The 60,948-nt window shown below is 39.8% G+C and overlaps 2 protein-coding genes across 15 annotated transcripts; one reads left to right on the forward strand and one right to left on the reverse strand.

Annotated features, from left to right (window-relative positions):
* Positions 1-6,215: 6,215 nt before the first annotated feature.
* LOC125461361 (heterogeneous nuclear ribonucleoproteins A2/B1-like) lies at positions 6,216-35,736 on the reverse strand. 8 transcript variants are annotated; one of them, XR_007249489.2, is made up of 12 exons: positions 35,535-35,736; positions 31,371-31,484; positions 30,234-30,380; positions 28,886-29,096; positions 27,941-28,042; positions 26,110-26,187; positions 25,959-26,021; positions 22,352-22,465; positions 19,706-19,825; positions 16,259-16,321; positions 14,434-15,829; positions 6,216-12,152 (listed from the first exon to the last, which is right to left on the reverse strand). XR_007249489.2 is itself a non-coding variant. In XM_048550073.2 (11 exons), the coding sequence occupies exons 1-10, from the start codon at positions 35,538-35,540 to the stop codon at positions 16,281-16,283; spliced, it is 993 nt and encodes a 330-aa protein (XP_048406030.1). In that variant the 5' UTR covers positions 35,541-35,736; the 3' UTR covers positions 6,216-15,829; positions 16,259-16,280. The 8 variants fall into 8 exon arrangements, 7 of the variants coding, with proteins under 7 accessions (XP_048406030.1, XP_048406025.1, XP_048406011.1 ...); XM_048550073.2 differs by having other exon boundaries at positions 6,216-15,829; positions 25,962-26,021; XM_048550068.2 differs by having other exon boundaries at positions 6,216-14,646.
* Positions 35,737-36,134: 398 nt separating this feature from the next.
* Positions 36,135-58,454, forward strand: LOC125461392 (chromobox protein homolog 3-like). Of its 7 annotated transcripts, none has more exons than XM_048550129.2 (6): positions 36,135-36,263; positions 37,644-37,725; positions 43,532-43,673; positions 45,070-45,235; positions 52,340-52,437; positions 57,246-58,454. In XM_048550129.2, the coding sequence occupies exons 2-6, from the start codon at positions 37,674-37,676 to the stop codon at positions 57,373-57,375; spliced, it is 588 nt and encodes a 195-aa protein (XP_048406086.1). In that variant the 5' UTR covers positions 36,135-36,263; positions 37,644-37,673; the 3' UTR covers positions 57,376-58,454. The 7 variants fall into 7 exon arrangements, with proteins under 7 accessions (XP_048406086.1, XP_048406077.1, XP_048406131.1 ...); XM_048550120.2 differs by lacking the exon at positions 36,135-36,263 and adding an exon at positions 36,278-36,436; XM_048550139.2 differs by lacking the exon at positions 36,135-36,263 and adding an exon at positions 36,448-36,759.
* Positions 58,455-60,948: the final 2,494 nt, after the last annotated feature.

The raw sequence follows: 60,948 nt of genomic DNA on the forward strand, positions 1-60,948 counted from the left end.
GACAGATTGTCCGCTAACATTGCCCAAAAAATTTACTACTGTCAGAGCCCTATCCTCTAGACTGGGGTCAACCACAATGGGCTGATGCAAAGGAGTGGAGAATCGTAGATGCTAACCGTTGTCTTTAGCTGTACACCCTTTTTGAACACTAACTGCAGACCAGTCAATTTAACCTCAATGGTGAAGTAGTTTTTGGGGAAGTGATAATTCAAGACAAATTTAACAGACACCTGGAAAAAATGGACTATTAAGGAACGCCTCTGAACAATTCAAAATCACGTTGAACAACTTAGTAGACTTTTTAAAAATGAGGTAATGGAGGGTTGATGAGGATCATGTGATTGAAATGGAATACATGGACTTTGAAGTGGAACATCGGGCTTTTATGACACAGTGGTAGCATGTCTACCTCTGAACAAGAGAGCTTTGTTTGAAGTCTTTCCTCCCTACCTCAGAGGGGGGCAACAATGTAGCTGAACAGGTGATTAGAAAGTATCTTCAAGGGACATTTGGGACTCTTATGGTGCAATGCTAGTATTCCTACGTGAAAATAAGTTGAAAACTGGATGAATTTTAGCATTTTTAGGTTTTTATTTTAAACTTCCAGCGTCACCTATTATTTGTTGTTTGATCAAAGGAGGGCACTTGTGGATCAAGTCAGTCGATCAAGAATAGGTCTACTGGAGCAGTCTGTTTGTGGAACTTGAGGTGGTGGTATAGAAAGGCCGCTTGGGAATAGAGACAACACCCCCAGTAGCCCCACTGCTTCAAGGTACATTTGCATATAAATTTTCTAGATGCAACATCTCTCTAACTGCCTCTGTCTGCGTGGAGAATATTGCTGACTGGATAGGAAGCAAGACAGAGTGGGAATAAAGAGCATTTTCAAGTTAGCAGGCTACAGTTTCTCCAGGGTTGCAAGGTGCTGCAGCCTCAGTGATTTGAAATCTAGATTAATGACTTGAATAAGTGACTACACCTAATATATCCAAATTTGACAATACAAAAATAGATGGAAATTCAGCAAGACTCCAAAGAGATGCAGACATGTTAAGCGAACAGGCAACTAGATAGCTGATGGAATGTAATGAAGAAAATTGAACTATTGATTCAAAACTAAACTATGTACAAATTTCAAAAAATTGAAGATTTCCATACAGTTCAAAACATCCCTCCTACAGGGCCTCAAACAATTTGTACATGGCATTTTTTTGTAAAAGAAAACTGATGACCATCCACACATTTAAGTTTAGAGTTTGTTTACTCTCAGCAATCATTTCAAGGCAGCACGGTCAGTCTATAATTATTCTCACTTGTTTTAAAAATCAACTGCATGTTATTCCAGAATGAATTAGTACATAGAAAAGGATTAAATGTTACTTAAGATTCCAAATGTCTTCCAATTTTAACGACAGGATGTGGAGCTGCTGTGTTGGACGGGGGTGGACAAGGTCAGAAGTCACATGACATGTTGTAGTCCAACATGTCTATTTGAAATCACAAGCTTTTGGAGCAGCACTTCGAATGCTTGTGACTTCAAATAAACCTGTTAGACTATGACCTGGTGTCATGAGACTTCAGACTTAATGACATTTGTCATTCGTACCTTCAGAAATATGAAACCAGCTGCACTAGAACTCCTGTCAGGAAGACAAGCATGTGAAACAGGTTAAAAATGATCAGCTTAATTTTCTGTAGTCATCTGTAGATTTAATTTCACAGCATTTTTTTCAAAAAAATGGTCTATAGTAGGGTATGTTTTAATGGAAGTACTTCTCTCCAACACATCAAAAATAACATCCAATCTCATCTGGTTCCTTGTAAAACTAGTTCAGTATCGACACCATCAGAAGGGTGCAGTGGACTCAGATCATTTTCACAACTTTTACTATTAACCTTACATATACTTCAACAATATCTGGATCTTTAAGGATTTGTAACTTTAAACAAATGTACACATTGATTACATAAATTGAGAATTATTCTGATTCTCATTGGTTAACCTCGTTACCAGTTGCCTAACATATGGAGTTGAAAAATAAAGCTTTTAGAGGATACTAACTGCCATTATCTATCTTTCCATAAATTGCTTTACAAATGACAACAATAAAATTCGACACGGAACAACGTTATAACATTTTCTCAAGATTCCACAATTTCTTGAAACGTAACTGGAAAAAGCTATTACAACACTTTTTAGTCAAACCAACAGCAAGTGGCAGAGATAATTGGAACCGCAGATGCTGGCGAATCAGAGGTAACAGGGTGTAGAGCCAGATGAACACAGCAGGCCAAGCAGCATCTTAGAAGCAGGAAAGCTGACGTTTCGGGCCTTTCATTGTAAGTGGGGGAGGGGAAGAGACTTCTGAAATAAACAGGAAGAGAGGGGGAGGCGGATCGAAGATGGATAGAGGAGAAGATAGGTGGAGAGGAAACAGACAAGTTGAAGAGGCGGGGATGGAACCAGTAAAGGTCAGTGTAGGTGGGGAGGAGGTAGGTCAGTCCAGGGAGGATGACAGGTCAAGTGGGCGGAATGAGGTTAGGAGATAGGAAACGGGGGTGCGGCTTGAGGTGGGAATCGGCGAGAGGAAGAACAGGTTAGGGAAGCAGGGACAAGCTGGGCTGGTTTTGCGATGCGGCCAAGGGAGGGGAGACTTTGAAGCTTGTCAAATACACATTGATAACATTGGGCTGCAGGTTTCCCAAGCAGAATGAGGTGCTGTTCCTGCAAGCTTCAGGAGGCATCGTTATGGCACTGCAGGATGGGCGGCGGAGTTGAAGTGTTTGCAACTGGGAGGTGTAGTTGTTTGTTATGAACCACGCGTAGGTGGTGTTCTGTAAAGTGGTCCCCAAACCTCCACTTGGTTTCCCCGATGAAGAGGAGGCCACAACGGGTACAACGGATGCAGTATACCACATTAGCAGATGTGCAGGTTGATGTGGATAGTCGTCTTGGGGCCTGGGATGGGGATGACGGAAGTGGTGTGGGGGTAGGTGTAGCACTTCCTGTGGTTGCAGGGCAAAGTGCTGGGTGTGGCAGGGTGGGAGAGGAGTGTGAAGCGTACAATGGAGTCACAGAGAGAGTGGTTCCTCCAGAAAGCAGTTTAGGGTGGGGAGGGGAAAACGTCTTTGGTGGTGGGATCAGATTGCGGATGGCAGAAGTGTTGGTAGATGATGCTTTGGATCCGGAGGTTGGTGGGGTGGTACATGAGGATGAGGCCGAATCTTTTTTGGTTGTTAATGCGGAGATGGGGTGTGAGGGATGAATTGCGGGAGACACGGTCAAAGGCATGCTCAACCGTTGTGGGGGCGGGGTGGGGGGAGAGGAGGAGTTGCGTTCCTTGAAAAACAAGGACATCTGAGATGTACGGGAGTGGAATGCCTCACCCTGGGAGCAGATGCAGTGGAGGCCAATGAATTGGGAATAGGGGATGGCATTTTTGCAGGAAGGTGAGTGGGAGATTGTGTATTCTAGGCAGCTATGGCAGTCAGGGGGCTTGAAATGGCTATCCGGTTCTAGGTGGTTGCCCAAAATAGAGACAGAGAGGTCCAGGAAGGTGTTAGATAGCCCAGGTGAACTTAAGGTTGGAGTGGAAGGTGTTGGTCAAGTGGATGAACTGTTCGAGCACCTCATGGGAGCACAAAGCAGTACCGATACAGTCAATGTAATGGAGGAAGAGGTGGGGTTTAGGGCCAGTGTAGGTGCAAAAGAGGGATTGTTCCACATAACCTACAAAGAGGCAGGTACAGCTTGGGCCCATGCCGGTACCCATGGCCACCCACTTTGTCTGTAAGAGTGGTAGGAATCGAAAGAGAAGTAGTTGAGGGTGAGGACCAGTTCGCCTAAGCAGACGTCAGTAGAGGGGAGCTAGTCAGGAAGCGGAGGGCCTTTTCAAAATCTCCCCTCCCCTACTCAAAACCAGCCCAGCTCATCCCTGCCTCCCTAATCTGTTCTTCCTCTCACCTATCCGCTCCTCGCACCTCAAGCCACACCCCCATTTAATACCTACTAACCTCATCCCACAAACATTCCCCACCCCCCCACCCCCACTTGATCAGTCCATCCTCCCTGGACAGACTTATCTCTTCCTTACCTCCCCACCTACACTCACCTTTACTGGCTCCATCCCCACCTCCCTGACTAGTCTGTCTCCTCTCCACCTATCTTCTCCACTATCCATCTTCGATCTGCCTCCCCCTATTTATTTCCGAACCCTCTTCCCCTCCCACGTTTCCAATGAAGGGTCTAAGCCGAAAAGGTCAGCTTTCCTGCTCCCAAGATGGTGCTTGGTCTGCTGTGTTCATTCAGCGCTACACCTTGTTATCTACAGCAAGTAGCACTTGCCTTAATCTTGTATTGTTCAACTTTGGTTAAAATAATAGCTCAATTCACTCATCTCTCTGCAGTTACTGAAGTGCATGCACTTACTGCACAGATCAAAAATCATGATGACTGCAATTTTTTCGCAGATTCATCAACATTTATCATCTTCCTGTGGGCTCATTTCAAAGCCCTACTTCTTTCAATAGTTTACTTCATGATAATACCTCAACTTATACATGTAGGATCTAATATGTGCCTGAGATCCCTTAGCTCATGTCACAAACATTAGCATTCTATGTCACCACAGAATGTCTCATTTGTTTCATGATTAAGAAAATGCATGATTCCCCTAACCATTTTATTGCCCCCCCCCCCCCCCCCGCCCCCACCAACCCTGCCTCCCCCAGAAGCAACAGATCTGACCCAACATTCCCTTCTCTAAAATCTGGACATGAAGTAGAGCCAGTTGTCAATTCATTTAAGATACCTTGGCATAACTTACTAACTTAAATGCCAGTATCATGCAGGGATCCCCAAATCAAATGTCAGTCATTTATGGTACAGGATGTTTTCATGAAATACCATGTCTTCTGAAACCTGTCAGGCTCTGACTAGGCCCTGTTGGCATTCAACAAATCAGAGGAGTTTCCAGATCAGAGGTTAGATGTGTGACATAATATGTTGGGACAAGAAAATTCAGATATGTTAACTTACAATAGAATTTTCCAGTTCTGACATGTAATGTTCCTAGGATGCTGTATAAAAATGTGACAGATTTCAGACAATTCTGGCAGCTGCCTGGAGTTGCTCAGGAAATATTCAGAAAAAAAACTCCTTCCTAATGATACAACTGATCTTGCCCCAGTAGCACACCTGCACTTGACTACACTAATTGATGGCCTGACTGAATTCCACTATCTGACTAGTTTTGATCTAACTGCCTTTTTGACCCTACACACTATTCATCCATCTGCTTCATTCACTAACTATTCATACTGGATATTTAAAATTATGTGGCAACCAGAGCCGTTAAAATAGGTCTGTAACATTAATCCTTTTTATAGTTCTCTGCCTTGATTTCTACAAGGCAGTTCTTTGGATGCTGCATTGGAGAGACTCATTTATAAGCCAAGCAAATATAATTTTCTTTCTAATCAAAGTCTGACACAGCACACCTTCACTTTACAACATACTTTTGATATTATACCTCAGGAACTGACACCACGCCAATACCTTACTCTTTCCTTGGAAGGATTTAATCCACTTCCACAAAATCATTATCACAGAACACCTATAATGTGAAAGCTGGCCATTTGACGCATCAAGACCACACCAACTCTCCATTCATCTGACGGTCATAGATTTTAAGTGTAAATACACCCACAATTTTTTTTGCCACATTCTATAGCAAATCATAAGGATTTTAGTACGAGCTCATCCTAAAACTCACGCTGCCCAGAAAGGTTCAGCTTCTACCATCACGGGTACACATTATCCCCCAATGACTATTCAAAAATTAGCTATCTTCACTTTTCAGTGCTCCCAGGACCTCATCGTATACTAGCTCTCAATGAATCCATCCTTTCATCCCTCAAGATCCCTATACTTTTCCAACACTAAACTTTTGAGTATTCCTTATTTTCATAGATCCACTGCTGGCAAGTTGCAGCTGCTTAGGACCTAAATCAAAACATCCTCCTTAAACCTCACAAAGTAGCACAGTTGGCAGAATTGACATGGGAAGAGAGGGATTCACGTTCAAAAGGCAATGCTATCAGTTTTGGACAGAAGTGCTTTAAAATGGCACTGGATTCCCATCCAAAGAGCAAATGAAGGGGTGGTGTTTAAAACACTGAGGAGGATCTCCAAGAAGTGTAAGCAGACTGACAACTGATAGCAAAAGTGTAGATATTTATTGAACAAGTCTACAGATTGAATTTCCTCTTATGAAAACAAAATCATTTGTACAGCAATGCAGTGTCTTCACAAGAATAAGGGAAGGGCAGGCAATCATGTATTTGGTGGAACCAGGGGACAGCAGGATGATTGCAACATGGCAGCAAAAACAAAAACGATCAGGGCTGGAGAATGTAGCTATTTTAAGTGGAGTGCTAACAGTATAAAACCAAAAGGAACATTAACTATCAGAACAGCAAAACAGAATGTGTATGACTTGACAGTGAATTGAATTACATTCTGCAAAAAGAAAACATTAATACTATTCCATAGGTGACTGATGACGCAAGAAAATGACTGGGGAGGAGGAAATAGACATAAAGTACCCAGACAGAAGAATGCCTGAGGACACACAGAGGCTAGGAGAGATATCAAAAAACTGAGGGACTTGTCAAACATAAAATGCATAGTAAACATTATGGAACATGTCACCACAGGGAGCAGACGGAACTAACCAAGCATTTGGGAGAAAATAGATGATAGATGATTCAAGTGGCTTGTAAACACTGACATGGTGTGTTTTGGGCCAAGTGATGTTTCTATGCTGTATGTCAAATTAACATTAACCAACATTGGGTGAGGCACCCAAGGATGTTTTCACTACATTAATGATACCAGATAAATAAAAATGTTTTTTTGGGCCCTCAAATTCAAGGCTATGACTTCGTCTTGTACCACTTCTACACTTGAAAATACGTCTCACTTTGATACAGTAGCAGTAGGCTGGTGAATGCAAACTAAAACCATGTTCTAGCATGGCCCGCTATTGACACCTGTAATTTCAATACCAATTTAATGATATTAAAGCTATAGTCCATAAATTGTTCATTGTAAGCAACAGTTGAAACACCATTAGGAGTTGAAAGATAACAGTCACACGATTTGGATTCAGTCTAGTACAATACCATCCATCCTTAACTACGAGGAGTTGAGATACATTCCAGTTGCTGCAGTCATGGTGTAGTCCCTGATGTTGTGCTGTAAGTTAGGAAGTGTTCCAGGATTTTGACATGTGATAGTACAGGAACAGTGAAATATCTCTAAAATCAGGATGGTCGACGACATGGTGGAAAAACCTGCAGTTATGGCCATCCTAGGCATCTGCTGCCTTTGTCTTTCTTTCCCTATGCAGAGGTTGCAAATTTGGAAAGTGCATCTAAGAAACCTTGGTGAGTTGGCGCAGTGCATCTTATGAATAATACACTTCTGCAATGTGCATTGGTGATAAAAGAAATGTAAATTGAAGGTAGTGAATGATGGTAAAAGCAGGCTTTTGTCTGGATGGTGTTTCTTGCATGTTTTTAGAGCTGCATCCACCCAAACAAGTGGCAAATACATCACATACCTGGCCGTACTTTGTAAATGGCATGCACACTATTGGGAATCAGGTGAGGTTCAGCAAGCTGTTTTAACCAGCCCCTCAATAAACCAAAGATTATGTACCCGAAATACTGGAACTTTGAGATCTCTGAAGTCAGTTGAGGGTGGGAGTAAGACAGCTCTCTATTGCTAGGTTTTATTTAAAGCAAAATTACATTATATAATGCGATTTATGCTGGAAATAAAATGTAACAGTAATATGTATACCTCCGCAGGGTATTTCTATTACTTAGTGTCTGTTCTTACATTACGCAGACCTTTTGGTCATCTGGAGTATTTGCTCAACAAGCACACTTGTCTCACAGGTGTCATCTAGCAGAACTTTTCTGTACTCAACTGCAGAATTCTGAATCTGCTCTAGTAGCCACGGTAGCTATACACAGCTGGTTCAGTTGATGTTCTGCTCAATAGCAATTCCCATGCGTTGATAACGTAACCATGATAATCCACTGAACAGAGGATGACGGGTAGATTCCTTCTTGTTGGAGGCTATCATCGCCTAGTAGTTGCGTGGCTCAAATGTTAGTCGACAACTATCAATCTGTACTATTTAAAAAAAACACCCATAACTGAGCAGTGAACAGGTCACTGCTGAGTAAGTTGCCTGCTAGCACTGCCAACAACAGCTGGTAGTAAGAGGCCAACATAGGTTTGTCCCACTTTCTGTGGACAGGAAATACCTAGGCAATTTGCCACATTTCCAGGCAGATGCCAGTATTGATAATGCACTACAACAGCTTCTTTAGAGATGCAGGTAGTCCTGCAGCGCAAATCTTCTGTACTATCGCTAGATGTGGTCAGGTGAAATGAGTACTGCAAAGGCTATTTCTTTACGTCATGTGAATTAACTGAACTTCTAGATTTCTTTTAAAAGATGTGATAAGGGTAAAAAATAATTTCTGGCCCAAGTTCACTCTAACCTTTCAACTCTCAAACAGCATATTAGAAAGGAACTCCAGGCATTACGCAAGATGTAGCTCCCTGTTCCAGCTTGTGGTTTTCTTTCCCTCCTTCAGCCATCACATAATAGTGGATTCTGGTAATAGGAAACAAACTGGCTCTGGCTCTCACACCATGACCTAAAATAGTCACCAATTCAGTGTCCTTCTGTATGATCCTTAATAATTAATATTGCCTCATTTTTTGCCCATCATTCCCTCTGGCAGCTGATGATAGGTTGTGAAAAATGTGCCAGGCAAGTGATAAGAAAGGATAAGCAAATTAAATCTCATTTATGTCTACGATTTCAGCATTTAAAAAGTGGGGTGTAGTCACAGCTGTGCAGCATGAAATCAGACCCATTGGTGCAACTTGTACATGCTGACCAAACGTCCTAAAATAACAGTCCCATTTGGGCTATATCCCTCTAAACCGTTCCTATTCGTGTACCGATCTAGAGGGAGGAAGTGAGGGAGAAATGAACAAGAGGCCATTTTCAGACCAAAAGAACTGAGCGAATGTGGACTCCAATAGATCAGAAAATAGAGTTATGAAGGCATTTAAATAGAGGCTTAAACAAGGTATTGAGAAATCAGAAGGGATGGCAGTGTACATAGAATGAACAGAATTCATTGCAGGATAAACTGGCAAAGTTTGGGATAAACAATTTCACTTAGATTGGAAAACCAATTATGAAGGCTGGAATAATCACAGAAGTGACAAAGTTACAGCTGAGAGCTTCAATACCACAAAAGTCAGAGCCAGGTATCACTCTCGAAATAAGCATTTACCTTGGGGTGGAAATTCAGTGCCATAGAACATTGTGGTTCCAACTGATCTGGCAGTCAAAAACAATGGCCAAGGTGGTGCATAACATGACAGCAAATATGTAGCTGTTGCAGGTAGCTGAGAAAGTAGTTGACATTTTGGTATTAAATGTGGCACACCTAATATTTGAAGTTGAAGTTGGAGTACTATCAGACAACGGATCCATGAGGAAGAAGGGATAGTGTGAGATCTTATCAGTGCACATGAAAAAACTGGATTCAAGACTTGCCATTCAATTCTTGGTAGAATAAAAACCATTTTAAGGTATAACGGAGAGTGAAACCAAATGGCAATCATACCGCTCGACTGGAGTAAACTAAACCTACGGAAGGACAATACAGATAAATAGATTAGAGGGGTAATAACAGGACTAATGCACCATTGCCATCAAGTTGGCATTTCTGACTTTGTTGTGCAGGGAAATTCTGAATCACAGATTCAAATATGGAACTGCAATGAAGATAACAGATTTCAGGATAAGTACCGGCATGCACCCACCTGGGATCTCTAGAAACTAATCCTAAAATTAAGAGATCAAGAAAGTCCTTCAAGAAACAAAAAGGCATACATCCCAGTAGGTTCAGATCTTTAATCTCCATCCGTTGACTAGGGACGCAAATGCAGCATTTTTTAAAAAAAATCCCTTGTCACCTGTCCACGACTGGATCCATTCACTATTTAGCAAACTACCACACACTTGGTCTCCCTCACTGCACCAGTCGATCTACAGTCGAGGCATCCTTGCTCAATCTCCTGCTCTGCTGGCAGTTAAGGGGTAAACAGTTTATTCTTTTATAGGGCCTTCAAATTCTGAACACTTTATATAAATCTCAAAATCTAAAAGAATTGCAATTGCCAGCTAAATCATAGAAAGTCTGATGTTTTTACTAGATGCCAATGCAGCAAATTTATTTTCTAAGCAAACCCAGTCTTCCCTTTATCTAGTTGTATAAATTAGGTAGCTACTCAAAAATAGCAAAATATCACAATATTCATAACATATCTAAAATGTTATATTTGTCTTAGCTGAACTCAAGGCTGCACAATAATATTTCAGATGCTATTTGGGTGACTGATCATATTTAAGTCCATCAAAAGGAATGACAAAATCTTGATGTCTTAACATATCTTTGGCCTGTGAAAACACAACCTTGAACTTTCTAACATTTAGTAAGCACATTTCTATCCATTAGCCAAGAACAATGTATGCTTCTGATTCCAACATTAATATAATATTTTACATTTCGTACATTTTGACAAAACCATGATCTTAAGAGATTTGGGTTCCGTTACTTCTGTGCCTTGATCTTGTGACTGTGACTTTAGCCACAACTTTGATTTCATAGATAAAACGCATACTTTCAACGTACACCATGTATCCCAAGCTTACAGAACACATGTACTGTTGTGCCAAAGTTCACAAAAGATCTTTTATGCCCCCCTGCCAAGCTGGAAATAGAAAGATCCTCTGCAATCCAAATATGAAGCACAGATCTATTTACTCTTCTGACTGAAAGCAATTTTACGCTGTTCAGTGCACTTTGTGGACTTTGGCACTCCCTACAGAATCTGTGTGCAGTACTATTAATCTACTAAAATGAGTGACACTTATAACTAGGTAAAAAGCAAAACTAACAAGTCGGAATTTAGTTTCAACAAGACAGTTTATCCATTTGGCAATGGTCATTCTGATGAAATGCCCCGTAGTTTATCTTGTATTGCTCTCCCTTAAAGATAATGCTTTTAAAATTTACTATGCCTGTGCCAATGAATGCAAACAGCAGATTCTTTTAAGATTTTCAAACGTATAATAACGAACAAGGAAAACTTGACGTATTTTACTGAACCATAGAACTCTTCAGCTCTTGAAAGAACAAAGGAAGCCAAATGTTTGTAATGTCAAGGGAAAACTGGACATTCAGCTTATACATGAAAATACGCCAAGGAAAATGAGCCAAGAGAAACTAGTCACAAAATAATCTGCAACAGGTGGTTTATTACACCAATATGAAAGCAGAGTTGAGTTCTTTTTAAAACCACCACTGTCCATTGAGTCCTTTAGCAATAATATTGCATTTCCATCATTTAATTTTCCTTGAAAATAGTCCTCAATTCCACAGCGAACTTCAAACCTTCTTTTGCTGCATTTAGACATTTGAGGAAGACTGCAGCAGAAAAATTTAAACTCACTTTGTAATAAATTTATTTTACTTAACTGAGGTTCTCTCTGGGTTCATATTGACGCAACTCACTGCAAATATATAAATAGGATATGTGTAAATTGCACACCAAAGCAGACTAATGGCATTCAACTGGCTCTTAAATGATTTGAGGCTGTTGTTACAACTACTGTATCCAGGAGTTGAGCCCATTTGAAATATTTGCTTTGAAGACTTCCTGATCTTAGTTCTAAATTTACCTTTTCGACCCTCAACACAATTACTATACTCTTGAAACTAAATAAGCTATTTTCAAACTGCTTTCTTCGTGAGGTTATAATGAATTCTGATCATTTTCATCCAAATAGACTCCAAAAATAGCAGTTAATAAACGAGGAGCTAAAACGATGAGCGAACTGAAACATCTTTTAGATTTTAGCATGCAGTAAACTGGAGCTCTGGTCAAAGCTACCTTTTAAACCTGTCATGAATGAAAAACTATCAATTTACTGAACTCAGCATCCTTGTCAAAAACATCCACAATCCATTGAATTCCGTATCAGCTCCTGGAAAGGGAGAAAAATATTATCACAATCCAAATGTTAAGTTTCACATTTCACAGAACTGAACAGAGATTAAGCAATTTCAGAACACCAACACATTAAAACATGGATTTTCTCACAAGCAACCATTCCTCATGTGCAAAACTTGGATAACAAACGCTAGGAGAAACTTCTTCTACCAGAAGGGTTGTGAATCTTAGGAACTCTCCAACCAGAAGAATGTGGATGTTCAGGTATTATGGTGAAGATTGAGACTGCTTGGCTTTTGGATACTAAGAATACTGAAATACAGGGAAATCAGGTTGGCAAATGGAGCTGATGCTGACAATTAGGGATTAACAAGCTATCCGAATCAGACCTGAATCTCTTACTCCAATAGCCAATACTGGAACACGTCCAACAGGGACTATTGGTTAACAAGATCACCAAGAACCTAGCCCATTCTTCATGAAGCTAGCTAGGATCATGAATACCTCATCTAAGATAGAAGATAACGCAGTAAAGAATGCTCTTACATCTTTGTCTAAATCTATTCACACCCATGATCCAGACAAGTATGCTTTACAGCTCAATCCGTTATCCAAGTGCTCTCCTGAAGTCATCAGTTAATTCTCACGGTGAAACTATCAAACTTGAATGCGTAAAGATCATACTTGCACTAAGGCTTTGTAACCCAACATAACCTATAAAACATACAAACCTATAAATTAGGAGTAGGTCATTCAGCCTGCTTCACCATTTAATAAGATCATGGCAGGTCTGATTACTCCACATTCCCACTTACTTTCCATCCCCAGTTTTAAAACAAAAATTTGTTCACATCACATGAGCATTGCTGGCTAAACATTTATTGCCCATTAAATTAACTCAGCCACACTTACGCGCCCTGAGTCACATGTAGGCCAGGATAACATGGATTTCCTTCCTTGAAGGACATTAGTCCACCAGATGGGTTTTTAACAACCAACGACGGCTTCATTCACCAATGGCTTTTTCAGATTTGCATTAAATTTAAACTTCATCATGTGCTTTTCAAACCCATTTCTGCAAAACTTTAACCACAGTTCTAGATTACTAGCTCAGTGACGTTACTACAACATCACCGCCTTCCAGTGATATCAAACCACTTATCTAAGGGCCTATGAAACAAGAAATGAGGTTTAACAAGTTTCAAAGATACTTATAAAACCTCATGAAATCACTATCCTATAGACTTCTACTTTTAAGATTGTAAAATACCCTTGTTACAAAATCACAATTTAGAAGACAAGCCATTTGCCTCAAAAGCCCACTTAGTAGCTTAGACCATCTCTGCACATTACTGGATTTCCTACAATTACAACTTTTAAATATCTAGCAAGTGACCACTAAAACTAGAAGTTCTAATTGAATCAATTTATTAAATCAGATTACTTACAAATCCTCACATATTTTGTATCTCAAGCCTCATTTCTAGGTACCCATCTGCTAGACATATATAGAGAACATAGAAGCCTGGCAATTCGAAGCATGAAAGTAGATAAAAAGGACACCCACTTCTGTAAAAGAACATATTCGTGAGAAGGAGCAGCGGTTTGGAAACTAAATACTTGACCTTTGCTGGAGAAAATTCTTCCAAGAGCCAAGATTACTCAAAATGCAAAATGACAAGTAGCACTGAAACCGGAAATACTTTACCACTTTTGCCAGCAATAAAGTAAACTAGGGGACTACAGACTGACTTGTATGGTTTCCTTGAGTGAATTAGGGTATTGCACAATTTATTTTCTGATGTGCTTAAGTTTTATTAAATCTTAGAGCTAACCTCAATCAGACATACATTGTTAAATGCAGAATCTACACACAATACAACTAGTGCTAGCCAGATTCTGGATGGGAATCTACTGCTGAAAGACAGCTGGACATAGACGTTCGATTATTTAGTCAATGATGCAAAATAGTGGCTGCTTGACACTTGGGCTAATTGAGCAAAAAAACATGAATTTGTCCATGAAAATCTGAATTTGGAAAATAAACGAACTAAAATTTGCTTAAGTAGGAGCCATATATATCAAGAGTTAAGTTTTAAACAAAAGCAATATTTAATGACAAAGTCTTTTTCATATACTTGCCTTGTTAGTAATTTTCCAATTTAGTTTCATTAAACTGACGAGTATTAATTAGATGTTTCCAATGCTGACATGCCAAACCCCTTTAGTGCAGTCTAATATTTTCATGAATTCATTGGTCACTCTGAACGCTACATTCAAATCACCACATATTGCTCAGCGTTCTGTACACTTACCTATTTCTGTAGAGAATAAAACTGATCAGGTAGCTTATAGCTTAGATCACTGCCTTCTCCACTGTGATTTCAGTTTCAGTGCAGCTCAGACCAGGTGATAGAGGTCAGATGCTGGCTGAGGATGGTTCTGATCACATGTGGAATGAAGTCTGGCAGCTCTGAGTTTAAGATCCAATGGACAATCAACACCCAATCAACTTCAGATACTACAACCTTAAATAGCACAGAAAAGGTAAATAGTTAGGCACAAAGGAACTATAAATTTTTAGTTTTGCGTCAGTTTTAACCTTGCACAAAAGGAATTAGGTGTATATAAATTCCTACAAACCAAAGATGATACTATAGAACATACTGAAAATATAAAAAGAAACAATCCACTACATTGCTTTGAGCTTTTATTGTATTGACCACCTCTTCATTTCTGTGAAATAAAAGACAATTAAATAATATCTTACCTACATGATGAGGTTTAACTGATGCTTAGCTCTATTCTGCTCTACAAGACATCTGTTTTCGTTGGCCTCCTCTTTAAATTTACTGCAGTTAAAGCTTTTGTTGCATGAATACCACTCACTTTAAGAGTGCTGGCTGATATTAGGCTTCTTTGTCCAGACTTCTTGTGCTAGACCTGTTTTCTTGAAAGTGTAAACCACTTGCTGTTTAACGTCGGATCACGCCTTTCCTGGCCGATGAAGTAGCTGCTGTATCTACAGGATCTAAAGATCTTTGATTCTTGCAGAAACCACTCTCAGTTCTAGCAGTTTTTAGAATTGCGGACTTGACGATTCATCTCTGTACCTTTTGTCTGATTAGCAGTCCTTGCATTTCCCTAGCTGTGTCAAAGACTGAACATTTTACCCACCCACAACAAATCTACCTAAGAAAACAATTGCACACCCCCTTTTCTTTTTTTTTGGGATTTTATTAAAGTTACTGTGGACATACAACATTTTCCAAACTCTACACACTGCAGATATTTAACACAGAAAGGCTGAATATTATAACTCCATGATCCTGGTTCATAGCTCTCAAAATTCTCAGTGCATCTAGGAATATTTAAAATGTCAAAAAATCCCCTCAAACTCATAACAATTCCACATTGCAACTTATGAATAACACTATAAAGATACTACAGCAAAGAAATTTTTTTTAAAAAACTAGAAATCTGTCTCCAAGGCATCTTTACAGTCCTTTCTCCACATCAAGAGTCCGCTCAATTAAACAATCCCAAGAATTGACAAAATGGTTTTCTCTGCCTGTGCTCTGGAGTCTTCCGTCATCTCACTGACTTATGTTCCGCTGAGATAATTTTTTCCTTAAAATTTTGCTGAGAGAATAACCTGCAGCTGTCCTGTAAACTCTGGGCTCTCATCCTCCCCTATTTATATAGTGATGCCTGTTACAATAAAATAGAGGTAAACAGTAAGCAGTTAATAATAAAAATCCAATTTTACTATCCATTTAACATTGAAATGGTACAAAACCCTTAAGAACTAGTAAAAAGTTGAATAAACCTCAACTTCCAGAAATAGACAATAGGTGCTGGAGTAGGCCATTCGTTACTAATTAAAGTTAATTAAAATTACGTAAAGTTACTAATTAAACTGTGACTACATTATTCTTCCCCAGACAACTTGCTACAATTATGAATGATTGTATGTTACCCCCACAACGCACAAAGGAGATACAACTTCAAATTCTTACTTGAAACTTAAGAGTTTCAGGATTCAGGTATGCAACACAGATTAACCAAAAAAATTTACGTCTCCGCTAGTGGTACCATAGAGTTAAAGTCAGTAATAGTAGGAACTGGCCGCATACGTACCCTTGGAATGGGTTTTGTTGGATTAATATCTGTTACGTCCACCAAATCCACCACCATAGTTCCCTGGGATCAAGGTTATATAAAATTGTATCAATACATTTCCATTTCAGGCAATATGCAAAATTTAAGTTATTCAAAATTCCTTACTTTTTTTTCCGTGGGTGCTATCAAAATTCAAAATAATTCAATGTTAAAAATCTCACTGGGATTTTGTTGACAGTAAACTTGTGAAAGTGATTTGCCCCATGTCAAAAACACTAGCCTAGAACTCTTGATACATTCATTGTCATTTGCCCACTGGTACGCAAGAGTATTAGGAATTATTGACAAGGTTTAAACGTTGAATTTAAAAGGCAATGCCATCAATACGCTCTTAAAAGAGAACAAAGGTGGTCATAGCAGAAAAAAAACAACTTTTGGTTTAAGCTGGTAAGTAAATGAATGACTTGAAATTTCACAAATTTCATAAATTCAAAGAATTTATAGCAGAACAGGATTAACTCAAGCTTCACTAAACAAATCAGTCAAATATTGAATATCACCACGGCTATGGACGAGAACTAACTACATACAGAGCTTTCAAGCAAGACTTTTTTATAAAATAAAAACTGCAAGCTAAGGCTGGCTGATAAAGTAACTTCTAGTATAAAATTCATTGCCTGTTGAAAAGACGACTTGAAAAAGGCCGATGTGCAAGACAATCTAATAACCTCCTCTCAAGAGAATAATTCTTGTGAATATATTCCAGACAGGGAACAGAAGTCAAAAAACATGAATACACAAAGCCTGAATTAAAATGCACTGCTTATGTATGTTACTGAACTAATTTGTTGTGAAGGTCACAGCTCAAGGACAACAATTAAGCACCCGTACACTCTAGGTAAAAATGTAACAACATTCTCTGTCTGAATGCTGTAAGCCAGCAACCAAATTGAAACAGGACAGAGAATTTCAGCTGAGCTGTGAAATAACTATTTCAAAATCATCTGCACCCCTACCAACACTGGTGATACCAGTACCCCCCCAACCTAATGGCTGCAACATCCCATCATCGACTCTTCATGGAACTCTAGCTGATCCACACGTTTCTTTTGAATTTTTACCTTTATTAGATTTGTCATTTATTTCTAATTTGTGTGTGGCATTTTTCTTTCTTCTTGTACTTAGTTACTAATAGACCCTTTAGTCAACTCAAGAAAACCTGGTTAAAGTGGCTCCTTCTAAAATATAAACTTCATTTGGTCTTGGAGAAAGAAGGTCACAGGGGAAGGAATCCTTTTTTAAAGTAACCTCATTGCAACCAACTGTGGGGGTGGATGAAAAAGGGGAGTCAGTTCAACTCTGCTCAATTGAGAGCTTGATAATTCACAGTATCCCATTTGACACCGCAGTAAATTCAGGGCCCTGGACCACGGACTAGTCATAATGAACAAAATCCCAAAACATTTCAGAAAATTCCAGACTGAATCTGTGAGAATGTGTAACCTGTTCACAAGAATACAATGAAAAATACAAGTTTGGTGTTCATAGTTAAAAACAGCAATTGGAATGTTAACTTGCAACTTTTCAGCCAATCTTAAAAGCATGTTTCGATGCACATGTACCTTTCCTTTTCAAAAAGGAAAAACCATTCCTCCCTTTGAGGAACGTAGTCTACGTCAAACAATACTGCATTTATGATTACATTGTGGCCATTACCAATTTAAATTCGGAGGACTAAAATCAAGACTTTTATGCACAGGCTTGATCCAAATTTTTAAAAATCCAGCTTGCCCCTACCTTGAGTATATGTTATAGAAGTGAATGTTTAATAAGCTAGAAAACTCCAAACTGCTTCTATCAGAATACAATCACAAAATAACATCAACTGCTCAATAAATGTGCCATTCCGAAATGTCAGAAGACATTCCTGGAATACAATTAGCATTACTGATTACTTTGCTTTTTGTAATGCACACAAAGCAGGAGCAGCTGTATGTAAGCCATTTTGATCATCCCGTGTGCTCTGCCCTTCAACAAGGTTGAGATGATCGGATCATGGCCTCAATCCCGTATTTCTGCCTACTCCAATAGCCACAGATGGCTGACTAACAAACAAAACAATGTATTTTAAAAATATTCAATGACCCCATTTCCCTCATTTTATGCAGTATTCCAAAAGAACTCAACCCTCAGTAAAGTTAATCTTAAATGGGAGACTGATTTTAAAACCAAATCCCCTCGCTCTCATCACTCAAAAAGGGGGTAAATCTGCAAATATCTTGTCAAGTCATCTCAGGATCTACAATCTCAACAAAATCCTTTCTAGTTTGGTAGGATTCTTTACAATACATGACTTCCAGATTTTAAAACGACAACACATTTCAGTCTACATACAGATCACTAACTTAGTTTATCCTATTTAACACCCCCTTCCACTGTATAAAATGTTGGTGGAATAGAGGATTCTTAAGAGTCATATTGTACTCAAATACATTGATTCTGTTTTCACTCCACATATGCCACAAAACCTGAGTTTAGCCAGCAGTTTCTGTTTATTTCAGATTTCCAGCAATCACAGTACAGGTAATTTTGCTGTTTATGGGTGCTTCATTAACGAGAATTAGCTGTCACACAATTGATGACTTTTGGATAATGCAAACTTTCTAGAGAGGTATATCGATTTCCCATAAAGCGATTTTCTAATGGTGTGAGGTCAGACAAGAACGCAACTATCGTATTATAGGAGAACTGCCTGTACTTGTTTTTAAATTCCTTTCCCACTATGTTAGACGAGCAAAGAAATGCACATGATCCTTAAGGTGTTGTCCTCTAAGGATAAGACTAGGGTTGGGCATGAAGAAAGAAATTCAATGGTATTTTCAGGCCTGGTTGCGGTTTAGTGACTCCAAATGGGCTGTGAACAGTGGTTGAGAGCAGGATTGTTTCAGCTATAATCTACCCACGAGGCCAATTTCCTCCTGCCACTTAAGTGTTTACACTCATCTGTCAAGAATCACTTCTCCTTCATGAAAACTACTAATAATTTATTATGTCACAAATTTGGAGGGGCAACAAATAATATCAAGAAACTGAAATTATGAAATGAACAGAGACAATCTCTTCCACATAAAGCTATTAACACTCCACAGAGGAAGCAAAAGGAAACATTACAAATCTAAATGAAGGCTGTTTCAACAGGTCCATGTTTGAATCTCAGCAAAATTCAAATATGCTTGTGGTCAGGATCAAACCACGTTGCTCTAACAGAATAGGAAGTTTTACCCTATCTGTCCAGAAAGGCTGAAGCCAAATACTTAAGGTCAAGTGTTCAAGATTTTAGCTTCCCAACAGTAATTCATTTGCTGCTTGACTGGGGTGAAAGTTAAAGTACTCAATCTTCTCAAGAGTATGAATTATTAAACCACCTCTACACTGATTTCTGTCATACATTAACTAAAAATATACCTCCATATGGTCCACCCATATTTCTTCCTCCATAGTTTCCACCTTTCATTGGTCCAAAATTAGAGTTCTGATGATGGTAGTTCCCAAAATCATTGTAGTTCCCACCTCCTCCAAAATTTCCTAGGACATAAAATACAGATCACCAGGTCAGTTATTTAAATCCTACATATTCTATGCCACCACAGGAAGCCTGTAATTAGTGAAGAAATTAATCTTTACTGTTGTCATCCAAATTTCACAACCACAACTCCAGTTTCATTTCTCCCCATATTAAAGGGAATGATATTTTGCTGTTCTAGTCAAAGGTCTGGGAGCCATTGACAGGTGTTCAAATTCCATTATAGCATTTAGGTAATTTAAAAGTTTAATTGAATGTGGAATTTTAACAAATGAGAGAAATGCACTGGCCATGAGACAACTAGATTATTTTTTCAAACAATCTAATTCGCTAAGGAGATATTAAAGATGTTATGCTACCCCTGCCCTATCTGGTGTAAAGAATCTCCAGATCCTTGAAAATATGATCAACTTGAACGGCCCTGTAACATGATATGGAAAGCAATCAGGTTATACTCAAACTCTGCAAAAACGAAGTCAAAGGATAAGAACAGACAAACCTCCCAGTGGCAACCTAAACATCATGCACAAAAAATATCCAGCTCATTTGATGTTGCGAAGTTATCAGGGAACACATGTTGCAATGACTAATCAAGTAAGAGCCTGACAATGGTTTACTTTGCAGCTATGTTCCTTCATCATCATCTTCTAGTGCATCCTGTTCCACCAACAGGTCAGATCCACCAAAGAGCTATAGTGGTTTACATATGTCAGGAAACTAAGGTTGAGTCCTCAATGCTGACTCCATGTTGATGTCTCATGGTTTCGGGTTAGACCATGGAAGAAACCTTTGATGTCATGTACCATTGCCCCTCAGCTAAAGAATCTGTATTTTTTCCACTTTGAGCATTAAAGGTAGCTAAAATGTAGTCAAGGTGGGGAACTTCACTCAGAGTGACTTGTTAAGATCACTGCTGTACAAAATATTCCAGTCCTAAAAGGCACAGAAGCCATTAATTACTCAATGTTGCAGTTCAGGTCCTGCCAGATCACTTGGCTGCAGGTATCATTGCAGCCTTGTTACAAATACATAGCTGAAGTCAGAGATGAAGTGAGAGTCACAGGCATTTGGTTCCATTTGCAACATTCAGAAAATGCAGCATGCATTGCCTGCATGCAGCAAGGCCACGACAGTGTTTAGGCTTAGGTTGATATGTGGTAATCAACATATGCACCACGTTAAGTGCCAGACAATGACTACTTTCAACAAGAGAATCGATTCTACCCAGAATTTTGCATTCAACAGTATCAGCAACCAGAAATTTAACCTGACAGGCCACACAACTACTGTAAATGACAACTTTACATCAAAGGCTTGGAATTTTACAGGTAACAATACTCTCCATTTACCTAGAGAAGTGTAGTTCTAACAACACACATTGCTCGCACACCAGAGAAGCAAAAACAGCCTACTTGACTAGCAACCATCAATGGTGCACCCTGCTTTATGCAAATTACAAGCAACCTGACAATATTTTTCAAATTCACCTATGGCAACCAGGGTAACAGATATACACGAGCGCCACCTGCAAGACCCTCAAGTCACACATCACCCAACTTGGAAAAAATATTGCTTTAAAAAAAATTCTGTTGTGACAAAAAGAAGTCACTATACTGTGGATGTACAACACCACATAACTGCGAGGTAGCAGCTCATTAACTCTCAAATGAATTACACATAGAATATAGTGCCTGCCTCACTCACATCCATGAACAATTAGTGTTTAAGATATACTGAAATACTTTCGTCTTTGTGAATGCAATGAATTATACAGTGGTTAGCAAATCCAGAACACAGGAACCAACGCGTGCTTTTTTTTGTCAAGCTTTCATAGGTACATATTCACAACATTCCCAAATAAACCATGATGCCCAGGATCAGTGGTTACAAATATATTTCTTGTCCTTTCATCTCATTCTCAACATGGGCAATGAGCTATATCTTAGAAGTGCCATCACATAACCAGGAAAACTTTGGAGCAGAACACTCCTGGATCACCTCCAGTTGCTGTGCAACAGTCTACTGTTATTTCCATCAAAAATTACAGTTTAACTAAGTGTCTGACTAGCATTAGCTCCAAGAAGTAAAGGCAGCCCTTGTGTTTGCTTAAGAGTTCAAAAATGGGCATTGGAAGACAGATTCTTCAACTTTTGTTTCAGGGACATCATTCCCCCCCCCGCTTCAATTAACTTCATGTCAGGTCCATTTCTATCCACCTAGAAGAATAAAAAGGTGACCCAAGGATAACTCATTCTCCAATCCTTCCAACAAGGTTCTCTTTCTACCCTATATACCCCTCCTGATATTGCAATTTTTCAGCTTTAAAGAAGCCAAATTAAATATTTGGCAATGCTATTTGAACATAAACTAGAAATACTGTCTTTCATCATTATTCTCTACAAAAGGTTGTGTATCTCAATGCACTTAAGGCTGCAGTCACTGTCATGTCAGCTACAATATCATACACTTCAGAGTGGTTTATAAAGGTGTCTCAAATTTCTTTGCAGCAGCAGCAGTAAGGTACTCACCACCATAATTTCCACCTCCGTCATAGCCACCACCATGGTTGCCAAATCCTCCACTAAATCCGGGACCGCCACCAAATCCAGGACCGCCACCAAATCCAGGGCCAAAGTTACCACCTTAAAACAGAAAACACACTGAATATCTCATCTAATTAGATCCAATTGTCAGGATAGCGAGGCAATAAGATACAAAACTCTTCAGATCTGAATGCATTCATTAAACAAATTTCCAAAAAGAAGATAAATGCAGCAGTTATGTTTGAAAGCAGAAAATAAACAAACAGCACTAACATGCAAAAATGCAGTTATTTCACACGTAATTGCTATATCATTTAGCAATTACAGTAAACGCCTTTGAAAGTTCTAAGTTGTAAGCTTAAAGCCTCAAAGAATATGATCCGATGTTCTATTAGAAAATGAAAGTGGTTTTTCTACACATCACAAATATGAAGGCAAACCAAGCACAGGGCTTCAAGTTTGACAATTTGCTGTTCAGATCACAATAGGAGCAAAAGCTATTCAGTAACGTAACTGGTCCTCTGTGCCAAAATGAACTGACACTCAGACTGAGCATTCACAGAACTCTGGGTGAGGGGTCCCAAGATTGACAACCCTTCGACTGGAAGGATTTCCCCTCATTTCTGTCTTGAACAGACAACACTTTATTCTAAGACTATACTCCTAGTGGGGCAAATATATTCTTAGCATTTACCCTATTAAGTCCTTTAAAAATTTCCTGTGTTTCAATGGTACCACCTTTCATTCTTCTAAACTCAGTTTATACCAATATTGTCTCAAGATAATCCCTCAATTGCAGGAATCAAAGTGGTCATCTTTTTGTGCCATTCCCTTTCAAGTTCTTCCCTTAGATAGAACAATCAAAACTACCAAATTTTGCTTCTACCTTGAATTGTCAGGTTGAATTTATGACCTCAAAAATCCTTTTGTAACTTCTTCTTACCTTTCCACATAACCTTAGATACATTACAAAGCTACGTTATTGCAAATCAGCCTAAATTAAGTCATCTGAAAAGCTATATATACGTGAAGCCGAAACACTTGAGATACTCACCTAGTTAGTCTGCTAAACCAGAAGATTAATCTACTGCCGGTCAGCCAATCCTCAATCTAAACAAATGGATTACTTCCAATTCTTTAAGATCTATTTTTGATCACTAAATTCTTGTCAAGCACCCTTAAGTTTGTTTTTGAAAACTCAAATACTTCCATTAATTCGACCATACCCAATCATATTGCGATTTTCTAACTCTTATTCTCATGTCCCTAAGACTTTAGCATTTTCCCAACAGTGGATTACAGGCTAACTGGCCAGTTCAACCAGTTTCCAAGAAAGGACGGAATACTAGCTAATTCCAATCCAAAGTCCGTGCTAGAGTCCAAACACCAGCAATATATCCAGTTGCATCTGACAACCCAAAGATATCGGTCATTAGCTCTAGGCGATTTGTCTTTTATTCGGATTAACTCTACAATACTAATAATATTCTTAAAGTGAATAGCTTCTCATTAAAATCTTTTGTTCTGCACCATCTCTGTAGTTTTTGTCTTCTATCACAAAGATATCAATCAATGGCACTGCTATTTTCTCATTCTCCCTTTCCTGTCCCTGACTAATGCCAACCTGCTAATTACGATAGAAGGCTTACAAGCTGTTATGAACCTAGCTATTTTAATACCATTCTCCAGTTTTCTTTATAGGCACTGTAAGTTGAAAATGGTAACAAAATGTCACACATGCTTCACCAGAGCATTATACAATATACCAGCAAGGCACATGTCACAACAGTACTTTTATGCATATTAAAAGCACAAATGCACAGAAGCAAGGCAGCAAAAATTAGCCAGGGAGTGCACTCTGGAGCTTAGGACCTCTTCACTAAAGGCATGGCCAGCAACAACGGAGCAATTCAAGATGGGAGATGTTTATGAGGTCAAAATTTGTGGGTTGGAGCACAAAGATATAGTGGACTGTAGCCATGGAGGGTTGTGAAATCCCCAAGGATGAGCATCTTAAAATCAAGTTATTGCACAACCAGGTATTAGCAATGAAGGTCACTGAACAGACGGGAGGGGAGACATCAGTATTGTTTTGGTTGACCTTAATTTTATCAAGAATAGAATGAGAAGGGACCAGTAAGGAATGTATTGGAATAGTCAAGCCTAAAAAGGTACAAAGGCACAAATGAGGGTTTTAACAAGTGAAGCGTTAGAGGCCAAATTAGGCAAGGTTGTAACTGCATGTTTGGAATCTCATTTTGAGACAAATGTAACATCAAGTTGCAAACAGACTGGCTTTGTTACAATATTCACCATTATTTCGCTAGCTGTACAGCGCAAAGAGGTTGAAACAGACAGATTAAAATCTTTAAATCCAACAAGTTTTGCAAATTGATTATGTAAACGATGCTCAAGTCTGAATTAATTACAAACACAAAAGCTGGTATTAACCCAACATTAACGTGTGCAATACACTTCCCAGCTAAATATTGTCCAGAACACCAGTTATCTTTTTTCAAAGTGTTTCCACAGAATATTTTACACCAACCCAAGTAGGCACATGGGGTCTCAGATTACTAGTTTCATCCAAAAGATGGTACCTCCAACAATACAGCACTTGCTTAACATTCCACTGAGAATTGTACAGTTGTGTTCAAACCCCTCAGTGGAATGAGTGACTCAGGCAAAGTGCTTCCTGTGCTTCTAATAGAACTACAGTTCAAATGTATTTCGTTTTTTCAAATGCTTTATCATCAGAGGTCATGAAATGCACTAAATACAGACCTTTATTTTGTTTCACTGGTTTCCTTCCAGAACTGTAAGGGCCTCCTCAGTCTACAAACATCTGGCCTATACATAAACTGCTTATTCTTACAATCGTGATTCGGTACAGAAGTGTAATTTCAAAGATTGGTCTTACAAACATTTCCCATACTCACGAAAGGCTACTTTAATGATGTCCAGCATTCTATTTCACCTTGTCTACAAATCGACTTACAAACATTACTCATTCACATAATCTCAAGACTGTCTAAATTTGCACTGATGGAAAACTGAAAAATTGTGATTGTAAGCTCCCTTCAGTTTTGAAAGCACACAATCAGGGCCCGGTGACAAACTCAAGTTCTGATCTTTTCTTTAGGAAGTCATTTCTAATATCTATTCCACATCTCCTAGCATACTTGCTAAATACCACTTGCCAATATTATGCATTTTCATCCCACTTACATTTCATGGTTAATTCCCTGACTATTAACTATTCCACAATTCATTAACTTCCACAATATCATTTGTTGTTGCTATCTCTCTCTCACATACATTATTATCTATAATGGATGCTGTTTCTCAGCTAAGTTCTTGCCAAATAGCCAATATCCAACATAGTGCCAAGTGTTCACAATAAAATGGCTGAGTGCAGAAGATACATCCCTTCAACAGGTTGCCTACACAACTCAACAACCCACAAGTAGTACATTGGCAAAATGCAGGAGGAATCCAAGGTCAGCCAGTTAGAAAGCAATACATTCAAAAAAATGGAGGGAGTAGAAGAGGTAATTGGAAGAGAAACAATGAGAAAATTTAAAAAACATACCACCTCCACCATAGCCATTGAAACCAGGGCCATCACCAAAACCACGGCCACCACCGAATCCATCTATGAGAGAAAAAGATAGTTTTAACAAGCTTAAAATAAAGACAAGTATTTGCTGATTAAAATATACAACTATATCTCCAAAGCTTACTTGGGCCACCTCCAAAGTTGCCTCCACGTCCCATAGAAAAATTGCCACCTCCACGGGAGTCACCTCTGAAGCCACCACCTGTCAATAACAATACCATGTTACTTTCATTTTGAAGTAATGCTTCTGAAAGGGGTCGCCACAAAATCAGAATTCACTTGATTGAACAAGTCGTATCACAATGTCAGTGATAATTCTCAAATTACAGGCCCGACAGTCTCACGTTGGTGGTAGGTAAATTATTGAAAAAGACTCTCAGGGACAAGACCTGTACACATTTCGAAGCAAATGGACTTACTATCGCTAGATAGCACCGTTTTATGTAGGAGGTCATGCCTCAGGATTGAGTTTTTTTTTGAGGTGACAAAGATGATTGAAGGAAAAGCAGTGATATTGTCCAACATGGAGATCAGTAAAGCCTTTGACAAGGTCCCTCATGGCGAACTGGTACAAAAGGTGAAGTCACATGGTATAACGGGTGAATTGGCAAGATGGATACAGAACTGGCTTAGTCATAGGAAACAGAGGGTAGCAGTGGAAGGATGCTTTTCAGAATGTAGGGCTGTGACAGGAATCAGTGCTGGGACCTCTGCTATTCATTGATTTGGAAAAGAAAAATGGTCTAATTAGTAAGTTTACTAACAATACAAAAGATTGGTGGCGTTGCAGATAGTGAGAATATTCAGAGGATACAGCAGGATGTATCAGTCACAGGCATGGGCGGAAAAATGGCAGTTGGAGTTTAATCCAGGCAAATGTGAGGAGATGCATTTGGCAAGGTTAAATACAGGTGAAAATTATACAGTGAATGGCAGGGCCCTTCAGAGTATTGATACGCACAGGATCTGGGTGGACCGCACCATTGAGCACTGAAGGTGGCAGCGCAGGTAGATAAGTTAGTAGAAAAGGCTTACGGCATGATTGCCTTCATTGGAAAGGAAACTGAGTATAAAAATAGACAAGTTATGCTGCAGCTTTATACAACTTTAGTTAGGCCACACATGGAACACTGTTTAGTTCTGGTGGCTACACTTCCAGATGGACATGGATGCTTTCGACAGGGTACAGAAAACATTTACGACGATGTTGCCTAGTATGGAGACTTCTAGCTATGAAGGAAAATTTGATAGAATGGATGTGTTTACACTGGAATGCAGGAGGATGATGATCTAATAGAAGTTTAAAAGGTTGTGAATGGCACAGATAAAGTGGGAAGTATGAGGCCTTCTCCCCAGGTGCAGGGGTCAATTACTAGGGGACACAGGGTCACGGTGCGTGGGGCAGGGCAGCAGTGACAAATGTGTGACAAGTTTTTCCACACCAAGGGTGTGCTGAATGCCTTGAACGCATTGCCAGATGTGGTGGGGGCAGCAGAGACAGTAAGTGGCATTCAAGAAGCATCTGGACGAATACAGGAAGGGAATAACAGGTCAGTGCAAGCTTAGAGGGCGATAGGGCCTGCTCCTGTGCTGTATTATACTTTGTTCAAAAGGGTGTGCCTGAAATTTCAACAATTCACTTACTATTTTGATTAATTGCTTCAGGAAAAAGTTCTGCAAGTTTACAAGTCAATACAGTTCAAGTCCATTGGACTGGGTCTCATTGGCAAGAGAAGAGTGGAGGCAATTCAACCTGAAGGTCGTCACCATTGAAAGAGAAGGGAGAGGGTGAGGAGGGGGATCCCTCATGGTAACCTCAGCCAATATGAGAACTGAACCCACTCTGCATTGCAAATCAGCCACCCAAACAACTGAGCTAACTGCTCCCCTGCGAGGTTAGTACTGAATCAGAGTGTTAAATGACCAAAATGTCTTGAATTGGTCAGAATACATACCTCCTCGTCCTGACCTGCTACTTTGTGCCTCCATTATTTCTTGGCGGGACAAAGCTTTTCTTACTTCGGCGTTATGTCCATTAACGTAATGATACTTTTGAACTGGAACAGATTTTTACAACAGTAGTTACAGATTTATGGCTACATGTACTGTGGCAGCTTTCACACTGGAGTATGCAACTACAAACAGAAGCTACCAACATGTCCATAAATAAGAGCAATTGATTATACAAAAATCTCTAACTCTGCAAAATATTAAAAAGATCAATTGAGTATTACTATTTACAAAGCTGTCCTACATATTCTAATTTGAGTTGATATGCTGCATTACCACAAACTGAAGTGAACTATCTCAGACCACACATTTTCTGCAAAACACTTGTCTTCAGTGTGCCATTCTCCGAAACTATCAACTTAAAGCTCAAATTTTGCACTGAACTTTCAAACTCTCACCTGTCCTGTATTCACGTATCCCTCCTAAGTTGTGGAAATCCCATGTCCTTTGCCTTATCATGGCAAATTCTCAGCAGTTTAAACTTCATTCTGGAATTCTATTCTTAGAATCCCAAAGCCTGACCAAATCTTTAATTTCTATTCTGAATGTCTCAGACTTTACAATTTATTGTTAATTTCACTTGTTACATGCCTTGATATATTGTACTTACAGCTTGTTTCACAAGTAGGACAGTGTTGCTGTTTCAGAACAAAATGTTTCCTCAGCTTCCAATTATTTTCTGTAGAGACTGCACAGGAAATGTTTTAGCCTCACTGAACCAATTCACTAATCATCATCAGGTGAAGATACAGGTGTATTCATGCGTACATGCACACACGGGCATATGGTGTTGCATGTATATGTATGGACAACAGACATGAGTGAATAGTTTGTGCAGGGGCTGGGGAATCGTACATGTGAGATTACAGTTGGCTACAGAAGACACTTACGGACTACTTTGTCCACTGGATCATGGTCATCAAAAGACACAAATGCAAAGCCTCTCTTTTTTCCACTTTGACGGTCTGTTATTACTTCAATGCTTTCAATTTTTCCATAGTTCTTGAAGTATGCTCTGAGGTGATGTTCATCAGTGTCATCTTTTATACCACCAACAAACAACTTCTTCACAGTCAAATGTGCACCCGGTTTCCCAGATTCCTAAAGGTTGTACAAAAAGAATGGTCAAATATATTCTCAAAATTAATCCAAAGCAACAAATACCATAGCATCAATGAACACCATTTTTCTGAAAAGACAAAGTTTTCAATTCTTCCAATTGTGATCTAACCAAGAACAGAATTCTTCTCGACTAAGAGGCATTCTTAGGCATTACTTTGGAGAAACTGGAAATTGAAGATAACATAACGTCAGCACCTTAAGAGAAGAACAGAGAACCATTTCTGAGCTTTGAACTTCTGACAGCAATTCACCATTGCCATGCACAATGTTTACATTATGTTATAACTACCAGCCCTTTCTGGTTAAGTGATAGCATGCTAATGTTTTTAAATTGAAAAGGTGTAAACAAGTTCAGATGTAAAAAGATAAAGAGAAAAAATGCTTTACAGATTCTTAAGTAAACTTTGTCTAATTAATAAGGAAGATCACACACTTAGATAATCAAACATCCTTGTTAGTCAACAGTCCAACTCAAAAAGCAGGAATACACAAACATGACAAATGCTGTAACTCTGATGATGTAGAATTTCATATTCAACATCTCAGTAATGAGATTGTGTGGTTTATTAGCTTGTGATACCCTTGTGGCACATAAAACTACAGAAGGCAATGACCTAAGTACGTACTTTGCAGAACACTCAAAATGAAGAGACTGTAAACATCTCTTTCATGGCCAACAGCCTTCCTTGATCAGTCAACATGAAATAAAACAACCAGAATTATTGTTAAGGCTGGTGCATGCTCCAACAATACAATGAATGCAGATGGAAGATTTCTGGCCTCTTAGAAAATCAAGGTATATGGAAAGCAGGGAGAAATCTTGGAATCCAAGATCAGGTCAAATCACAGTAAATGCCAGGGCAAGATCAATGGACTATGGAGCCCATGCCCGTTCCTATTGGGAGGGCTTACGGTGAAGAACTTGTAGTTCATTTTATTCTTTTCAAACAGAGGTTCAGATGTAAGCAAATTATTCTGGCTGCCATCATGGAACACATTATGGACAAATGTCACTTATTGATGCACTGCACAGGAAATGCATGCAAGATGCCCCATACTGCTTTTCAATTTTGATAAAATGAAGCATTAATGCTCTCATCATTGAAAGAAACTTACTTCTCTTGCAACTGCTCGTTTAGGCTCCACAACACGACCATCAATTTTATGAGGCCTAGCAGCCATTGCATCATCAACTTCTTCAGGTGTAGAAAATGTCACAAATCCAAACCCTCTTGATCGCTTGGTCTGAGGGTCCCTCATGACCTGCAAAGTTGGTTACTTGTAATTTCATGCTGCAACACTTTTGAATACAATTATAAAAACAAATATTTGTCTTTTAGAATCAAATCCCTACAGGGTGGATGGCAGTCATTTGGCCCTTCAAGTTCATGTCAACCCTCCAAATAAAAGCATCACAGCCAGACCCATCCCCGCCCAACCTATCCCTTAAATCCTGCATTTCCCATGGCTAAATCGACCTAGCCAGCACACCCCTGGACACTATGGGCAATTTAGCATGGCCATTGTACCTAACCTGGACATCTTTGGGCTGAGGGAAGAAACTGAAGCACCCAGAAGAAACCCACTGCAGACTACTGGAGAATGTGCAAACTCCACACTGTCAGCCAAGGCTGGAATCGAACTTGGTCCCTGGCGGTGTGAGGCAGCAGTGTTAACTACGAGCCACCTTTTGAACATTTGCACAATAGCTGGTGTTCCTGCATTTTAATTAATAGTCTAGACACAGTTCAAAGAGGTTCCTTTTAGGCAAGTCTCCTGAGATGCTGCTTGGCCTGCTGTGTTCATCCAGATTCACATTTTATTATCATCAATAGGTACGTTATGGTCAACTGCTGACATCTACCTGTTTGAACTTTTCCCACAGGGGCATCTGTTTGGCAAAAACAGCCGAATATTAGGAAAACAGTAGAAACTGATGCCCTAGGTTTATTGTATATTTCTTAAAAAGTATTGTTCTAAATTACCAAGGATTCTATCTAAAATACAAACACAGATGCAAACACAAATTTAAAAATGAATTTACTTCCATAAAATTTCTTGGCTATTACAGTGGACAATTTTACGCCTTCCTCCCAAAATCACATTGACAAAATGTAGGCACAATTAAACTTGAAAATTGAATATCATTGTTTATTACTTGCCTTAACAAGCACGTGGTCATTTTCCTTTTCTACTTAACTAAGTCTCACAAAGATCTGACCTGAACAAACTATACACATTTTCACAACTTACCACACAATCTGTAAGCTTTCCCCATTGCTCAAAGTGGCCTCTCAAATTTTCTTCAGTTGTATTAAAGCTAAGACCACCTATGAACAGCTTGCGATACTGCTCCTTATCCCTATTCTGGAAAAATAAATACTTTTAATTGCTTAATTTGACACAGCATTCATTCTCTTTTAATATCAAGGCAACCAGACATTTAGGAAACACATCAATGGGATTCTCTTGTAGAGTGGAGGTCAGTAGTTCTGGGGCAAAAGCTCTTGGAAGCATTTCATGATGATTTTGACAAAAAGACAATCATTCTGTCATTGTGAAGTGCTTAAAATTACCTTTGAAGTTAAACATTTGAATATTTACGTGAAAAAATATCATCATAAGCTTCCCATTGCTGGGGAACTCCTTCCATTTTTATATCACCTTGCACAAGACTGTTGGATGTGACTGCAAAATGATAGAGGTGGGTGGACATATTCCAGTGGAGCTAAGCCTTTTGACAAATCCTTTATGTATCTTACAGTGAGCAGACCCCAAACTCATCGCACAGTTGAGGGGTTATCCCTGATATATTAAAAGGATTTCTCTAATAGTGGGGGGAGAACACCAAAGATATTTAAAACAGAAGGCTTCAGGAATTTTACAAAGACAGCAGCACTTGTATCTCTAACGATCCAAATCTAAGAACACAGACCTCTCCTTCAATTATCTGTGCAGCAAACTGCTTCCTTGACATGCCGTTCTGGATGCATTTTAATTGTCTGAAATCAAAAAGATTCCAGAAGAAGTTGTGAAGCCCAAAGCCAACAATCCTTGGCCCCTGCCAAAAATTCAAGAACCTCACCAACTTATCCACCACACTTCCTATTTAACACCAAACTGAACTTTCATCCTCTATAATACTGGATACTTTCACCTATGTACTGCCCTGCTCCATTCTGATAAGATTCCAGCTTTGACCTCAATACTCCAGGAACATGCATTATTTCTCACACAGTATATAAATGTAACCTGTTACTGTTGATAATCAAGTATATATTTTTTTTTAATTCACACATGGATTAAAATTACATAAACCTGGGTTCCAAGGGATGTTACTGTTATGCCTGTGGGCTATCATACACCACGTTAGCATTAGTGAATTATCCCATTCCGTAAATAGCATACATTTGCCTTCTTCAGAATCATCTTCACCTTTCACATCTGCAGATTGCTGCAAAATGACCCCTCTGCCCAAAATATGAAGGGACCCAATGCTCACACTCTCCCTTTGTCTGCAAGAGCTGCAACACAGCTCCCATCCTTATTCTCAGGGCCACAAATACACTTGCAGCTTAATATGCAGTATCCTCCATAGGACAAGTGCAAAATAGACAAGCTCTTTACAAACATCTATGAAGAAGCATTTGCATTTATGCCACGCTATTCAAGACCACCGGGTCTCCCAAAGTGCCTTAGTCAAAGTTGATAGCCAGAGACTATTTCCCAGGGCAGAAATGGCTAGCACGAGGGGTCATAGTTTTAAGCTGGTTGGTGGAAAGTATAGAGGGGATGTCAGAGGCGGGTTCTTTACACAGAGAGTTGTGAGAGCATGGAATGCGTTGCCAGCAGCAGTTGTGGAAGCAAGGTCATTGGGGTCATTTAAGAGACTGCTGGACATGCATATGGACACAGAAATTTGAGGGTGCATACATGAGGATCAATGGTCGGCACAACATTGTGGGCTGAAGGGCCTGTTCTGTGCTGTACTGTTCTATGTTCTATGTTCTATTTGAAGTGTAGATCCTGTTGTAATGCAGGAAATTTGATAGCCAACTTACAGGCAAAGTTCTCAACATGTGATGACAACCAGATAGAACAGTACAGCACAGAACAGGCCCTTCAGCCCACGATGTCGTGCCGACCATTGATCCTCATGTATGCACCCTCAAATTTCTGTGACCATATGCATGTCCAGCAGTCTCTTAAATGACCCCAATGACCTTGCTTCCACAACTGCTGCTGGCAACGCATTCCACGCTCTCACAACTCTGTGTAAAGAACTTGCGTCTGACATCCCCTCTATACTTTCCTCCAACCAGCTTAAAACTATGACCCTTCGTGTTAGCCATTTCTGCCCTGGGAAATAGTCTCTGGCTATCAACTCTATCTATGCCTCTCGTTATACCTCAATTAGGTCCCCTCTCCTCCTTTTCTCCAATGAAAAAAAGTCCGAGCTCAGTCAACCTCTCTTCATAAGCCCTCCAGTAGAGGCAGCATCCTGGTAAACCTCCTCTGAACACTCTCCAAAGCATCCACATCTTTCCTATAATAGGGCGACCAGAACTGGACGCAGTATTCCAAGTGCAGTCTAACCAAAGTTTTATAGAGCTGCAACAAGATCTCACGACTCTTAAACTGAATCCCCCGTTAATGAAAGCCAAAACACCACATGCTTCCTTAACAACCCTGTCCACTTGGGTGGCCATTTTAAGGGATCTATGTATCTGCACACCAAGATCCCTCTGTTCCTCTACACTGCCAAGAATCCTATCCTTAATCCTGTACTCAGCTTTCAAATTCAACCTTCCAAAATGCATCACCTCACATTTATCCAGGTTGAACTCCATCTGCCACCTCTCAGCCCATCTCTGCATCCTGTCAATGTCCCGCTGCAGCCTACAACAGCCCTCTATACTGTCAACGACACCTCCGACCTTTGTGTCGTCTGCAAACTTGCTGACCCATCCTCCAAGTCATTAATAAGAATTACAAACAGTAGAGACCCAAGGACAGAGCCCTGTGGAACACCACTCACCACTGACTTACAGGCAGAATATTTTCCTTCTACTACCACTCGCTGTCTTCTGTTGGCCAGCCAATTCTGTATCCAGACAGCTAAGTTCCCCTGTATCCCATTCCTCCTTACCTTCTGAATGAGCCTACCATGGGAAACCTTATCAAATGCCTTGCTGAAGTCCATATACACCACATCCACATGTTTGTGATTTTGACAAAGAACGTATATTAACCAGGAGTAATTCTATGGTTGTCTCTCAAGAAAATACCCCACTTTATTTTCAAACATCTGACAGGACAGCCAGCACCTATTTAACATCACATTAAAAAAAGTGGTATCTCTGGCAGGTTAAGACTCCCCGCTGGAGCATCAGCCTGATGTGATGCACACAAGCCCTATAAATAGGACTTAAAGCCAGACCTGGGATTCCAAAGCAGGCATGTAAAATGCAACTCATTAAATACACAAATTTCTACTTTTGGTCTTCTATACAGTTCAATGTAACAAGATTAAGAGAACAGTGTTGTAATTCTACACACCTCAGCCCTCTGGCCACGGGGATTTACAACTTCAGTAGGAACTGCTGCTCATGTAGGGTGAATGTTGTCAGCACTTCTCAGGCATCAGTGAGAAGTGCATCATGGAGGCTTACAGTTGATGCAAAAACCCTCCAAACTACTGTTTTTGCACACCCCCCCCCCCCCAAATCTCCTGCAGTTTATTCTCTCTTGGTAGGTTTTTCTGATGCTTTTTAATCCAATCTATCTCAAGTCATCTTCCCCCAAGACGTTTCTGAAATCACCTTTCCTATACAAAAGAACCAATTTACCCACTTTACCTGTCACCTTCCAGGAAGGCTTTTTAGTCTCTACAATGATTCAGAACTGCATAAAACACTAAGTGCTCATTCTATAATTGCCTTCAGCAACTCCCCTGCAAAGACAAGTGTGTGTGTGCTGAATTTTTTTGGTATTGAAAAGATTCAAACCTTCTAGATGGTATAGTAAACGTAACGCAAATATGGAACGTTTGAGATTACCGTTTATTAAAAAATCGGGTTCAATCCTGAAATGTTAGTGAACATTCAAACTTCTCAAGAAGCAAGACAAGTCTCTCTTTAGATATCAACGGACGAGTTGACATAAAAAAACTGCTGTAAAATATCGAGAAAGACCCGAGAAGCGCAATATCCCCCATATATTTCACCTACACTCGACTCCTGCTTCCCAGTAGCAACGGTAAAGCCCGCAAACAGGCTGCGATTACCCACCATTTTCGGCGCGGCATCCCCATTTGCTTCTATCACCATAGGATCTCAAATCAAACCTTTCAAAATTGTACACTGAAAAAAATACGCTACGCCACCCTCCCCAACCCTCATTTTTTCTATCCCTTACCTCCATCCTGCTCGAAAAAATAATTTTTAAATAAAAATGCTATACTTCAACTCAAGCGCTTCGTAAACAACGCTATATCGATAAAAAATTGCGTTATATCTAAAGAAAAACGAGTAAACAGACAAGCTGTGACGCACAGCCTCCTCGACACAGCCACCACCGTCGCCGCTCAATTTTCTAGAACCTTCTCTCAGTCCTACAAAATGGCCGTTCGTTAGTCACGTGACGCCAAGTTGCCAACGGCAAATTTGGTGACGAAACCGGACGAGGATCGAAAAAGATTTTCCGAAAATAAAAGAAAATTTGTTTATAGTACAGATCTGAAAAATTATTTTTAAAAGAAGTATCACCCTTAATTGAACACACTAATTAAGCCTCAGGGGCTTCTAAGGGAAAAAGTCGAAACAGCTTCGGGTATGACGCAATTTAGAAATCGAATTTTTAAGTATATCGCAGACATTTTTGTTTCGTGGGACATTATCGTTTTTTCAGTCAATATTCGGTTGAATAGTTCAATACAATCTGCCAAAATAATTTCCTAAAAGTGATTCTTGGTCACGTGACGGGCGGGTGGGCTGGCTCCGAAATGATTAGTGTTTCGATAAGGACTGTATTTTTTTTATTTAAAAGATCTAGGTTTGGTTCTGTGCCTCGTAGGCGTGTACTCGTGAATAGTTTATGTTAAGTTATTCGATAAATTTTGGAAAACGGAGGGAGTGCTGGTTGGAGGTGTGCGCAAGCGCGTTGTGTCAGCGCGTGTTTTGGCGGGACCGAGTGAACCTCAGAGAGGGAGAGGGAGAGGGGGAAAAGAGAGAGGAAAAAAAAGTGGAAAAGAAAAATAGAGAGACAGAGGGCGGGCAGTCCGGACAGCCAGCGGAGCACATCAGGACTGAATTGGGCAGGTAGGGCAGGCAGCAGCTAGTGCGCCAGCTAGCCAGCCGATCAGTGCTTCACTCTTACTTCCATCCGCTGACTCGTAGTGAGCGCGGAGTGCGGGCCTGGTAGCACTGCAGAGCCGCTCGAGAGCAATCAACCAACAAGCTGATTTTTTTTTTAAAACTTCCATCTCAATCGAGTCGGGTACACCAAAATTATCTAGGCCCAAACTCCTGGCCAGTGGCGGGAGCGAACGGAAGTCCGTGTAACAATCCAAGGAGGCCGTGGTTCATTTGTTTTGGTCGTGAAGGTTTCTAGGACTTGTGAACTCTCTGCCTGCCCCTGTCGGGTGGGTGGCGAGGTCGGGTTTCAACCTGTAAACTGGGGGGAAATGCACCTTCTTTGATTCATAGACCTAAGAGATTGACATAAACTTTTGTTAACAATTGCCTTGGATTTTATCTTCTGTCGCTGTTCCTGCGCCGGTTATTTATTTAAGGTTGAGGTAATGAGTTAAAAGGTAGTTTAAATGAGACTCCAATTCCTTAATGTGCGGAAGTCTTTGTGTTTTAATACTGTAAATATCGGTGTTTAGTTATCAGTTTGTAACTGGCATTTTTTTGTGATTTAATAGGATCCTTGTATGTGGAAATTCAGGACTTGAACCTTAGCATTCTTACGAAGTGCGCATTCTTTATTTTTCATTATGAAACGATTCTTTGCTACTGTCGCATTTTTTTAGTCTGGTCGTTGTGGTATGAGGAGGGGGTTGGAAACTAGGAAGATGTAAAATGGTGACCTAGTGTTCCTTAATGTTAGATGTTTTATATATGTTAGATAATTTTGAATTCAAAGAGTAAGAGTAGTTTAATGTTCTTGGTTTTTTTTATTGCTGTACTTTAACTTTTTAAAATCTGGCTTAGAAGTTTGTTTTTTTAAAACAATTGGGATTATTAGATAGAAGTCTGTAATTTGAATCAAATGCTACACAAGAGCAAGTAATTACATTGGAATTGGTTTGTATTTTTGCTTTTGGAATGTTTATGTTCATATGACTGATCATGATTAGGTTGGTATAACCTTTGCCATCTTGCACTATGTATCCCTTTTCTATTTAAACGTATTTCTAATTTAAACACATTTTCAAATAGTTACTATCATGTTTACTCCAAAATGTAATGTTTGAAATGCTGACTTTATACATGTGAGCAATTGCTGATTATTCTTTCCTAGGGGCTTGAGTAGGCGGATACAAAGTAGAAGATGACCACGGTTGAAGATTCCTTTTTTTCTCCTATTAGCCTTGTTTCTACTAGTGAGTTAATCCATGTTTACAAATAATAAAAAGAAAATGCATCATGTTATATCCCATTTACAGTATTTAGCCATTTGACCATATTTAAATTAACAAATTAAAATTTGTTCATATACTCCTAGGCCCCAAACAATGAAAATCTGAGTTCCTGTTGTGGTCCCAGGTGTGCCATTCTGACTTCAGAATGAGGTTAACAATTTATCTTGGGACACAGACTTTTCAACACACAATTGACACTCTTCAGCAGATAGTTATTGTGCCACTTGTGATGTTGGAGTTGATTAAAAGAGTTACAAAATGGCAGATTTTTATAATTGTGAATTAAGGATCTGCTGAAATCAAACAAAAAAAAACTTCAAATTCTCATAGTCAGCAGCTGGATAAGGACCCTGCATAGAGCTAGTAAGTGGGGAATATCATGGATGTGTTCAGTGGAGCTAGGAAAAAAATGCTCATTTATATATTAGATTTGTTATTGGAACCTAAATATGCTAAATATCCTTGCAGTAATGTGTCTAACAAAAACATCTTGTGAAATATTTGTCTGAAGTTGCAAGCTTCTGCAAATATGCTCTCCTAACTTCTATCTTGACAGTAAAGCAACTTCTGCAATGTGGTGGTACGTTACAGTTTACTCCATGCTTGGGTTGTTACGATAAAATGCACTCCTGTGTGCATTTTGTAGTTTGGAGGTGTGAATGATAGGCACATGATGGTAGCGGCTCCAAAGTTCTTTCCATTACAGGGCTGACGAGGAGTCTTTCCCATTCTAACTGCTTGTTGGTGTATGCTGCTGGGATTTAAGCAAGTAATGCTGCTAATGTCCCAAAGGACCATAAAGCTGCTCCCTCATTAGAGAAAGGTGACTGATAGGTGACTTTAGCTTGGGTCACTATGTATTCGTGACCTTAACCATTGTGGAAATTGAACGAAGATGGTGTTGTTCTCTATCACATATCAGCCATCCAACCAAGTGAGCTAACATACTCTCTGGAGAAATTTACAGGGTGACATTCAATCTGTTTGGCCATTTTATGATTATTCCTTTCTTAGTCATTTAAGTTCTGGTGGGATCATTGAAGCTAGGATTTCTAGCCTAGAGGCAGAAATGCCACCCATTCCACCATGTTTACCTCCTTTGAAAGCTGTACCTAGTTTTGGACTGAATTCAGCAGTGAAACTCTTCTCCACTTGCCCATTTTACTTTTGTACCGTGAAGTTCTAAACTGTAGTCAAAAAAATGTCATTGTGAATAATGGAAATCTGAAATTTAGATCTGCGTATTTTATAAGTTGTTTGTTTCGCAGCAAGATTACTTTAAATCCCTTCTACCCAAGTATGGCCAATACTAAAAACAAAAGTTTGCTACTGTAATTTCATAAAATGTGAATGATACAATTGAATGATTATACTTGGCTATGGAATCAACTGTTGACAAACCAGCATTTAATATTTTCTCATTATTGCACTTTTTTTTGTTGAACAGAAGGCAGATAAATTTATTACCTACCCAATTCCTTCACAACTCAGTTTAAATTAGTTTTTAAAACTTGAAGGGATAGGAGTGTTGTTGAAATGCTTTTGTTGGGTTTAATCATTAATGACAAAGTGATAATATTTATTGATTGTAGTAATGTTTTGATTTCAGGATACCCTATAGGGCATAAATTCTGACACTTTTTTTTCCTTTTTCCACTGCTACCCTCAATCTCTATTGCTAGTTTGCAGATTTGAAAATGCTTTCCTGTGTCTTGCTCAGACATTTATTTGTGTATGATCCTTAAAGTTTTATATTCACAAACTGGAAAAGGGAATTCCTAGCTAAACTTAATTTTGTTCCTTTTAATAATAATGTGCACACCAGGGTTGTGAAGACCTCATGCTCTTTGCCCATCTTAACCCAGAGGTACTCAAATCAGTCATATATTTTAGTACTGGCTATCTGAATGCACTTCTATCCTCAGACATCTGATTTGCCTGGTGCATCTATTTGATGCATGAGTGTATTGAGCCAGTGAAGAAATCTCTTCGCCATTTTCAAAAAAAAGTTAAGCGGTCACCAGGGTTTTTTTCACTCCCATTATTGTGTCTGTGTGTGAGATATTTGGACAGTCGTAAGGCAATAGTATTTTGTCCATTTTGGTTTTTAGATGGAAAGGAGAGGAACAGGCTTTGTAACTATTGCAAGGTAAATTGCAGCAAGTTATTTCTAAGTCACCTTCGTACTGAGTTAGCGAAATGGTTTTTAACTTTTTAAGACTGTGGCATCCTAGAGAAAGGGAATCTCTCAGATGAATTTAGTTCAGTTCCTGCTGAACGTATGTATGCATTCATACTTGTTTGCAACTCCTACTGCAATCAGTATTTGCCTGTATGGTCAGATTTTCCTCCTTAGCCCAGGGGCACTACCTGGAAACTTCTCATGCCAAGCACGAGAGAGATTGAAGCATTTTCTCTCCTATTTCCACATTGCTTAATTAAAGCAAATGCGCTAGCGTGGTGACTTAAAAAATAAAATGAAATTGTAGTTGGAATCTTAGTAGTTCAATAGGTTAGACAATCTCCTTTTGCATTTCAGAGTTTGGCAAACCTAAGATTGTTTAGATGACAATGCCATTTATTATCAAAAGGGTTAGTCTTTCATAACGGGCACAAATCCTTGTACATTGGCTTAGATTTTGATACTAATTCTATGGGAGTAATTGTGGACTCTTGACTTTTCACACCATCCCAATTGCTGTTGCAAATCTCTTTACGGTACTTCTAACCAATTGCAGGTGACGTACAATGGATAAAGTAGATTTACAAAGCAACTAAATTGTTCAACAACCTATTTTTCTTTTAAAAGAACTCACTCAGAAGACCATTTCTAAAAGTCTTTTTTTCTGAATTGAACCCTAATTTTCCCCAGAAAATAATCTCATGTATATTTTCCTTATGCCCTACAAATCGGCTTGTCTTGAAATCTTAAAAATGGTAACAGAGGCTGGTGCTGGCACTTTTCGAGAGCCAGGGCATATATTTGTCGGCCTTTGATTCTGCAAGATTTTATTCTAGCTGCAGCTTTATAATCCAAGCTAGTAAGGGTGCATCTGTGAGTTGACTGTTTTGTTACCTTTGTGCATGGCTCTGTTAACTGCAACAGATTGGATTTTGCCCGTCTGTAGGGAGGTTTTCGAACATTTCCCCTTCAGCTTCATGTCTCCAGAAGAATTCAAAGTTGCCACTGATTCTGAATTTTTCAGGATGTTCTGAAGTAAGTATAAGGATGGCATTTCAATTTTTGAGCAGAAGCGCAAAGAAATCGTGGTTTAAAGAAACTTGAGCTTTACATCTAAATTTCTTTGAGCTTTCGTGCCATCTCTAAGACTTCTGTTGGAACCCTCTTTAGCTCACTAACACAGCTCCATGCCATTCATGTGAAATCATCTGAATTGCTGCGTTGATGGTAAATCTGAACTGGTTGTACATTTACCTTCAATTTTTAAACCAGCAGCAATTAACCCAGGTCATTGCTCCTTTTTCTTTCTTGTTTTGGAATTTGTTTTCCTTTTCTATTGAGACCTGCGTTCTGAATATTTGAAAGCATTTTATGATCTCTGAGCCACATTGGGAAGTTTCTAAAATTACATTAATCATGTCAGGCATATATTTAAGATTTCATGATTCGATTTAATAAAGTTTGCATTGAGGCCTATACTCTTCAAGTCCTGATTTTTTTTCACTGACTGACCTCTGCTTGCTTGTGTTTGTTTTACATTCTGTTTTCAATTAGGCTTTCTGAAATTTTGACATGGTGATTGTTAGCATGGAAAGTGATGCAAACTTTGCTATAACTTAGCCAGCTATGCTGTTTCATGAAATTCTCATTTTTTTCATGTGAATTTTTTTTTAATTGAAAGTGATCCTTGTATGCTAGTCTTTCTGGGGAACTGTTAAAAGCCAACATCTTTTTGAGGATTAGTGTTCCTCTTCATCCTGTGTTTCAGTTTGGATTATTATTATTTGTGGATGAGTGAAAGGAGAAGATTTTAGCAGTATATACTCAGGTTAGGTACTCAGCTGCTAACCAGGATGTTGAATTCAAATTCCACCTTGGCAAATAGGGAAATTGAATTCAGTAAATCCGGTTGGTTCTTGGCCTGTACAATTTTTTTTGTTCTTTTTAAAATTGAACTGATTGGATATCTTTTATGGCGTTGACTCACCACTATTTTCTGAACTGTCTTGCGTGTCATTGGCACTTAATGGTAAGTAGTAAGAATAAATAATGACGCTTCATGTTGCTGCATCCTAAGGTATTTTGGAAAGTAGCACCAGTAACCCAAGCAATACATGGACTTATTGGTTTAAAAACTATACTCTATAAAATAGGAGTTCTACACTTCTAATCGATCTTTTATTGGAAAGATCAATTGCAAATCTTTAATCAGGTTATGCAGCATTTTTGAAAGCCTCCAAATTACAATGCTCCATATGACTTTAATTGTATACCTTTTAAGGTATTAGCTTTTTAAATGTTTTAGTTTTTATTGCCATGTGGTAATAATGCACTTTTCATATTTGGAACTTTGTTGGCTATTTGATTAAAGATGGGTATGGTATTGATAACGTTTTAAAATTGCTCAGGTACCATGTGATTATTTCAATTTCAGTTGGCCATATTTCGCTTTGGGTTGGAGAAAATAGAATTATTTAACACAAATCAGGAATGAAGCCATGCAGAATTAATGCTAGTAGGCAGATCTATGTCCTAGGTGCTGCACCTTATTGTACTTGAACCTTGAGGTGTGCGTGTCATGTGACTAGGTGCAAAATATGCACAAGTAGTCATGTCCCTCAGTGGTGTTCTGCTCCCTCCAAGTTTTGACCACAGTTTTGTAAAGAATTTTATTTTTTTGAAAAAACACTGTCGACATGCATAGGTATGTTTTGAGGATAGCAGTCTCTGGATGCAATGTTTAAAAATGGGTGGAGGGAGTGCAGTTGAAAATGATGCACAATCCCAATCAGAGAGACCAATTGAGGAAGAAAACCTCAACATTTCAAAAGTACGTAAAAATGCATTTGAGGTACTATAATCTGCAAGAGTGTAAACCCATAGTTGGAAACTGAATAGACACTTTGTTTGGAAGCAAACGCACAATAGGCTGTGAATAGCTTCTTTCTGTGCCACAAGTTTTGTTTTGTGAAGGCGTTTATGAATTTTGCAAATATCTTGGAAAAGGTTAATGTAAAAATCGACAAATCACTTCAATTCTCAATTAACAGATGCTTTGGATGAAAAGAACATCTTAGCTCAGCTTTGCCTTTTTTTTGCCAACTGCTAAGCCTCCTTGTACAGCGCCTCAAGTGATGTGTTGACCATGTTCTTGGAGATGCGTGTACTGCAATATTCGTGCAAGCATTTAAACATGTAAAAGCACTTGGCTGTACGACTTAACAACTGCAGCATGTGAATTTGAATGCTGTTGGTAATCCTGTATCAAGGATGTATAAAATTTTGGCTGGCCTACAAAGTGAAAAACTTTATTGTTTGCTCACTTTTTTTTGTACCATCATGAATAATACATGGTTCATACATTAGGATGTCTGATTAATGGGGAAGACCAGTTTTTGTTTTTTTGAAACTCCAAATGCTGGCCTTAACTTGGACTTCTTTGTAAGATAAAGTAGCATCGGGAATTGAGAATAATCAGGTATTACTTGTTTTGGTTTATCATCTATTTGTAAATTTCAATGTTAATATTTACAAATTGATTTGAGAACTGTTTTTGTTTGCTTTATCGTGTCTTCTTTTTTCCAGACAAAATGGGAAAGAAACAAGGTAGCAAGACAAAAAAATCTGAAGATGTTCAACCTGAAGAATATATTGTCGAAAGAGTGTTAGACAGAAGAGTAGTACAAGGAAGGGTTGAATACCTTTTGAAATGGAAGGGTTTTACAGAGTAAGGAGTTTTACTGCACAGGCAACCTATTTCATTACTTTTCTGACCCATTTCTGTTTGAATGTTAGATGGTGATTTATTTTGTGAAAATCAAATCAAATCAAATCTACCAAATCTTGAGTTGAAATAGCAATTGTGTGTTTGATAACACACTTATAAAATATCAACATCATGGCAGCCATTTTAAGGTGCCATTAAATTTGGAAATTGCTTCTCCTGACTGAATAAATGAGGCATAGATGTGACTACGTATTGACACTAGTTTTAGGTGGAAGAAATTCTGATATATGCTGTAGCATCTGGTGCTGTGAAATCCACTCCTTTTGTGTTCACAGTGCTGAGAACGAGCAAGTGGGCATAAAACTGTTTTCAAACCTTTTTTTTTCCCCCCTTGTTTTAAACGTCCACAGATTGCCAGCAGTTGAGTTTTTGGTTTGTGCTGTGCACATTATCCAATCACAACAGTTAACACATCATGTTTGACACAATTGATGTTGGTAGCATTGGGTATTGAGCTGATTGTGTTGACAATTAAGTTACAGTGCTGTGATCAAAGACTGCTTAGCCATTCCTTATATACTAATGTGAGACCTGACCTGTATTATCTAATCTTAAAAGGCTGACTCCTTTAGCTTATATTCCTTAACTCTGATCAAATACTGGATATTTGTGTTTTTGGTGTTCCAGGATGCAGCATGATTCAGTTTGTTTGGTCAGCTCTTGTGCTGTATTTACTGCGTAGCATGGAGTATACTGCAATCCAGAACCACCAAACAACATAATTACTGCTGCGAGTTGAATTTGAGTAGATTCTAAATCTAAGTGGAGATGAATGTTGACAGATTTGAGTTTTTCCATTGTAGTTCTGTAATAGAACGTCTTTTGAAGAGAAAGGGAAGGAAAGCAAGATCGTGCTGCAAACCTGTGCCATGTAACAAATAAACTACCCTATTTGGAGCATTACATAAATTGTTACTGATTACAGAGTGCTATTTATAAAAAATATACTTGGATTTGGTCAGCTCCTTTCGCAGTATTCAACGAGAAGCTTAACTCTCTTGTGCTGTGGTTACTGAGTATAACAGTTATTGCCAGTTAGTTGTAAAGTACATATAATTCAAACTAATGATTTATTAACAAAATGTGCAACATAATAGGATTTATTACTAGTCTTTTTCCTGTATCCACTTTTACATTTGTTAGTTCTTTGGAAGAGCTAGCATCGGGTGTCAATAGAAAGATTTGCTTGTGTATAAATGTTGTCAGCTCTGTGTAGTTAAGTGTTCTGTGCTTTCTTTCTGTGGCTGATTTTTATTAGCTTTTGTGCTAATTATGTTAAATGGAGTATTCTGACTAAACACTAGCTCAATTCTGTTCTCACATGAACCTGTTTCAGTGCTGACAATACATGGGAGCCGGAGGACAATTTAGATTGCCCAGAGTTGATCCAGGAGTTTCTGGATTCCCAGAAGGCTACCAAGGAGCGTACGGATGGATTCAAAAGAAAATCTGTCTCTGAAAGTGAGGGTGAAGAAAACAAGCCAAAAAAGAAAAAGGATCCAGTAAGCCACTGTCTTCAGTTTGATGTTTCCTGAACTTTTTCAGCTGAAACAGCTTTTATTTAATTTTACAACAAGGCTGTGCTCAACAATAGTCTGACAACAGAAACCAATGATAATAGTGTAGCAAACAGCAGCTTTTTCTCGCATTAGAAGTCAAGCAAGAGCATTGCTCCCTGGCTACTAGTTCACTTGTGTCTAGTTGCTGATCATGTTAAAAGTAGCTTGTCTCAATACATTTGGGGCCTTAATCATTTGCTTATTCCCATTCCACCCTAGCAATAAGAAAGTGTCAATTAGGAAGAATGTAGCAGATGGTATAAATACAGGCTGCGAGTCTATTGCCAATTTAAATCAAATTGCCACCTGCCTGAACCTCAACTTAGAGATAAATTTGATTTTGTAGCAAAATGGAAATAGCTTGGTGAGTAGAATTTTTAGGGGCTGCCAGCATTTTCACATTTGAAATTCTACATAAAACACAAGTTTAGAATGACTATTAGGTTATCAGAGGGAGTCAACTCATTTTTTAAATTGTCGAGTTTTGTTTAATTTCCTACAGTAGTCCAAATGATTTAAATAAATTTGATTGTCAGTGGATCCATTTAAGGGACATCTGTGGCAAGTGATAATGTCCTTACCCAGGACCAGGAGACCTGTGTCTGTGTTCAAGTCCCACCTATTCCTGAGGGATGTAATGACATTTTTGAGCATGTTGATTAGAAAAATAGGTTAACTTTTTTTTAAAAAAGGCACTTATAAGCACTCTTCTGGCACAGTGATATTGTCCCTACCTGTGGTTCAGGAGGCCCGGATTCAAATTTCATCTGCTGCATGTGTGTAACAGTATATCTGAACCGCTTGACTGAAAGTATCCAGATGCTGTAATAGAGGACCTTTTTCATTTTGTTATAACTAAATGTTAAAAGACAAAGAGAAGGAAGTAAAGTTAAAGTGCTCTAAAGCCGCAGAGGGCATGGCTTCTGATGAAGGGTCTAGGCCCGAAATGTCAGCTTTTGTGCTCCTAAGATGCTGATTGGCCTCCTGTGTTCATCCACTCCACAGTTTGTTATCTCGGATTCTCCAGCATCTGCAGTTCCCATTATCGCAATGGTCTTTGGGAAGGTTTTATAAGGTCTGTGGAAGAAAGTAATGCTGTGATTGGGAGGTAGGGGGAAGTTTGTGCACTGGTTAAAATAATGGGATTGCCTGAGGGCACCTGTTTTCAGCTTGTTGTGTTGGGGCTGGACTCCCAATCGGGGAAGATGGTTATGATCACTTGGTAAAATTTTACAGTTTCATTCATAATGACTCTAAGCAACTGTGAAAGTGAGAAGCTACTGCTGCTGAGATGGAAAATGCATTCACAATACTGGATGTGATGAATGGATTTTATAGCCAAGGATCAAAGATGCCAAAGTTTTGCCAGGACTGGTTCAGTCTGAGTATGTATTCCGGATAACTTTGATGTTTATGTATGCCAAGTTACAAGTTTAGTTTTCCTGACATTCAGACGGAAAAGCTAATGGCTAATGATGACATTAACTTGGAATATGGCTGGATATCATAGGACAATATCCAGAAATGTGTCCTCCTCATGTGATTGGATATGTCCTTTGCAACTTATTTTCTGTTGCCTAGCTGGTTGGATCCTACACTCTAAAATTTCCTCTCCAAACTGCTCTGCTTTATCACATCCTTCATTTATGACCTGCAAATTTTTGCTCAAGTTTGTTGACAATTTTTCATACATCCTCCCCTTGTTTGGGGCCAATTTTTGCTTCCCATGATCTGTTTCTTCCCTCCTCTCCCTGCACGCCCCTGCCTATGCCGCCCCCCACAACCTCCAAAGAAAATCAGTGCAAGTTTTTCTGGATGTTCCTTTGTTAGAAGGTGGCTGTGCACTTACATAATTTCAGAAAAGGTTTAAGGATGGATTCTGTATTGTAGTGACTGTGTTCATGAAAAGAATCTGTTTGTTTACACAGTGGGAAGTGAGTCACAAGGGTAGTCCACAGAATGCATGTAGAGGTGAAGAGTTCTTGCACAAAATGACAAAATATTGGCAAAAGTTGAAAATTGTGAAGACAAATCACTAACCCCTAATGTGTATAGAAAATTCCAGGAGGCTGACTGCATCCAACATTGCAATGGGGAATGAAATTGAATAGTTTGCTCTACGTGAAGTATTGGAAACATGATGTGCAAATCTGTTTGGTAAGGGATATATGTTAAACATGGTACCAGTAACACTCCCTTGCCCTTATAAAGGTGCCATGTGATCATCTTATCAGTGTTAGTGACCATATAGTTAGGGGACCGGTGGCTGAAATGGGGTGGAATTGAAGGAACTACATGGTTGTTATGGAAAAGTTAAGTTTGGACATGGTAAGCAAAGGTGAAATGAAATACAAGTCATAGTAATTGGGGATTAAGCAAAAGTGGGTGAGCAAAGGTGAGATGTTTATTGCATTGTTAATCTCAATAGCAAAATTCATGTGGTCTTTCTGTTCAAAGGTGATAGAAGAAAGAGAATTTTGTGAGGTATACAGTCAATTAACTGGTATCTGCCCCTTCAATTCTGAAGGTAATGCACTGTTCGACATGGTTAAAGTAGATCAGATGATCATGGACCAGACTGGTTGGTTGTGTACTCCAGCTTGAAAACCCCAGATTGAGAGAAGAAAAATGGAGGGATATTAGAGAAGAATATTACAGTGTGAGAAGATCTTCAAAAGCAAAGATGAGATTAGATGAAGAAAAGTTGGGGTGTCAGAATATGACGGAAGTTTAAGAAGTGTAGTTTTTTTATTTATTTAGTGAACTGACCAAATTTTCTTCCCATGTGTGCACTCCTGCCACTACTGAGGATGGATGGTAAAGGTTAGAAATGGCTTTGGTCTGTTTGAGATCTTGGAAGTGGTGATCTCTTGTGATGGCAGGGTCTGGGCATTTAGGAGTGATAATGGGAACTGCAGATGCTGGAGAATCCAAGATAATAAAATGTGAGGCTGGATGAACACAGCAGGCCCAGCAGCATCTCAGGAGCACAAAAGCTGACGTTTCGGGCCTAGACCCTTCATCAGAGAGGGGGATGGGGTGAGGGTTCTGGAATAAATAGGGAGAGAGGGGGAGGCGGACCAAAGATGGAGAGAAAAGATAGGGGGAGAGGAGAGTATAGGTAGGGAGGGGATAGGTCAGTCCAGGGAAGACTGACAGGTCAAGGAGGTGGGATGAGGTTAGTAGGTAGGAGATGGAGGTGCGGCTTGGGGTGGGAGGAAGGGATGGGTGAGAGGAAGAACAGGTTAGGGAGGCAGAGACAGGTTGGACTGGTTTTGGGATGCAGTGGGTGGAGGGGAAGAGCTGGGCTGGTTGTGTGGTGCAGTGGGGGGAGGAGATGAACTGGGCTGGTTTTGGGATGCGGTGGGGGAAGAGGAGATTTTGAAGCTGGTGAAGTCCACATTTGATACAATTGGGCTGCAGGGTACCCAAGCGGAATATGAGTTGCTGTTCTTGCAACCTTCAGGTGGCATCATTGTGGCATTGCAGGAGGCCCATGATGGACATGTCATCTAAAGAATGGGAGGGGGAGTGGAAATGGTTTGCAACTGGGAGGTGCAGTTGTTTATTGCGAACCGAGCGGAGGTGTTCTTCAAAGCGGTCCCGAAGCCTCCATTTGGTTTCCCCAATGTAGAGGGAGCCACACCGGGTACAATGGATGCAGTATACCACATTGGCAGATGTGCAGGTGAACCTCTGCTTAATGTGGAAAGTCATCTTGGGGCCTGGGATAGGGGTGAGGGAGGAGGTGTGGGGGCAAGTGTAGCATTTCCTGCGGGTGCTGGGTGTGGTGGGGTTGGAGGGCAGTGTGGAGCGAACAAGGGAATCACGGAGAGAGTGGTCTCTCCGGAAAGCAGACAAGGGCGGAGATGGAAAAATGTCTTGCGTGGTGGGGTCGGATTGTAGATGGCGGAAGTGTCGGAGGATGATGCGTTGTATCCGGAGGTTGGTGGGGTGGTGTGCGAGAACGAGGGGGATCCTCTTTGGGCGGTTGTGGTGGGGGCGGGGTGTGAGGGATGTGTTGCGGGAGACGCGGTCAAGGGCATTCTCGACCACTGTGGGGGAAAGTTGCGGTCCTTGAAGGACTTGGACATCTGGGATGTGCGGGAGTGGAATGCCTCATCGTGGGGGCGGAGGTGGAGTAATTGGGAATAGGGGATGGAATTTTTGCAGGAGGGTGGGTGGGAGGAGGTGTATTCTAGGTAGCTTTGGGAGTCGGTGGGCTTGAAATGGACATCAGTTACAAGCTGGTTGCCTGAGATGGAGACTGAGGTGTCCAGGAAGGTGAGGGATGTGCTGGAGATGGCCCAGGTGAACTGAAGGTTGGGGTGGAAGGTGTTGGTGAAGTGGATGAACTGTTCGAGCTCCTCTGGGGAGCAAGAGGCGGTGCCGATACAGTCATCAATGTAACGGAGGAAGAGGTGGTGTTTGGGGCCTGTGTAGGTGCAGAAGAGGGACTGTTCCACGTAACCTACAAAGAGGCAGGCATAGCTGGGGCCCATGCGGGTGCCCATGGCCACCCCCTTTGTCTGTAGGAAATGGGAGGAATGGAAAGAGAATTTGTTGAGGGTGAGGACGAGTTCGGCTAGGCAGATGCGGGTGTCGGTGGAGGGGGACTGGTCGGGCCTGCGGGACAGGAAGAAGCGGAGGGCGTTGAGGCCATCTGCATGCGGAATACAGATGTATAGGGACTGGATGTCCATGGTGAAAATGAGGTGTTGGGGGCCAGGGAATTGGAAGTCCTGGAGGAGGTGGAGGGTGTGGATGGTGTCACGGACATAGGTAGGGAGTTCCTGGACCAAAGGGGAGAAAATGGAGTCCAGATAGGTGGAGATGAGTTCGGTGGGGCAGGAACAGGCTGAGACAATGGGTCGACTAGGGCAGGCAGGTTTGTGGATTTTGGGAAGGAGATAGAAACGGGCTGTGCGGGGTTGGGGAACAATGAGGTTGGAGGCTGTGGGTGGGAGGTCTCCTGAGGTGATGAGGTCATGAATGGTGTTGGAGATGATGGTTTGGTGCTCGGGGGTGGGGTCATGATCGAGGGGGCAGTAGGAGGTGGTGTCTGAGAGTTGGCGTTTGGCCTCGGCGATGTAGAGGTCAGTGCGCCATACTGCCACTGCGTCACCCTTGTCTGCGGGTCTGATGGTGAGGTTGGGGTTGGAGCGGAGGGCTGCCTGTTCTGCAGGGGAGAGGTTGGAGTGGGTGAGAGGGGTGGAGAGGTTGAGGCGGTTAATGTCTCGACGGCAGTTGGAGATGAAGAGGTCGAGGGAAGGTAGGAGGCCTGGGGGTGGTGTCCAGGAGGAGGACTTGTGTTGGAAGCGGGCGAAGGGGTCAGTGGAGGGAGGGTTAGGTTCCCGGTTGAAGAAGTAAGCGTGGAGGCGAAGGCGGCGGAAAAACTGTTCTATGTCCAATCGTGACTGGTATTCATTGATGTGTATTGTAGGGGGACAAAGGTGAACCCCTTACTGAGGACTGACCATTCGTCCTCAGTCAGTGAGAGGTCTGGGGGGATGGTGAAGATGCGGCAGGGCTCAGTGTGGCTGTCTTCTCTGGGGTTGCTGGCTGTGGAGGTTGTGGGCGGGGCGATGAGGTCGTCGGCCATGGGCGGGGTTCCATTGGCATCCCAAAACCAGTCCAACCTGTCTCTGCTTCCCTCACCTGTTCTTCCTTTCACCCATCCCTTCCTCCCACCCCAAGCTGCACCTCCATCTCCTACCTACTAACCTCATCCCACCTCCTTGACCTGTCTGTCTTCCCTGGACTGACCTATCCCCTCCCTACCTCCCCACCTATACTCTCCTCTCCACCTATCTTCTTTTCTCCCCATCTTCGGTCCGCCTCCCCCCTCTCCCTATTTATTCCAGAACCCTCACCCCATCCCCCTCTCTGATGAAGGGTCTAGGCCTGAAATGTCAGCTTTTGTGCTCCTGAGATGCTGCTGGGCCTGCTGTGTTCACCCAGCCTCTCATTTTATTGTCTGGGCATTTAGGAGTTGCCTGTACGATTGAGCATGCTTAGAAGTTTTTTGAAATTTAAAACGTGTAGATTAAAGAGTTGGCTGTCATTTGATAAATAAAAGTTGTTTGAGATTTTTGAGTAAGTTGGCATGGATCTCTGATGCACTATAAGAAGTGCTCAAATGGAAGGTTATGGGGATCATATTCAAGAAGGAAAAATGATGCAATGTATCGCCAGGTGGAAGGTTAACAAACAATATAAGCACTTGTAAATAAAGTTCTCAATTTTATTATGTGCGAATATGCTATTGAAGAGAGAATTTTCTTCACAGTTGATGTTTAAATGTTTTCTTATTGTTTAATGATAACAGGAAACTGTTCTAAATCGTTATAAAAAGAGAAATTTTTAAAGCAGAGGACATGTATAGGTCAGTTGGGGAGTGGGGCAGTTGGATAAACTTCATCTCTGTACGAGGTCCTTGATAGTGTAATCAGTGAGCCAAATGTCAGCAATTCATCTAAGTGCTAGGGTGTTGCTGCTGCAGCAGTGTCCTCCTAATTGCAGAAAAGTTAGTAATTGAGGTTGTAGACTTTGGTTGGGAGTAATGACTTGGTACGGACAAGTAATGGGAAGGTGAGAAGTTGTGCAGCCTTCCTCAAAGGGAATATTAAATATGGTGAGAACAAGTGAGGTAGGAAGGTGAAATTAGAATGATTAATGTCTCCACTATTTTTATGTTCTTCCACAACCATTGTTGGCCATTTTAAAAATTGGTGAGATCATGGGGAACTGAACTAGATCATTTTCCGTGAGCCACTGTTTAAAAACCTAAGCCTACAATCCAGGTCAGCATAGCATGAATTAAATAGTGAATCAATTCTTGCTACTGCTCATTTGTTCTTGCTCAGTCCGTTGTGACACTACCTCGTGTGCTATCTATCCAAATATCTTGCACCGACAAATTACTTGGTTTCTGTTTTTTTAAGTGTATGCCATTGCAGAATTCTTATCTGCATAATATACCTGTGTACGGGTTTTCTACAACTGTAGTGTTTGCTTTATATATATTAATACATTTTCTTTTAAAAGAATGACAACCAACCAAGAGGTTTTGCACGGGGATTAGAACCAGAACGCATCATTGGTGCAACTGACTCAAGTGGAGAATTGATGTTTCTAATGAAATGGTAAGGATTTTTATTCTAGATTGTGCTCGAGCTCAGATGTACATTGATCTCATCGTGGAGTTTTAAGAATTCTTTTGTCTGTGTTTGTCGTATGTTCCATTTAGTATCATACAAAATCTCAAATCTACCTGAATAGAATGCTTGAAACTTACAAGAAGACTGTCTTCAAGAGAATAATGGAAATTAGTGCTTGTCCTGTCTCAAAAGTGCCTTATACCCTAACAAATACTTTGGGGCCGTACTGTATAAATTGCTTGCCATACTTCATACACAACACTGTTGTAATTTTTCCCTGTATAGGGTAAGGGATTTTTATTAACCAAGTTGGTTTTGGGATTATTCATTTTTCTTTGGAACAGCTACGTGGTTATGTCCTACTCCTGTTTCTATGTTTCTTCAACTTCTACCTATCAATTACTTTTACATTGTCAACCGCACAGAATGTCAATTCTTTGGATACTGGCTCCTCAACAGTTTCCCATTTGATGTAATGACAACTTCTTAATTTTAAGCAAGTCTGTTAAGTTTACTCATGACATTTTGTGATCTAAGCAACAACCTTTCTAGATGTTGCGTGTAACTGCAGTCCTACATCTGTGTTTCAGTAAATCACCTCTGCATTTTCTCCATAGACACAACATTCTCCCTAAACTCTGCTGATCACGTCCATGCTTTCATATTTCCATCCCTCTCTTTATTAAGCCAAGGTCCTAAATGTTTTTACAAGATCCTCCTTGACTACCAACGACCTGAAGGCCAAAGATTGTTGGGAATGGGCAGGAATTGGAGTTGAGGCTGCAAGATCATGGTCTTATTAAATAGCCTGCTCATGCTCCTGGTTCATGTGTCCATGCATTCTTTATGTAATCCTCAGGTTTCTCTTCCTACATCTTCTCCAGCATTGCATAATTGAATTTCTGTTGCACAGCTCACTTATTTGACCAAAATGTTACACTTCATTTATGTTAAATTGCATTTGCCACATATCATACCATTTCACCAATCTGTCAATATTCTCTTAAGTATGTTACTCTTATTTTGCTCCTTTATCTCCCCATCCCCTGTTAATTTATATTCAAGCCAACAGTACTAATTGTCATCTCCACAGGTATTTGCTTATTCCTAATCAGGGTGGAATCCTCTCTGCCCCTGGGTGCAGGGGGCAATTGTACCAATACAAAACTTGAATTTGTAATATTCATTTTTTTACATGGGAAGGTATCCCATGGCACTTCAGGGATTTGTATTGTTGTACAGTGTGTGAGGACTGTGGGAGCTTTGGTTACTTTGACTGACAGGACAAGGGAGGAGGAATTTAGCAAGCGGAAATGAGCGAACAGTCTCCATCTTTAAAAAAACTCTAGAAGCTCCTTGCAATTCATAGAAAAATTAAAAGATTGAAGAAGGCATTTCAGCCCAACAACTGATTACAGGACCAATTTGGCCAGACCCATATTTCTGCACATTTAATCTCTTTTTAGGAGTGTATCCATTTCCTTTTTCAACATCAGAATTCAATATACCTGTATGCCACACTTTGGACATTGTATTCCAGATTAAACCACTCACTGCATAAAATATGAACATACATGAGAAACGTGAATAGGCCACTTAACCCGTTAAGCCTTCTCCGCTATACAATAAGTTCGTGGCTAATCTGATTGTAACATCAAATCCACATTCCTGCCTAGCCCTTATAAGTTTTCAGCCTTTTTTCTAAACAAGAATCCCATCTACCACCTCTTGAGCAACGTTAACGATTTTGTTTCCACCATCATTTTAGGAAGCATTCCAAGGACTTGGCACTTTTGAGGGACAGAATTTCACCATCTCTGTTTTAAATGAGTCGCCCCTGCCTTTTAACTCCTTTTGACTCCTGGCTCTCTCTACTCCCATAAAAGGGAGCAATCACTTGACATTTTCCTAGTCAAGACTTCTGTGGATTTACTGAGGCTCAATCAAGTTGCCTCTTATTCTTGTAAATTCCAGTAGACACAAGCCTAGCCTATGCAATCTTCTCAAAGGGAACCCTCTTATTCCAGGTCTCAGTCGAGCGAATCTTCTCTGAAGTGCCTTAAACAAACTTGCATCCTTCCTCAAATAATATGACCAGTACTGTGCACTGTACTCAAGATGTGATCTCACCAACACCTTGTACAACTGAAGTGTAATCTCTCTACTTTTACTTCATTCTCCTAATGATAAATGGTTAACATTCTGTTTGCTTCTCTAATTATTTGCACCTGTCCAATGTGAGATTCATGCACAGGACAACCCAGAACCCTCCACATCCCAATGATCTGCAACCTCTGAATTTAAATTATGTTCTTGTATTCTTACTGCCAAACGGACAGGTTCACACTTTCCCAAGTTGTGATCCACTTGCCAAATCTTTGCACACACTCAACTTATCAGTGACCCTTTGCAGACTCCTTATGTCCTTTTCACATCCCACACTCTTACCTATGTCAACAACAAATTTAACTACCTTTGGTCGCTTTGTCTGAATTGTACAGATTTCAAAGCCCCTATACCTACCCACTGTGGTATACCACTCATGACATCGCAATAGCTTGAAAAACCCATTTATTCCTACTCCTTACTTCCTGTTAGCCAGCCAAGATTTTATCCATGCCAATATATTACCCCTTCCTTAGTGATCTTTTATTTATCACAGAACCTCAATGCCTTCTGGAAATTTAAGCACAATGCGTCCACAGGGTTCCCTTTTAACCAAGCACAAGTTACTTCAAAGAACTCCAATGAGTTAAATGTAATGCATGATTTCCCTTGGGCAAAGCTAACAGGGTTTTGTCAAATTATAAGAGCACTTGGATAAGTTCAATATAATGCCTTTACTAACAGCTTCTAACGTTGCCGTATTGTGTATGATAAGCTAATGGGGCTGCATTTGCCTCCTTTCTGCCTCCCTTTTTGAACAAAAGAGTTAGTTTCCAATCTAAATGAACTTTTTCTGAATCGAATGTGTTTTGGAGAATTAAAACTAATGTATCATCTATCTCTCTGGTTATTTTTAAGACCTAAGGATGAAATCCGTGCTTGTCAACTTCATTCCAACAATTTCCTCAGTACTACTTCCCCAGTGATGGGTGTATGTGTTTTTTTTTTGCATTCCTCACTCTCTTTCATTTCCTAACTTACAGCTGTTTTCCGGATGCTACTTGTATCCTCTCTAGTGAAGACCAACATGCTATCTGTTTAATTCGTCTGCCATTTCTTTAGCCTCCATCACTAATTCCCCAGACTCATTTTCTGTAGGGTGACAACTTGATTTTTCTTTTTTAAAAATTCAAAGAAGTGTTTCCTATCTGTTTTTATTTTTTTGCTAACTCTCTCTCATATTCTGAACTATTAATATGGAGAGAAAATTAGTAATTCTTTGATTTGTTTTTTTAAATCTTCTGTCCAGTCTTCTTACCTGCCACCTGACTTTTCATAATTGTCTTTTTTTTAGTTTGATGCTACCTTTTGACTTTCATTGAACAGGTGTCAGTTGTCACCTAGAATTTTTTATCTGCTGCAATGTATCTATTCCACGCTCTGTGAAATGCCCCCTTAAATGTTTGCCACTACTTTCACCTCTCCTTAACCTAAATCGCTATTTCACTTTTCATGAGCTCTGATTTTATTTCGTTTGAATTGCTCTTGTTGAATTCAAAATCATGGCCTTGGACTCAATATTTCTATCCCATAAACTGCCTATAAAATTCACTTGCATTAGGGGTGCTTTCACTGTTAGGTCAGTAATTAATTAGTCTTGTGTTTTTGGTTAAAACCATGTCTAATAGCCTCTGTAGTCTTTGCTGCCCCACTTCTTTCCTGTCGCTCTCGAGACCTTGGTTCTGAGCCTGAAGCCCCAGTCCCTCCAGACCTAGCCTTGCTAACTCTTGCCACTCACCTTCTCGCTCTTCCAATCACAGGTTATTTTTCTTCTGCCATTTCTGCTGATGGGGGCTATCAGCAGGAAATGCAGGAGAAAAGCAACTTGTGATTGGAGATACAGGTCCCCTGTCCATTCTTCATGCTCGTGATTACATTTCTCTTGTGTGTTTTCGAGGATTTACATACCTTTCTCCCTGATATTGTGTTTCTATCTGTTTGATGTTTAGCAGACAGCTTTGTGCTGAAGGCCTTATGCTCACTTGGTGTTATGCCAAGGTCAGATTCTTCAAGTAGTGTTGAAGGTTTTTTGTTGCATCTTTATGACCTGATAACATTAGGTTGTCATTTATTAATGAGCCTTTAATGGATATGTGATTTTAGGGTAAAATAACTAGAAGTCATGAATTCGCATGGTGGTAACTTGTTTCCAACTTCCTGTTTGTGAAACCGCTTCACAATATAAGGAGATTCTTTGAATGCTTTGTGCTTTGAATTGATCATCACAGTATTCATAGAATTGGCTTTCCTAAACAGTTGTATTGGACTCAGCACTAACTTTGCTGTCTCTACAAATGGTGCCAGACTTGTTGAATTATTCCAGCACTTTGTTCTTTATTTGGGCAGCTTTAGCAATACAATTACCAATTTATGCTTGGAACCCAAGCTCTGTCAGAGACAGAACACCCTCTTGTCACAGGGTATTCATGCAGCCAGGGTAAAAGTGGCATTGAGAATTTAATCTGAGTGAGGTGTAAGGGATTCTGGGGGAGCTGTCAGATATTGAACAGTTCTCAACTTTAGTGTATGAATGGCTCAATTAAATGGAGCTTGATTTCAGAATGTTGCCTTTTAGAATGTTTTGTTCCACAGATCATGTTAGCCTTTCTTATTTGCACCTTTTTTAGGAAGGATTCAGATGATGCAGATTTGGTTCCATCCAAGGAAGCAAATGTTAAGTGTCCGCAAGTTGTGATTGCATTTTATGAAGAGAGACTGACATGGCATTCCTATTCCACGGATGATGAGGAAAATTAACGCTGCACAGTAAATTTAAAGGATGTTCTGGCAAAATTTTGTGTATTCGTGTTCAGAAGTACTGTTATTGGCAAGTTTAAAAATCTGCACCTGAATTATAAAGTTCACCATCTATTTAATGCCCTTTGACTGCAAGGTGAATTTCAACTGGCTGGTTTATGCATTGAGAACATTTGTTACAATACTTGGAATATATTGATTAAATGCATAAATATCAAATGTATTTTTGGTCCTTTTATTGACAGTAAGATTACCTTGACTGTTTTGCCAGAAAAATTATTGTGCACGTTAATGGACAGCTTGTTTGTGATCTGTCATTCAAATCTGCGTTTAAACTGCAGTCACCTTGATTTAAATAGCTTTGGTATGAACCTGTTTGCTTATATTGTCGACATTTAAGAAAACTGAACTGCAGGTGGACACATGACACATTAAGACTACGTCTGGACAAATAATCAGTTTTCAACTTGCAGAATATTTGGCTTAGCAATCTATTATGGCTATTTTAATTATTTTAATTATATCGTATTTCTAATGTTACTGTAATGTTTCATTGGCAGTTTATGGAAGTGTGGTTTCAAAGTATAATTTGCCATGTACAATTGCTCTGGAGTTGCAATTAACTCAGGTTTTGTAATGGTTTAAACAACCAAGAAACTGATCAGGCACTTCATATTCAATAAATTTGCTGTTGTAATGCAAATGCTGAATTGAAACTTGGGTACTTGATCAAGTTGCTAAGTGCCATTTGACAGTAACGGTCACTTGTGTATTACAGGCTGTAACTATTATGAAGTTGACTCTCTTCAAGCTTATAAATGATATGATCATGAAGTAGCTAATCCAAAACATTTCTGCTCTAATACTGAGCTACTGCAGCAGTTTGTTCTCCAATGTGACCAGTTCTGCAATACACGAGTTGGTTTTGAAATCTGAGTTATTTTATTTATAAATTTAGACTTAAGCAATGTTTTTGTTGAATACTTGTATTGCCCAGTTTCTTCTGAAATGTTTTTGTTTTCTTGTTGACTGCTGAGGGAAATGTTTAATAAAACTATTTTTGTCTTTTTGAGTATAAATGTGATCTCTTTACTCAATGACACATTCAAGTATCCCAAATTGAAGATGAAAGCACTGAGACCAGACTGAAAAGAAATAGTGCAAGGATAGATTATTGGTGCTGCTTAACATGTTTTGTGCCTTTTACTTACATGTTTTGTTTGGGTTAGCATTAACACAAAAGTGGTTCATGAAATTCTGTACCAACACTCTGCAGATTAGCAAAGTGCAATAAATTTTGCCAGTGATCCATTTTGATATTAAATTAGTGATCTTGAATAAATGGATCCTTTCTGATAATGAATGGTAAAATAGAATGGAGAATCATGAAATGACAAAAGTTTTTGGGTTGCGAACAACGACTTGTTTTCAAAAAAAACACCACATTTACAGAGATTTTCAGTATGATTAGTGCTTTGTAATCAATTAAATACTTTGCTGCAGTGATTGAGTTTGTTGAATTACTGTGATTAATGACCAGGTAGACATCTTTTGTACTGTTGATTCAAGGATAAATATGGGCCAGGGTACTGAGGGCAACTCCTGACTGTCTTCAAAATCATCTGAGTTGCTATAATCTTACCATTTTTTGAAATGAAAAATTATATCTTTAATGCAATGCTACCTATAACAACATTACTCCTACTGCACGAGAGTATGGCCTTTATTTTTGTGCTAGAGCCGAGGTGAGCGCTCAACCCAGAAACCGATTCACAGCCACAATTGACACTCGTAGTGCCCCAGCGTGGGGGGCAGAAAAAAACAAATGTTTACCACTTTTACAAAGAAAGGTTATAAGCAAAAACTTTTGAAGAAGTGGCTTTCAAGTTTCCGTATACCCCATGAAAAGACTGGTATAACTGGGACTTATGTGAGTGCCCATAGCCACCCCTTTGACCTAATGACAGTGAGTCCAGTTAAGAGTTGTTTGGAGTGAGAACAAGTTTGGCCAGGTAGAAGAGCGTGGTGGTGAATGGGGTTGGTTCAGAACCATGGATTAATTTGCAATTGCCACTCCTTGTCTTGCTGTGCAGTGTAAATATGTTTTCAGTGAAGAAAAATACATGCACTGCATCATTGCCATAGGCACTGTTCTTCTCTTTTGTGTATCTCCATTACTGAAAAGAAAGGGGACTCTTTTTGGGCACTTTGGTTCAATATCAAGTAATTCTAAGAGCTTCTGCTTATAAATTTCCAATGAAACCAAATTGAAATCTGTCGCAGAAAGTGACAACCTGTATCTTCTTTGACTGAACTTAATTTTAAAATCCCTTTAATCCAAGTTCTCTCCTCACCTGACTCATTGTCATGACTTGATTGCTTAGACAACAAGCATTTTCTGGTATCTTACTGAATTAGCCATCAGTTATGATTTTCAGTTATTAAATTCTTCACTAGTACTGAGGGTTTGTTCGGGGTGCAATACAACTGGTCCACTGCTCTCGACTTGCTTATCAAAGGTTTGGATTACATCAAAAGAGAATCCCAGCCCTTGTGTGGTAAAACCAGAACCTGTCATAGAATCTGTACACCACAGACAAAGGCGCTAACCCTCCAAAGAGCATTCTACCCAGAACCATTGAGCCACTAAGCAACATTACTCTGGTTAGCTGCTCAAACGACCTCAATAGCAGGTTGAGAATTGCTTTGGTTAGTCTATGATCTGTCAGTTAATCTACACCCTGCACTGCATAGGTAATCATGAAGATTGTTCTGACAATGGTGTTAATCATTTGGGTGGCTCAGTGGCCAGCACTGCTACCTTAGTGTCAAGGAGCCTGGGTTTGTTTCCATCCTTGCATGACTGTGTGGAGTCTCCACATTCTTGTCTGGGTTTCCTTTTGGGTGTTCAAATTTCCTCCCACAGTCCAAAGATGTGCAGGTTGGGTGGCTTGGCTGTGCTAAATTGCCCATAGTGTTCAGGAATGTACAGGCTTGGTGATTTTAGCCATGGGAAGTACAAGGTTACAGGGATGGGCTGGATCTAGGTGGGCTCCCATTTTTTGGAGGGTTGGTTTGGACTCTGGGCTGAATGGCTTGCTTTCTCACTTTTAGGGATTCAATGGTTCCTAATTTACTATCCCCTGAGTGCCAGAGCGCTGGACTGTTTCTTCTTTGGTCAGCTGTGAAATTAAGGTGAACACATTTTTGGACTTTGGCAAGTCGCAATAGGTGACTGAGCTGAGAAATTTCTCCCTTCAGAAAGTTGTAAATCTTTGAAAACCTGTATTCCAGACTGATGTGGATGTTCACTCATCAGTATTTAAGTTTCTGACCACACATCCACCCCCAACTTCTGTCTCTAAAATAATCAAGAGTCTATCTCGGCCTATGTATGACTGAAATCCTCATATGCCTTTTTTACCTCGAGACAACTGTACTGTAGTTCTCTGGCTGGCCTCATATTTTCCATCCCACACAAACTGCTGCCCCAATGTGACTGTATGTTACTCCAAATCTCATTCACTCATTGTCCCTGTGTTCTCTCCCAGCTGTGACTTACTGCTGTTCATG

The sequence above is a fragment of the Stegostoma tigrinum genome, chromosome 2, assembly GCF_030684315.1.
Source record: "Stegostoma tigrinum isolate sSteTig4 chromosome 2, sSteTig4.hap1, whole genome shotgun sequence".
In the NCBI taxonomy this organism is placed as follows: domain Eukaryota; kingdom Metazoa; phylum Chordata; class Chondrichthyes; order Orectolobiformes; family Stegostomatidae; genus Stegostoma; species Stegostoma tigrinum.

What these genes read in the sequence shown, in the direction of transcription:
- LOC125461392 (XM_048550129.2), top strand. Translation starts at nt 37,674, where the DNA reads ATGACCACGGTTGAAGATTCCTTTTTTTCTCCTATTAGCCTTGTTTCT. An exon ending in TATTAGCCTTGTTTCTACTA is followed by an intron (nt 37,726 to 43,531) that starts GTGAGTTAATCC and finishes TCTTTTTTCCAG; the next exon opens with ACAAAATGGGAAAGAAACAA. An exon ending in AAATGGAAGGGTTTTACAGA is followed by an intron (nt 43,674 to 45,069) that starts GTAAGGAGTTTT and finishes AACCTGTTTCAG; the next exon opens with TGCTGACAATACATGGGAGC.
- LOC125461361 (XM_048550068.2), bottom strand. An exon ending in TCCAGTGGACAAAGTAGTCC is followed by an intron (nt 28,043 to 28,885) that starts GTAAGTGTCTTC and finishes AATCTGTTCCAG; the next exon opens with TTCAAAAGTATCATTACGTT. An exon ending in CGGAGGTGGAAATTATGGTG is followed by an intron (nt 19,826 to 22,351) that starts GTGAGTACCTTA and finishes TTTATGTCCTAG; the next exon opens with GAAATTTTGGAGGAGGTGGG.